General features: G+C 41.8%; 2 protein-coding genes across 2 annotated transcripts; one reads left to right on the top strand and one right to left on the bottom strand.

The window, feature by feature from the left end:
• Positions 1 to 19,070: 19,070 nt before the first annotated feature.
• LOC122935808 (zinc finger protein ZIC 4-like) lies at positions 19,071 to 23,620 on the bottom strand. Its single transcript, XM_044291705.1, has 2 exons — positions 22,492 to 23,620; positions 19,071 to 19,810 (listed from the first exon to the last, which is right to left on the bottom strand). The coding sequence occupies exons 1-2, from the start codon at positions 23,618 to 23,620 to the stop codon at positions 19,377 to 19,379; spliced, it is 1,563 nt and encodes a 520-aa protein (XP_044147640.1). The 3' UTR covers positions 19,071 to 19,376.
• Positions 23,621 to 37,446: 13,826 nt separating this feature from the next.
• LOC122934964 (zinc finger protein ZIC 1) lies at positions 37,447 to 43,292 on the top strand. The gene is made up of 3 exons (XM_044290647.1): positions 37,447 to 38,744; positions 39,568 to 39,731; positions 42,412 to 43,292. The coding sequence occupies exons 1-3, from the start codon at positions 37,772 to 37,774 to the stop codon at positions 42,607 to 42,609; spliced, it is 1,335 nt and encodes a 444-aa protein (XP_044146582.1). The 5' UTR covers positions 37,447 to 37,771; the 3' UTR covers positions 42,610 to 43,292.
• Positions 43,293 to 72,089: the final 28,797 nt, after the last annotated feature.

Below are 72,089 nucleotides of genomic sequence, written 5' to 3'. Positions count from 1 at the left end.
TGGAGAATAAAGAGGCGAAGGAGGACATTGGCGCCACAAACACAGCATGAGAATGCAAAAGGGGTATTTCCAGGGGTGTAGCTATAGGGGAAGCTGCTTTGGGGCCAAAACTCAGATGGGGCCTACCCAGGATGAGAACTAAAAAACGTTATTGACTAGCCACAGAAGTGGTGGTTGCACAGGATGAGGAGGTTACGAAGGGGGCATTCAAAAATTTGCTATGGAGCCCAGTCATTTCGAGTTATGCCACTGGGCATTGCCATCACCTAGCCAAGTTGCTGGTGTGCCTGGGCTGGAGCTACATTTACCCAGTGGGCCATAAAGGACATATATTGTCGTTGACCATAGTTACAGCACCACATATCGTCACTGCCATGAACTGTACCAAACACCGACAGGCTCAATGACTGACCCACCTTCTGCTGTACATATGTATGCAGAGCTGGTGAAGCTTTTTTCGAGAAGCAGTGACGGCTTGGGACTCTCCACCTTGGCACAAGCCATAAGTTCTCTGAAATGTGCAGAGTCAACCACATGAAAAAGGAGGTATTGTAGTACCAGCAACTAGGTGAGGAGTAGGTTCAGCTTCTGCACTGCTGGATGAGCGCACGCATACTGTTGTCTCTTTGCAATCGTCTCTGTGATTGATTGCTGGTAAAACGCTTGACGAGGAATAGGAGGAGAAGCATCAGTACCAGTAGACAATGGGAAGGAAACACAGCTCCCTTCTGCTGAGGTGGTGGAGTCTTGACTTCAAAGGGGAGGGGGTTGCTGGGAGATACGTCAGGCTGTACCACTACATTAGCTCCATGGTTTTCCCAGGCCAGTTTATGGTGAGGCTCCATGTTTTGACACAGGGCCGTGGTGCCATCATTGGCACCCTGGCTGCGCTCCACTTTCTGCCCACAGATCCTACATACAACCATGCTGACGTCCTCAAACAATGAAAAATTCTCACACTGTTGAATATGACATTTTACCCCCACGACTCTGTGCTGACCGCCTGCCACTGCCTCTATGAAGCCGTGCACCGCTAGATTTTTCCGGACAGGTAGACTCCTGAGTAGCAGACAGTCTACCCTGGGCACATTTGCATCCAGATCTCACATTACTTCCACTCTGCTCATTCATCAGCATGCTGTACCCTGCTGCTGTCTCACAGGTAAGCTGCCACCTGATCATGATGATAAAGTCCCCTCTTCACCCAGCTCCCATGTGCAATCAGCTACATCATCATCCACTAGTGTCTACTCATCACTTATGTCACTCTTACCAGTCTCATGGCCACGTCCCTGACCACTCTCAACACCTGCTCCCACACGACTCTCATCATCGCTACTTGCATGCCTACAGGAGAAAGCAGCAGAGCTCTCCTCCAAATCTGCACTGGGCAGTAGCTGCTGACTGTCCTCAGTGATAGTGATAAGCGGCAGGAGCTAAATTCGAATTTGCGATATTTCACAAATATTTGGGCGAATATTCATCATATATTTGCAAATTCACAAATTCGAGAGTATGTGCGAAAAATGCAGGCGTGGGACACTTTTTCTACATTTTCCAAGCTGCTAGAAGTTTTCTGAGACTGGAGAAAATTGTTGGCACGGCAGAACATTAAAAATGGCTTTACATGCAGTTAGAGTGCTCCAATATATTCGCGATTGCGCTAATCGGCACTAATGATGCAAATATTTTGGCGCTATACGTAACACCACAGTTTAACAGGTCTGCATGAATGTATGGATTGGACAGCAGAACCTATCACACTACCTAACACACTGCACTGGAGAAGCTACACTATATCAGGATATAACCTACACTGACTATCTGTATTATATCTATAAGCTATCTAACTATCTATGTACTGTAGTGTGGAAAGCACAGAGCACAGCAATGGCACTGCTGTCTCTCTCAGAACTTTAAAAAACTGTAGAAAATGTTGCTGGGGAAGCTCTTATATAGTAAGGGGTAGGCAACTTCCCTATTGGTTGCTAGGGATGTTGCTAAGCTCAGACAGAAACATTGCAGCCTTCTCATTGGCCCACAAGCAGGAAGGGAGGTTATGGATGAAAAAAATATCTAGAATATTCGAAATTCTGAATATATATCACTATATTCTAAATATTTGCGAATTCTCAAAGTGCCGATATTCGCAAATAATATTCGCGATTCGAATATTCACACCCAACACTACTCAGTATTGGCTTAGTTGCTGAAAAGCAGTGTCGGCGGCATAAATCACTTGCCTGGCAGAAGGAGCAGAAAAAAAAAAGAGGCAGGTTCAGGACAGGTGAGGGCACAGAGCTTGTTCCTGGGCCATGCCAACTAGGTGCCAGACTCCTGGCTATGTATGTCTGATGTCAGTTGAGATGATGTTGAAGACCAAATCAGGTATTCCAGAACAGCGGGATTGGTCGTCAAAACATGACTGCTGGATGATGCTGGCAGCTAAGGCCTGTTGCTTCGGCTGCTGCTACCACCTCCCCTTCTTCTGCTGCTACTTTCCACTGCTTGTTCCTTTGGAGGGCCTGGCAACTCTTTGTTGGACATACTGTATAGTAACAATAACTGTATATTTAAAATAAGTTATTCAATGTCAATGTGGACAAGCCATGTATTGCGCCCACCCCCAACCTGTGGGCACGCCCCTTTTTACAGATAATGTAGCAGTCCTATGTAACACCACAGATAACACAGTGATGACTCTCTGAGTCCAGATAATGTAGTAGATGGGTGTGAGGCCCCAGAATTGAGAACACGCACAGTGTGACCTGAAGTCTGGGGCCAGGATATGGCAGTGGCTGCTGTTTCACACAAAACACGATGATATGATCAAATGTGACCACGGCATCTAACATCTGAAAACCCTAGAGTGCTGAACTCCCAAGGCTGGAACAGCTCCCTCTAGTGGTGATCATGGGAGCTGTATATTCCCTGCGGCAGACTCTGTCCCTCTGAAGGATTCAAGGCTATCACAGCTATTTTCCTATGGAGACCCTGCTTGTGCCAGGACTCCATAGGAAAATAGCAAATCTCTCATAGACCTTAATGCTAATGCATTGGAGTCTATGAAAGAAGAGATAGAGATTTGATGATCGCATATTCAAACTCCCTAGAAGAAAAAAATTAATCTAATAATTCAAATCACCCACCCTTTCCCCATGATAAAGTTAAACAATAATAACACTATTTAATTCTAAAAATATTTATCCACAACAGTGAATGGCATAATGGGAAGAAATAATAATGGGTAATTTGCCATGTTTTCGTTGCTTCACCTAGCAAAAGAATAAAAAAAATGATCAAGAAGTACAGAATACCCAGCAAAACATGAGCCCTAAATCAGCTCTGTAGACATAAAAATAAAAAAGCTATGGGGGTCTGAATATGGCGATAACAAGAAAAAACTGTGGGGCGCATTTATTAAGACCAACGTTTTAGACGCCAGTCTTAATAAAGCCCCATCGCTACCAGCCTGTCCCCTTCCCTGCCCATGCCACGCCCACTTTTTTAAACCTGGCATGAGCGGGGAGGTCGCAGATGCTGTTTCCGAAGTTTTTATTTTTTTAAGTATTAAAACGCCACAAAAACTACACACGTGGTATAGCTCTAATCATACTGACCCATAGAATAAAGGGAATGGGTCAGTTTTACCACACTAGGAAACAAAACTGTGGCAGAATTGCATTTTTTTCCAATTCCACCCCATTTGGAATTTTTTTCCAGCTTCCCATTATATTGTATGCAATAGTAAATGGTCCCATTAGGAAGTACAACTTGTCCTGTAAAAAAGCATGACCTCATATAAGTATGTGAGCAGAAAAATAAAAAAGGTATGGCTCCGGGAAGGCAGGGAGTAGAGAAAACGGAAACGCTAAAACAGAAAACTTTCATGTCCTTAAAGGGTGAAATACTTGTTGTGAAGTTCTTCCATAGATTAAAGCAGATTACTACGGCTCCAGCAATGGAACAATCTGTGAGGGACACTTCAACCAAAAATCGACTATAAAAATCTGTCCAGCACACCAACAAAAAAATGTAGCATTGCATGGATTATTAGCAAAGAATAATAAGGCAGCTGTACTTGTTTTAGTTGATATGTCATTTTTGTGTCACCATCTTGATTCCTTCTCCTCTTAAAGGAATTTTCTAATGCAGTCTACATTTTCCATGAGGTCTTTGGCTTTGCAATGTCTCATCATAGTGCTCTTGCACTGCCCTGAGTCCTATGTAAGTGAAGCAAGTGATAGATCAGTGACATAGAATTCCTGTCCCCTCTCCACACTGCAGAATCTCAGTGTATCTTATGTGATGCCACCTCACCCTGCTCTCAGCTTTTTGTGATAGATTTCTCCCTGTCAGCTGTTACAAGCAGAAGACAGGGGAAAGCAGTGTGAAGCTGCTTCTCATAGAAATACACTGGAGATTCTGCATACAGCACATACAGTATAGACAGTGTTAATTTTTGTATACAGTTAACCACTATATCACTGCACTTCTGCAGCAACAATACCTTCTGGGGCGTTGCTAGGGTCTCAAAAGATCCGGGGCCTAAGCCCCAATGAATATGGCCCAGTTCTCTAAATCAACCCTCCCCCACACACCGCATTTTGCTGTACTTGCTGTATAGCAGCACATACCTGTCACATCCAGGGCCTCCAGGTGACGTCTCCTCTGATGAAGATCTTCTCTGTCATCTTCTCCATTTGGTCCGTACAACTTCTTTACGCTGCCTCTTCATTGCAGAGTGTGGCACACAGACATCTCAGCTTCTTTACTTTTCTATAATCATCCACAACCTGGAGTCCCCACTGTGTTATCCTGCAGCTCGCTGTGCTCCCCAATACCCCCAAATACTATCCTGAAGACGAATGAGTGCCCCCATAGTAATAGTGCTCCTCATGGTCCCACCAATAGTAATTCCCTTCTAGAATACCCTCATTAGTAGTACTGCCCTCTACAGTGCCCCCAACCATGATAACACTCCCCAAAAATGCCCCCATTAGCAATATGGGGAATGCATTACTTTACATTCCCCATATGTCTACTTCATGTTTGGATCATTTAGTGAATGCCATTTTGAAAACCCACTTTTTAAGGACTAGTTCAGGTCTGAAGTCACTTTGTGAGGCTTACATAATAGAAACCACCCATAAATGACCCCATTTTGGAAACTACATCCCCCAAGGTATTCAAAACTGATTTTAAAAACTTTCTTAACCCTTTAGGTGTTCTAGAAGAATTAATGGAAAATGGATATTAAATTTCAGAATTTCACTTTTTTGGCAGATTTTCCATTTTAATCAATTTATTTCTGCTAACAAAGCAAGGGTTAACATACAAACAAAACTCAATATTTATAGTATAGTTTACAGAAACACCCCATATGAGGTCGCAAACTGCTGTACGGGCACACGGAAGGGCGCAGAAGGAACACCATATGTTTTTTGCAAGGCAGATTTCACTGGAATAATTTTAAGCTGCCATGTCTCATTTGAATACCCCCTGATGCACATCTAGAGTAGAAACTCCCAAAAAAAGACCCCATTTTGGAAACTACGGGATAAAGTGGCAGTTTTGTTGGTACTATTTTAGGGTACATATGATTTTTGGTTGCTCTATATTACACTTTTTATGATGCAAGGTAACAAAAAAATAGCTGTTTTGGCACCATTTTTATTTTTTGTTATTTACAGTGTTCATCTGACAGGTTAGATCATGTGGTATTTTAATAGAGCAGGTTGTTACGGACGCGAAAATACCAAATATGTTTTACATAATAAAGCATATGCTGAAAGCCATAGTTTTTTATTTTATTTTGGGCGACTGTCTTATGTAGGGGCTTATTTTTTGGGGTATGAGATGATGGTTTGATTGGTACTATTTTAGGGTGCATATGACTTTTTGATCGCTTGGTATTACACTTTTGTGATGTAAGGTGACAAAAAATAGCTTTTTTACACTATTTTTTATTTAAATTTTTCACAGTATTCACCTGAGGGGTTAGTTCATGTGGAATTTTTATAGAGCAGGTTGTTACGGATGTGGCAATACCTAATATGTCTACTTTTTATTTATTTATTTATTTCAATTTAGCACAATAATAGCAGTTTTGAAGCAAAACAAAATATGTTTTCATGTCTTTATTGTCTGAGAATGATAGCTTTTTTTATTTTTTGACAGATTATTTTAGGTAGGGTCTAATTTTTTGTGGGAAGAGGTGACGGTTTTATTGGTACTATTTTGGTGGGCATGCGCCTTTTTGATCGCTTGGTGCTGCAATTTTTGTGCTGTAAGATGACAAAAAATTGCTTTTTTGACACTGTTTTTATAAATAAAAATTACGGTGTTCATCTGAGGGGTTAGTTCATGTGATATTTTTATAGAGCAGGTTGCTAGGGATGCGGCAATACCTAATATGTCTACTTTTTTATCTATTTCACTTTAGCACAATAATAGCTGTTTTGAAGCAAAAAAAAAATCATGTTTTCGTATCTCCATTGTCTTAGAGTGATAGCTTTTTTATTTTTTGACAGATTGTTTTAGTTAGGGTCTCATTTTTTGTGGGATGAGGTGACAGTTTTATTGGTACTATTTTGAGGGGCATGTGCCTTTTTGATCGCTTGGTGTTGCAATTTTTGTCATGTACATTGACAAAAAATTGCTTTTTTGGCACTGTTTTTATTTAAAAAATTTACGGTGTCCACATGAGGGGTCAGGTCATGTGATATTTTTATACAGCAGGTTCTTACGGACACGGTAATACCTAATATGCATACTTTTTTATTTATTTAGGTTCTACACAATAACAGCATTTTTAAAACAAAAAAAATCATGTTTTTGTGTCTCCATATTCTGAGAGCCATAGTTTTTTATTTTTTGAGTGATTGTCTTAGGTGGAGTCTCATTTTTTGCAGGATGAGATGACAGTTTAAGTGGTATGATTTTGTGCTGCTTATGACTTTTTGATCACTTGGTATTACACTTTTTGTGATGTAATGTGACAAAAAATGCCTTTTTTTATTTATTGTGTTCATCTGAGGGGTTAGTTCATGTGATATTTTCATACAGCAGGTTCTTATGGATGTGTTGATACCTAATATGTCTACTTTTTGTTATTTATTTGTTTAAGTTTTACACAATAACATTTTTATTTTATTTTTAAATCATGTTTTAGTGTCTTCATAGTCTGAGAGCCATAGATTTTTTTGTTTTTTTGGGCAATTGTCTTTTTTTGTGGGATGAGGTGATGGTTAGATTGGTACTATTTTGAGGGGCCACTGAGGAAGAGATAAGCTATCTCGAAACGCGTCTGGGGGGAGTACCTGTGCGTGAACTCGACTGCTATTCTTAGCAAACGATTTTCCCATAAACCATTGCACTCTTTGGTAGACGATCTAGTGATCACATGTTCAAGCCGCCTAAGGCTGAGTTCACACGAGCGTGTCCGGATTAGGTCTGGATGCGTCCCGATGTACTGCGGCAAACCCGCGCGAGTAGGTACGCAATTGCAGTCAGTTTTGACTGCGATTGCGTTCCGATGTTCAGTTTTTATCGCGGGTGCAATGTGTTTTGCACACGCGTGATAAAAAACCGACTCTGGTACCCAGACCCAAACTTCTTCACAGAAGTTCAGGTTTGGATTCGGTGTTGTGTAGATGTTATTATCTTCCCTTATAACATGGTTATGGATCATGTGATTGGACCATGTGATCTGACGTCACCACAGGTCCTTTAGCCGGCAGCTCATCATTAAAGATGTAAGAAGAGACCATCAGCTACGCGATCAAGAGGAGAAGGTGAGTTAAATATTAGTATTCAGAATGCTATTATTTTCCCTTATAACCATGTTATAAGGGAAAATAATACAGTGATTAGACTGTCACCTAGCAACCATGCGTGAAAATCGCACCACATCTGCAGTTGCTTGCGGATGCTTGCGATTTTCACTCAGCCCCATTCTATTCTATGGGGCCTTCTAAACGCACAATATAGAGCATGAGGCGATTTTCACGCAACACATAAGTGATGCGTGAAAATCACAGCTCATGTGCACAGCCCCATAGAAATGAATGGGTCCAGATTCAGTGCAGGTGCAATGCGTTCACCTCCCGCATAGCACCCTCGCGGAAATCTCACCCGTGTGAACTCAGCCTAAGGGGCTAAGCAAAAAAGGTTTTTAAATGTAAAAAAAGAAAAAAATTCAATTCTCCTTACTTTCTCCATTTTACATAAAAAAATAAAACAATAAAAAAATAAACATAATTGATATTGCCGCATGTGAACATGCTTGAATTGTTAATATATTAAAGTATTTATCCTGTAAGGTGAACATCGTAACAGAAAAGAATTAGGCAACATGGCCAAAGCTTTGTTTTTGTTGCCTCAGCTTAAAAAAATTAAAAAATAAAATGTGTTTAAAATTTATACATACCCCAAAATTATCATCAATAAAAACTACAAACACAGATCACCCCATAACAAAGCCCTTATTCAGTTTGACAATATTTTTTTCTCTAATATTTTTAGGATCACATATAATAGTTGTATCTGAACAGTTTTTATGTATGAGCCAGACATAACCAGCACTAATCTGGTATCAATAGCCAGACATAACCAAGCAGAATGCCGCTGCATGTAGCATGGGATCAGTCATGGCATTGTCTCCCTGTGACAGAAGAAAATTAAACCAGATCTCCAAATATATGGAAAGGGGGGCTGCTTATTGACAGTTATAAAGCAAAATTTAAATATGCAGTCTTCTTTTCAACACATGTGTAAAAATTGTTTGTTTTTCAGGAAGAAATATGTTGTAACTTTCTCTCCCATAAAATCTGTCATGTATCTTATGAAATGTTATACAAATCTAATTTATTTTAGCATCATTCATGGTCCTAGCCTAGCTCAGCAAAGAATCTGCAAAACTTGGCACCCCCATATTTGGGGTTCGCCACACGGTCAGGTTTCTGCATGCAGTTTTGGAAGTCAAATGGAGTAAATTTAAAAAAGGAGAAGACATATATATCATTTATACTTTCTTTTTATGATCCATTCCTGATTTTGGCTTCCAAAACTGCATTCAGAAACCTGACGGTGTGGGTGCACCCTTACTGTTTTAGTTTTACCCCACAAATAAGATATATGCACTACATATGATAACCATTCTGTAGCCTAGTGTCTGTGTAATGGATCAAGAGCTTTTTAATAAATATATAGTGAATGAAATAGATAGATAGATAGATAGATAGATAGATAGATAGATACTGTAGATAGATATAGATTAGATAGACTGTGATGTAGAGAGGACTGAAACATCATGGTTTCTGGGGAGTAAAGGACAACACTAGGGATAAGAGAACTTCAGTTTTTGAAGTTTGAGTTCGGGTACATGGACCATAACGCAATTCAAGAGCGGAATGCATAATGTAATGCCTTTAGAGGCATTCCGTTATTCATTCCGTCATAATAGAAGTCTATGGCCAGCATAACTAATCCGTCCGGTTTCCTTTATGCAGGAGAGGACTCCTGGGACAATATAACCGAACTCGAACTTCAAAAACTAAAGTAGCTCATCCCTAGACAACACATCTGTACTACATCTGGGAGTGTGGCGGTACTGTCTCTATTGTTACAGCTTGTGGATTTTGGTAATCCTAAACTGCTGGGACATAATTATTTCAGATTTTTGCATGTGCTGCAAAAAAAAAGTATTGTTTTTTGTTAGAGATAGATAGATAATAGATAGATCGATAGATAGATAGATAGTAGATAGATAGATAGTTAGATAGATAATAGATAGATAGATAGATAGATAGATAGATAATAGATAGATAATAAATAGATAAATAGATAATATATAGATAGATAGATAGATAGATAGATAGATAGATAAATAGATAATAGATAGATAATAAATAGATAGATAAATAGATAATAGATAGATAGATAGATAGATAGATAAATAGATAGATAGATAGATAGATAAATAGATAGATAATAGGACGATACATAAGTACAAAGAGGAGTATATCAGCGTCTGGAGAAACGACATAAGAACATCCCAGAAGCTGACAGTATACCAGAGCCTGCAGAGGGAGTACAAACTCCCCAATCCAAAAGACCGACAGATCCTGAGACGGTACAGACTGAGCGCCCACAGCCTGCTCAGTGTATCCGGGCGTCACCGACAGAGGTACATGCCCAGGGAGAGCAGACTCTGCCAGCAGTGCGACCAGGAGGCCGTGGAGAATGAGGCTCATTTTCTGCTGCGGTGCCCCAAATACTCAGCAGTGAGGGAGACTCACTTCAGGAGACTGTCTGATCTCTGCCCAGAATTTACATCCATTGAGGAGGAAGAGAGACTCTCCATACTGCTGGGGGAAGAGGAGAACACAGCGGCCACAGCAGCACAATATATTACTGCCTGCCATAGACTGAGAGGAGCCTGATATACCATGGACTCCTGTACCCCCACCCTGTATGTGTCCCCATCCCCCAACCCTACCCAATTATTACCCACTTGCTTTGGCAATGCTAAAATGTATTTAGTCCTGCCAAAAAAGCTGATTTGATTTGATAGATAATAGATAGACAATAGATAGAATCTGATATAAATAGACAGTAGATAGAGAGATAGATAGATAGATAGATAGATAGATAGATAGATAGATAGATAATAGATAGATAGATACATAATAGATAGATAGATAGATAGATAGATAATAGATAGAATCTGATATAAATAGACAGTAGATAGAGAGATAGATAGATTAGATAGATAGATAGATAGATAGATAGATAGATAGATAGATAGATAGATAAATAGGAGATCCATAACTAAATCAGAGTTGGGCCCTTACCACCTAGTTGACAGTAAACGAAACTGAAGTAAAGGTTTTTTACCTAAAAAAATAAATAAAAGAATAGCCTGTAGCTTTTTGGGTCACCTGGGGTTTTTCTGATTTTCTGGGGGGTGGCCATTTTTTGCACACAGTGTGTCTTATCACTAGCATTTTCTTCATTGTGTTTTCCCCAACACCTTTCCTTAGACCTTCAGCAAACATCCAGAGCTGGTGTTTGTACATAAAAAAAATGTAAAAGTGTGGAAAAATGTAGCTAAAAACCTACATGTAAAAGCTATGGGCAAGTGTAAAAAAAATGCCAAACAAAGTGCAGTTAACAGGACACAGTGTGGTCAGGTGCCCTGGTGCCATGCTGAGTCACTAGTCACACCACGTGCACTGCACCTTATAATGGACAGGATCCAGAGGCTGCACACAAGTTATAAAGGCTACATGTAGGATTCTCCATAGACTAAGGCTACTTTCACACTCGCGTTTCTGGGTCCGTTTGTGAGATCCGTTCAGGGCTCTGACAAGCGGTCCAAAACTGATCAGTTTGCATTCTAATGCATTCTGAGGGGAAAAGGATCCGCTCAGAATGCATCAGTTCAGTCTCCATTCCACTTTGGAGATGGACACCAAACCACTGCTTGCAGCGTTTTGGTGTCCGTCTGATGAAACTGAGCCAAACGGATCCGTCCTGGCACACAATGTAATGTCAATGGGGACGGATCCGTTTTCACTGACACAACCTGGCACAATAGAAAACGGATCCATCCTCCATTGACTTTCAATGGAGTTCATGACGGATCCTTCTTGGCTATGTTACAGATACAAACGGATCCGTTCTGAAAGGTTTCGAGAAAAGCACTTTAACCCCATCTGAGGATGCTGGGCCAATGCATGGTTAGGAATATCATGGAATACACAGTATCAGCAATCAATGCAGATATTTCCATTTATCCGAGGGAATTATCAGTCATGCCATAATCATATCATTTGCTAACCATACATATATACCATGTGCTGTGGACATATCTCATACACCTCTGGATCATGTAATAAACTGACATGCACCAACACAGTCATGTGACACATGTAACACGCACCAACACAGTCATGTGACACATGTACCATGCACCAACACAGTCATGTGACACATGTAACATGCACCAACACAGTCATGTGACACATGTAACATGCACCAACACAGTCATGTGACACATATAACACGCACCAACACATTCATGTGACACATGTACCATGCACCAACACAGTCATGCGACACATGTAACATGCACCAACACAGTCATGTGACACATGTAACATGCACCAACACAGTCATGTGACACATGTAACATGCACCAACACAGTCATGTGACACATGTAACATGCACCAACACATTCATGTGACACATGTAACATGCACCAACACAGTCATGTGACACATATAACACGCACCAACACAGTCATGTGACACATGTACCATGCACCAACACAGTCATGCGACACATGTAACATGCACCAACACAGTCATGTGACACATGTAACATGCACCAACACAGTCATGTGACACATGTAACATGCACCAACACAGTCATGTGACACATGTAACATGCACCAACACATTCATGTGACACATGTAACATGCACCAACACAGTCATGTGACACATGTAACACGCACCAACACAGTCATGTGACACATGTAACACGCACCAACACAGTCATGTGACACATGTAACACGCACCAACACAGTCATGTGACACATGTAACATGCACCAACACAGTCATGTGACACATGTAACATGCACCAACACAGTCATGTGACACATGTAACATGCACAAACACAGTCATGTGACACATGTAACATGCACCAACACATTCATGTGACACATGTAACATGCACCAACACAGTCATGTGACACATGTACCATGCACCAACACAGTCATGTGACACATATAACACGCACCAACACAGTCATGTGACACATATAACACACACCAACACATTCATGTGACACATGTACCATGCACCAACACAGTCATGTGACACGTGTAACATGCACCAACACAGTCATGTGACACATGTACCATGCACCAACACAGTCATGTGACACATGTAACACGCACCAACACAGTCATGTGACACATGTAACATGCACCAACACAGTCATGTGACACATGTAACATGCACCAACACAGTCATGTGACACATGTAACATGCACAAACACAGTCATGTGACACATGTAACATGCACCAACACATTCATGTGACACATGTAACATGCACCAACACAGTCATGTGACACATGTACCATGCACCAACACAGTCATGTGACACATATAACACGCACCAACACAGTCATGTGACACATATAACACACACCAACACATTCATGTGACACATGTAACATGCACCAACACAGTCATGTGACACGTGTAACATGCACCAACACAGTCATGTGACACATGTACCATGCACCAACACAGTCATGTGACACATATAACATGCACCAACACAGTCATGTGACACATGTACCATGCACCAACACAGTCATGTGACACATGTAACATGCACCAACACAGTCATGTGACACATGTAACACGCACCAACACAGTCATGTGACACATATAACATGCACCAACACAGTCATGTGACACATATAACACGCACCAACACATTCATGTGACACATGTAACACGCACCAACACAGTCATGTGACACATGTAACACGCACCAACACAGTCATGTGACACATGTAACATCCACCAACACAGTCATGTGACACATGTAACATGCACCAACACATTCATGTGACACATGTAACATGCACAAACACAGTCATGTGACACATGTAACATGCACCAACACAGTCATGTGACACATGTAACACGCACCAACACAGTCATGTGACACATGTAACATCCACCAACACAGTCATGTGACACATGTAACATGCACCAACACAGTCATGACTACCAAATAGCACATATAAAAAGGATACAAAAGAAATTCCTGAAGGATAAAATGGAGCTTCAGTCCCAGCAACCCTTCTGGAAAAATGTCAGGACTTCTGAGCTCTGGACACTTCATGTAATGTATGGCAATAATGAGATTGTTATGTAAATATCATGTCATATAAAATATGACCTCATACATGCTAAAGTTTCTATATGTATACACTATTTATCATATCCAGCCATCCAATTACCTAAGAGTAACAAGCAGATCCTATAGGTTTCATCAGTTGTGAAGTCTGAAGTCTGATATCTCTATATTGTATGGTGCAATAACAATACAATCCAAAACATATGTACCCTTTGAATCGCTATAGCAACAGCGCCCCCACCAGAAATGGTCACAGGGATCACTGCACTTCTTTTGTCAGCTGTGCAATGAATGAGAGCGTAGAATGGAGAGTAGAAGAGAGTCATGACCTAGAGCTGACGGCTTGCACTTCTATGTACTATGTGTATCTGTGGCTTCAGTGAAATTCCTGGCAGAAAGTGCTGGCTGCTTTTGTTGTTACTCTTGTCAGTTAAATAGTTCTTAAGTTACTAGTGACCCTAAAACCTTTCCATGGACCGTGCTAAGTAAAGCCTCATGCAGACATCCGTGGAACGCGGTCCTTGGGATACCGGTTTGGCATTGCAGGAGCGCCCAGCGTCATAGCAACCAAGGACGCCGTGTGCTCCTGCAATGCCAGTCCAGTATCTCACGGACCGTGTTCCACGGAGGTCTGCAGAGTTTAAGGCCTCTCGCACACGACCATATGGCTTTTTCAGTATTTTGTGGTCCGCAAAAAACATCCGCTAAAAATACGGATGACATCCATGTGCATTCTGTTTTTTGCGGAACGGAACAGCTGGCCCCTGATAGAACAGTACTATCCTGTGCGTTATGCGGACAATAATAGGACATGTTCTATCTTTAAATGGAACATAAAAATGGAAATACGGAAACGGAAGACATACAGAGTACCTTCCTTTTTTTTGTGGATCCATTGAAATGAATGGTTCCGTATACGGTCCATATACGAAACGCAAAAAAACGGAACGTACATGGAAAAAAAACGTTTGTGTGCAAGAGGCCTGCTCGTTCACATGACCATGCGAAGCCTGTACCCGTGCTGTGGACTGCAAATTTCGGTCTGCAATGCACGGGCACCAACAGTGGCCCAGCCGCATGGGGATCGTGGAGGATCGGAGGCACGAAACCCCAGAAAGCACTCCGTAGTGCTTCCGCAGTGTTCCATGCTTCCATTCTGCACCGTTCCGCATTTCTGGAATTTGCCGACCCATTGAAGTGAATGGGTCCACATCCGTGATGCGGAATGCACAGTGAACAGTGCCCGTGTATTGCGGATCCGCAAATGCGGTCTGCCATATGGCAAAGAGCAGCACACGTTCATGTGAACGAGCTCTAAGTCTGCAATCACAGCCCAACTCCCTGTGGATCAGCACTCTAGGCATCTTCAAAGAGGGGGCATTTGCAAAGCAGCCAATCTCTCTGTGCTAAAGAGGTTCACCAGGCAGAGAGGGGTTAACCCTGCACTTTATCAGCACAGTCTACACCTGCTCTGTAAATAGGGGTCTCACTTACCATGGTGTCCCCAGCTATTCCTATACCTGATGGTGTCACTACAAGGGACAGGAATCATGTAGTCTAGTGTTCCAAGCCTCTGCTGCCCTCCATGTTTTACTATAGCATTTTACAGAAACTATTTGCACCTCATACCTGCAGGTAACACATCGAGTATGAGACTTCTCATTTCTTATAGCTGGAGCTTGCATGGCAGAATCAGGTACAAGGTGCAATGTTCCAGGTCCTAAACATATTAATATGTCAAGGGCATCATTATACTGTGGATTTGCTGGCAGTGTTATGCTCAGGAACGGTAATAGTAGTAGTAGCAGTTGTTACTAATAATACTAGAAGTAGTATTTATATTACAAATAATAACATTACAGTATTACAGTGACACTATTATTACAAGTGGTGGTAGTAGCAGCAGTATCGCTATTAGAAATAGTAATATTACAGTGAAATAATAATAATAATATTTTTTTATTATTATTGTTGTTGTTATTTGCGGTGATGGTAGGAGGAGAAAGAGCAGTTATTACTACTAGTAATAATACTAAAAGTAGTATTGAAATAGTGACATTACAGTGTTTTTGCGTTTATTATTAATGTTAGTAGTGACAGTGGTTGCTATTACTAACAATGCTAGAAGTAATATTATTAGAAATAGTTACATTACAGTGGTATTATTATTGTTATTATCATTGTTATTATTATTATTAGTAGTAGTAGTTGTTGTTACTAATACTAGAAGTAGTATTGTTAATAGAATAGTGACATTACAGTGTTTTTGCGTTTATTATTAATGTTAGTAGTGACAGTGGTTGCTATTACTAACAATGCTAGAAGTAATATTTTTAGAAATAGTTACATTACAGTGGTATTATTATTGTTATTATCATTGTTATTATTATTATTAGTAGTAGTAGTAGTTGTTGTTACTAATACTAGAAGTAGTATTGTTAATAGAATAGTAACATTACAGTGTTATTACTACTGGTGGTGGTGGTGGTAGTAGTAGTAGTAGTAGTAGTAGTAGTATCAGCAGGTGTTGCTACTAATAATACTATTAGAGGTAGTACTGTTATTGGAAAAGTGACAGGACAGTGGTATTATTATTAATAGTAGTAGTCATAGTAGTCAAGTGTATTATCTATTCTATTCATAGTAGTAGTAAACATAGTAGTGATGCAATTGTTAGTAGTGGTAGAAAGTATAATTTATTCCATTAATAGTAGTTGGGGTGGTAGAAGGTAATAGCAGGAGCAGACCAAGTTATGTGCTACTAATTCTAGAAAAAAATACATTTTTGTTGATGCCTTGGATCTATTCGATGATATCAGCCTCTGTGGCCATGTCCCCATTGAGATCATCTATTTCTGCAGGAATGGCTTCTCAGCTAACTGGCTGCCTGGACTTCACAAATCGCTGACAAAGAACCTTTAACGTTTCACCAACGTTGTTAGGACAACAAGGAAGTATGTCCCAGATAATAACTCCCACTTCAAAGATCTGCCAGCTCAATAGAAGCCGGACCATCCTTTTTATTCAGCCCCATGAACTAGCACTAAAGGGAGTGAACTGTTTGGATTTTTTTCGTCGTGTTTATTTTTCTCCTATTCATAGAGGTACTTGGATAAAATAAACAACAAGACAATTACTTGCACATAGGCTTTATCCTATTTTATCCCAGAGACCACTGAGCCAGCCCCAGCCATCAGGGGGTTAAAAGAACCCAGACCCATTGGTCAGTAGACAGACCTGGTCAAGGAATGTTCAGAGACAGAAGTTGGTAGGAAGAATGGAATTAGATGTAATGCACTGTATTTGTATTATCTATTAGGCACTGAGTGCAGTTATATTTTACAGCTTTGCATAAACAATGCATTTATATAATCCATCTATATGTACTATATATATATATATAGATATATTTATATAGGACTAGTCACACATAGGTGGAAGGTATGTAGGATAAGGGGGGAATCTGCTGTATTAACCCAAAAAAAAAATTCGAAACCAAAGGTCAGCCCAAATGTATCTTAATAGACTGTGTCTCAAATGGAGTGTGCCTCCTTTGAAGGCAGCTTGCTATTGCTGTGCTCATTACCATAGAGACCCTAACGTGGCATGTTGATGCACCATAAAACTCACACTTTCAACCCCAAAACCAGACTCTTTGAACAACCCGAACTTGATTAGTCCTTTCTTCCATTCTTCTCCTTAAAAACCATTTCCTTGCCTTTTGAAACTTGGCCATCAAATCAAAATGAATTCTCTGATCATTGAAGAAAAGCAGAAACAAAAGTTTCCTGACGCCTCAATTCAGGAGGCCCCTTTTCTTCCCCCACATTATTATCCATTTTTATTATGATCTGGAACAAGTGCCCCTTCGCGTGTTTTTTTGTTTACTGGAAATTAAATGATTTAGTTGGAGTCAAACAAAAAATATCTACGTGTACACACAAGAGAAAAAGACTTCTATAGACGTAAATATTATGTCCCCCATGAAAGGGGTGCACAGGCTCCAGACTTAGCCTTTCAAGAATTAAGTATGACTTGCCTATTGCCATAGAAATCCTAACTTACCATGAAGATTCACCGTTGAGAAGAATACTTCTTTGTAGAGAGAGGCTTTGATGTCTAAAGCATAATATTCAAGCTTTCAGCTGTGACTGTCTAGATTACCTTGAGAGCAACAGGGCAGACATCTGTAACAAGGAAATGAAAAATTAAAGGTGATTAGTCTATAGAAGCCAACAGTTTGAGAAATTCACACCCAAAGACAAGAATGGGAAGCAGATCTTATCTCTCATATGCAAAGTGCTCTGCAGATGCTCTGCATACATTTTCTAGCGATGGAGAACTCACAGCCACCATCTTGAGAAGAGAAATGGTCAAGTCTGGATGACCTGAATGAGCTACTTAGCGTTAGATTCCATCCATCCTCAGGGCACTTATTGATCTACCATTCATTTCCATTTGTTGCATCTAGCATAGACCACAGATACTCAGTATTACTAAAACAGTAGCGGACATAGAACTGCAACCAACAGCAATATCAAGGTGGACATCTGAGGGCTCATGTTTCTCCATCCCCTGTTCTCTTATTTCCTTCTATTTAATATTACTGAATTTTTAACAAATCAAAATCAAAAACCCAGAATCAGACTCCCGTTCATGGTACAAAAACAGTTTATTTTCAGAACATGACATAAGCCATAATTAGGAGACACTTCACAAACATCTTTCATTGTCCTGTCTGTACAATAACCTTATTTTTACTGTGAACACCAATGGCTCTTAAGTAAACAAAGTGGCGAAATTTAATAAAATAATTACACCTTCCCATAGTGTAGTCCTTGTGGCCAAACCTGGTCCCTTTACAAGAAAGAACATATATACATACCAGCAGACACTATAGAATCCTTTTATACATATATGTACATCTGGCTGACCATGACGACTATTAAAATATTTTATTGGCATTTTATACAAACCAGTAAAAAAATAAAATAAAATAAAACACAAAATAGTAACATTAAAAAAAAATAAACACTTTATAAAAGCACCAGCACTGCTTCTGACAACACATTATGGGGCATATTAGGAACTAGTGATAGAATTCATTCTGTACAAATCCTTGACAAACACTTTGGTTGGTTGGTGAGGGACTTTGCAGAAAAATGACCAAAAGATTGGACAGGGAGTCCAGGTAAAGATTTTTAGACACGCATTTAGGGGTCCTGGTCCAATGTTGACCTCACATTCATAATCATTCATATAGCACACACAATGTTTTTATTTGTGATCACATCACATGAACCCTTATGGTATGTTTATTGGTCCTGGGTTGTCCTCAGCAGGGCAAAAGGCCTTTTTTCCTCAGCAGTCTCTATAAAATACAGTGCTCAGTAAACCATAGGAAAGTCGCACTGGGTTGGGTGTAGTCAGTAGTTTGGCCTAGCTTCGCAGTTGTTGTAGGAGGCCTTCCTGTGCTCAGGTGAAGGAGTATGACTAGGTGGAGTAGGGATGCCACTTGCTCCTGAGCTCTGGCACACATACCATTCACTCAGGTTGGCTTGTGAAGATGAAATTGGCTCAGAATGAGAAGATGCAGCTGCAGGGTCCTGTCCAGAATCAGAGGATGGGGACACCAGAGAAGGTATGGAGGACTCATAGCCTGAGCTTGGAGGTGGAGATTTACAGTGCACTTTCATGTGTTTTCTCAGTGAACTGGGGTGTGTGTAGGATTTATCACAGCCTCTCACTTTACAGTTATAGGGTTTGTCGCTGGTGTGGACATGGGAATGCTTCTTTCTGTCACTGCTATTGGCAAAACGTCTGTCACAGCCTTCAAACTCACATTTAAAGGGTTTTTCTCCTGTAAGGGAAAAAAATAGAACGAGACAAAATTATTACAAAATCATTCAATAAAATAATAACTTTCACCAAAATGTTTAACAAATATATGCAAATATAGAAAATACATACGTGTTCATAATAAAAAAAAAATAATTCCCTATAAAATATATGATTATTTGTATTATTATTATCATCACCTCTTGTGTATTCTGTTACCTATATTGCTTCAGTCTTTATTAAAAATAAATAAATACATAATGAGTATTTTGCTAATATGCTTCAAATGCTTATATATTCTCCTACGGGGCTAGAAATTAAATATTACAACATAATATTAATAATAATAATAATAATAATAATAATAATAACAGCAAGTCTAATTTTTTTTCTCAGGAAAATGTATTCTGCTGACCACAGCCATACAGTACTTGGACTGATATATTAATACCTGGAATATTAATTTTATTGTGCTGTATTCACACGGACTAATTTTAGAAAATCCCCTATTTTTACATCATATCTGTACCTGCGGCCTAGTATTTTCATCTCCATTATAAACATATACCATTGATATGAGCCAGGTCTGTGATGTGGAATTTACACAATTTCCCAGACTATAGTTTCTGTTGAATTCTCCTTATCACTTACCACAAAGCTAAAATCTAAACAGCTAAACACTAAACTGCTCTCCATCTGTTGTCCTTAAATACCAGTCAAGCACATTATAAAATTATATCCCAGCACTAACTTAGGATTCTCATGGGAAATCGCCCATATTAAGTGTGGGATTGTGCAGTGTGCTTTAATATCTCTCGGTAACCGTAAATGCAGCCATTCATTACTGTCTGTGGTGAGGGGCTTCAATTCTGACAAGGAAAGAGGAAAATAGGAATCTCCAGACTGGAAGAGGGACTAGATAGAAAGATACAGATAGATAGATAGATAGATAGACAGACAGACAGATATACCATGACTTCCAGAGTTAGCCATTATTTTATATAGATAGAGTAGAAATAGAATAGAAATTTAATAAATAGATATATAGACAAATAATAGATAGATAATAAATGGAAAGATAGATAGATAATAGATAGATTGATATACTATAGAGATAGATAGATAGATATGAGATAGATAGATAATAAATACATAGATAGATAATAAATAGATAGATAATAGATGCACAAATAGATAGATAATAGACAAATAGATACATAGATAATAAATAGATAAATAATAGATAGATAATAGATGCACAAATAGATAGATAGATAGATAGATAGATAATGGATAGATAGATAGATTGATATAAATAGACAGTAGATAGATAGTAAATGCACAAATAGATAATAGACAAATAGATACATAGATAATAAATAGATAGATAATAGATAGATAATATATGCACAAATAGATAGATAATAGCTAGATAATAGATAGATAATAAATGGATAGGTAGATAGATAATAGATGCACAAATAGATAGATAGATAATAGATAGATAGATAGATACATAGATAATAAATAGATAGATAATAAATAAATAGATAGATAATACATAGATAAATAGATAGATAAATAGATAGATAGGAGATTAGTTCCTAATATCCTCACATGATTATGTATAGAGGGACATTGTCTACCTTGAGTGTTTTGTTATAAAACCGTTTTCTAGATATAAACTTCCCAATGATCCTAGATGGCGCAGGTTTCTATATGCTCTCATTTCTAGACGTATGTTTTTTGTTTTTTTTTATGCTTTGGGTTTTTAATTTAGATGTTTAGAGTCGGAGGATTTTCTGCAAGGCTTTGCTGGTAGAATAGTGGATTCTGGAGAAAAGGGGAAAGTCAGTAGGAAGGCAGGCAGTCATCAAAGGCAATCTGTCCTTCAGAATGCCTGGTGGCACCTGTTCACAACTACCAGCAAAACTGAGAATTTGTCATTTAAAAAAAAAAAAAATGGAATGGAAGGAAAAGCAACCAGACACTGCTAGAAAACAAAGTGAGACATGGGGGAGGCAGACAGGAGCACCACTGTATTCAGCAATATAACGGTAATCCTTACAATACTCCAGGTGTCTATGCGCCCAGACCTGCTCCATATGTACCGCTAGGTAGGCACAAGGGCACTGGGATATTCCAATATTTCATTTATACAATATAAACCAAAAAGCGATTACATATAAATATATATATATATATATATATATATATATATATATATATATACTGTACTAGTATGTGTGTGTCTATCTGACTAGATTTATGTTTTCCATTTAAAGATACTCAGATTTTTGTTTTCTTAAATGAAATTGCAATGAATTTTCTCATAGCACAGATGAATAGTTTCTCTTTCTTGCCCATAAAATCTCATGCCGTCCCTAGGAATTGGATGGTATTTTTCATAAATATTAATTAGGCAGAATGAAAGTTTACAACCACGTGTCCAAATCTATTTATCGCTTTTTATTTTGGTAGTCATATTCCGTGTAATCCCCAGAGTTTTAAATCAATCAGATCACAAGATTGAAGTGGTCATAAAATATCTCTGGGGATTGGAATCCATTGCCTTCTATTTAATGTGTGATGGTCAAAGGCAATGGCTGGTCCAGAAGAAATACAAGGTGTGACCTCTACATAGAATAACAATAATTATTAGAATAATGCTACAACTAGTAAAGAAGAGCCAAGGGCACTGACCTGTGTGAGTTCTCTTGTGGATTTTCAGGTTCTCTGATCTGGCAAAGACTTTCCCGCATCCAGGGAAGGGGCAGGGGAAGGGTTTTTCACCTGTGTGGACTCTAATGTGGTTGACAAGTTTGTATTTAGCTTTAAAGGGCTTCCCTTCTCTGGCGCACTCTTCCCAAAAACATATATGACTGGACTGCTCGGGTCCCCCAACGTGCTCCACCGTGACATGTGTGACCAGCTCATGCATGGTGCTGAAAGTTTTGGAGCAAAGTTTTTTTGGAAGCTGGTCCTCCTCTAGCCACTTGCAGATGAGCTCTTGCTTGATAGTTTGCCTCATGTATCTGAAGAAGGCTCCAGGACCGTGGTGAGGAGCTAAGTTCATATTCAGGTTGATGCCACTATGAAGAGCTGCAGAGAAGGGATCCGTCCTAGACACTGCTTGAGTGAAATGATCAGACCTGGCGTACATGTCTCCAGGTAGCCCCAATCTTATCTGTCCGTTTAGAGGCTGGTGGCCACCTGGGGTTGCATGGGAATGCTGCTCATGATGTGGTCCAGAGAAGTAGGGATGGCTTCCAGGATCCGTGTGGTGGCCATGCTGCCCAGGGTAGCTACCTGTTGTTGAGACAAACATTCCATGGTGAGAAGATGCTGGAGAGGGCTGATCACTCAGACCTGGCATGACTTGTATTGTCAGATCTCTCCCTATTAAGAAGTCCCTACCTGCAGGGATAGCCTGAGCCGAGTGGGGGACTGGGGAGAAGGACACACTGGCTGAGTGAGCCGGGACAAACGCTCCTGCCTCGGCGTGGCCTCCTGCCATGTGATGGTGGTGCTGGTGAGGGTTATGGGCAGGGCTGAGCTTGAGGGCCGCTGGATGGTGCCCCATGTGTTCTGGCCGGAAAGCAGGACCTGGCCCCAGGCGACAATCAGCGGCGTACTCCCCAGGGTGCATGTGAGCCATTGAGTGGGAATGCCCCATGTACCCCGGGAAGCCTGTCATAGTCTGATGGGGTTGGTGGTGGTGATGATGATGATGATGATGATGAGCCCCTGCCAAGTCTACTATTCTCAGCGCCGAGTTCCGTTTGGAAAAAGCAGGGTCCATCACTGTGTTTCCCAAAGCATCCACACTCATGGCAGCACTAACTACAATCACCTGGCTGTGGGGGGAAAAAAATAAAAGAAAAACTTTTTTTTTGTGTGTGTTCCAAAAGTTTTTCAAAGTTTTTTTTTTCTTTTATGTCTAAGTGGAATCCCCTATGCCTGAGAAGCAGCAGCAGGAAGCATGGAGCCGCTGAATAGAGATTCATAGACACTGCCACTGCCCAGAGAGCTCCACAATAGCCGGCTCGCTCTGATTGGCTGGCCGGGGATGATTGACGTCACGCTGACAGATCCGGCTGAAAGCAGAGTGCGCACTGCGCCTGCGCACAGCCTGGCTCCCGGTCTGCTCCCCCCCCTGCCTGGTGCTTTCTGACACCGCTTTTTTTTTTTTTTTTTTCCTCTTTTGCATTATTCACACTTGGAAAATAAAAACGTGCAGAGAAGAAATATCTGGCGATCAAACTTTTCATGATATTTTATATGCAGCATGTAAAATGTTATTGTCAGCTGACTGGAGTTTGCGGTAGTGTGCGGGAATAAAATGCAGAACGTGTCCCCGCCATTACCGACACTGATCTGGCCACAGGTGTGAACTGGAGTGTGCAGGGCTTAGACCGGATATGTCTGCAGCAGTGGAGTCCACATACAGGCGCCGCATGCAGCAGAGCTGAGTGTCCCCACACAGCCCCCATTGTACAACACACGTATGTATGTGTATATATGTGTGTGTGTGTGTGTGTGTATATATATATATATATATATACACACATAATCATATATATATACACACACACATATAAATACATATATATATACACACACACATAATCATATATATAGATATACACACACACATATACTCATATATATACATAATAAACACCTACATATACTCATATATATATATATATATATATATATATACACACACACACATATAAATACATACATATACTCATATATATATACACACACATATAATCATATATATATATACACACACACATATAATCATATAGAGAGATGATAAGAGAGGAGGGACACACACAGAAGCAAGGAGAAAGAGAGACAGAGAAAGACATACAAGACTCAGAGAATAACACACACCATTAATCAGAGATATACACACACACACACACACAATCATAATATATTAAATAGATATACACACACACCATAATCAAATATAGATATAACACACACACACATATACTCATATACAGAATAAACAACCTACAGATACCGAAGATATATAGATATAAGATACACACACACAGATAGTAGACACAACATATACGCATAATATGTATAATAGAATAATACACACAGAAAAGACATACATATACCATATATATAGATAGAGAGACACACACAGAGAAAACACAACATACAGATATATATATACACACAAACACATATTATATGATACCACACAGATAACATAATACATATACTCATCATATACCACACACACATATATATACACACATATAAACACATCATAATATATATATATTATACACACACACACATATAAACACATACATATACTCATGCATACACACACACACACACACACACATAAATGTATATATATATATATATATATATATATATATATATATATAGCTTTGCATCCTGTACAGGATGTGACTGGGGCTCTATCTGTATTGTGACTGGATACAAGTCCATGTACTTCACACACATTACCTGACAAGTGAGATATTTATCACAGATCACACCTTCCATTCCACAACGATCCTCCTCACATCCACTCATCGTTTACTTGCAAACTAATGTTATTGTGGCTAATGAGAGGCCTGTAATGAGGAGGATCTAGTGCAATACACATCAGGCTGACCTCAAATACATGGTCCTGTACACACAAGCCTGCATTCATGTGTGCAAGTGTTACCCAACATGCGGGAGAGAGGTAGGTAGGTGGAGATAGATAGATAGATAGATAGATTATATAGATAAATATAGATACCTGTAGATAGATAGATGCAGATAGATAGATAGATATTCATACAGATGTATGAATTGCATGATGTACAGCTGGTTCGGAGCAATAAATATATATATATATATATTCCATGATTGATGTATGTCATAGAGATGAGTTATTGCTGGAGTTCTACAATCCGGCCGCCTATGACTGGGGCCACTGAGAGCAACTCATAGAGAATCTCTTAGTGAACTAATTGAGAACACATATATAAAAAAGAGTATAATGCTTCAAGAGGTAGATACATATATTGATGAATCGATAGATAGAAATATATATATATATATATATATATATATATATATATAAATATATATTGATAGGTCCTGTATTAAATATATGTACGTATTTATTATGTTTAATTCATGTTTATTAAAGTGCGCCGAGGACAAATACAAAGACCTATACAAACCAGTGGTCTGGGACCCAAGAAGCGCCTCTGTAGGTATTTATCAATAGATAATTCTAGGATATTAGGAAACATAAATGCAGGGACCGGGGAATCACTCGGTGTCTTCTGCACGTTTTGTTTTATTCTCATAGCTCGGAATAAAGTGCTGCAGTTTGTACCTGGATGAAGGTCTGTGGGACCGCTGACTGCTGGACAGCAGACACCACCTATATCTGAGAGGTTTCTGGACGGAGAGGTCACTTTACACCTCCTCAAAAATAGCCGGCTGGCTTGTATTCAAAGTAAAGGGGGGGGGGGGGTAGATTAAACATGGCTAGGACCTGTCCTCAGTGTGTTTTACCTATTCAAGTCCCACCTGCTGAATAAATGTTCCCTGTATTACAGAACTAAGATATTAGGTGGATTATAAATGGAATGATAGATAGATAGATAGAGTAGGTAGGCCATAACTTCAAGAAGTAGCCATCGTTTTAGACTAAATAACACAATTTTCAGTCTTATTTGATATGAATAAATATGTTCTTTATTGGGAATGGATGAGATGCAGAGCAGTAGTCTGGGCAGTGATCTGGGCAGTGGTCTGGGCAGTGGTCTGGGCAGTAGTTTAGGCAGTAGTCTGGGCAGTGGTCTGGGCAGTAGTCTGGGCAGTGGTATGGGCAGTGGTCTGGGTAGTAGTCTGGGCAGTGGTCTGGACAGTAGTCTGGGCAGTGGCCTGGGCAGGAGTCTGGGCAGTGGCCCGGACTGTGATCTGGGCAGTGGCCTGAACTGTGGTCTGGGCAGTGGTAGGAGCAGTGGTCGGGGATCCGGACACTAGCTTTCCTCCATAAACTCTTCGGGGTAAAGGTCCATGAAATACATACGATCTTGTCTGTATTGGTGTCACAGCTTTTAGCACTGGAATAATCTCAGCTTCGGAAAGTCTCCTTGTAGGCAGAGGACAGAGGCAGGACTCTTACCTAATGGCAGTGCGCGGCCTCCTGGCCCCATGTGTGCGCTCCCTGCAGGCTCCTGCTCCCACTGTGTGCCCACTGGGGACACCAGACATCTGGGGATCTGTTTATTCAGTTACTGAAAGCCCCTGATTTACACCAACACCTAAAGTGCATGTAAACACAATCATCATCTATGCCATGCAAATATACGGGGATGTACAAAACTAATTTGGCTTTAATGTACACACTTACACACACACACACACACACACACACACACACACACACACACATATGTGTGTATATATATATATATATATATATATTATAAGCACACACACACACATATAAACACATATGAGTGTATATATATTTATATATATATATATATATATATATAATACGCACATAAACACACATATTAACACATATGTGTGTATATATATATTAAGCACACAAACACACACATACACACATACATAAACACACAAATGTATATAAACATACACAAATATAAGCACTCGCACACACCTACACATAAAAACAGACACATGTGAATACATACATATACACACACACAAATTTACAGAAAACACACGCACATACACACATGTATACATATATACATAAAAACATATCTAAACTCTCACAAACCCATGCACACACTCATACATACATATACGCACACTCATCCTTACAATAGACAGTATATGATAACTCAAATCTATAATATTTGTAGAAGCAAAAATGTATATATATATATATATATATACTCATAAATTCCTTTTAAATACTATGTTAAGTGTAGAAATGCTATTTTACCACCATATCCAACACTAGCTGCTAATCCATTGAATCCTTCCCGGGTCTGAGCAGTAAGATGATTCTATAAGGAGCCAGGGGGCGATAAGTGTCCCTTGCCTCTCGGGTATTTGACATAGCAGCCACCAGATTAAAGTATCTCTGTCAGAGGAGGCGTCAACCAGGACTAACTGCTCGGTCCTCATTGTGGGGACATGCTCGCCACCACATTGTCAGTGCATGGTATCCCTGGTAAGGATGGGACATATCATGTAAACCCCATCAGCAGGATCAAAGTCTCCTTTTTTAATAAGATCCAATACATGTCAAAGCTCATTCCAATCAAATCGTCCGTAAATGAATTCCAGATGAATATGTCATAGAGTAATGTGACAATGCAGTCTGCCCGGGTCAGGGGGGCATGTTACAATGAGAGAGCCGTCAGATATGAATTCTAGCGCCTCCAAATGAACGGCCAGTCAGCAGGATTAGGCAGATGCCCTGGCGCTGATTTGTGCTCAGGCAATGGACCTGGAGACAAAGCTCAAAAATATATGATCCCCCTGAGCCTCGACCAGAAGATATTTTATACTTACTGGAGGTCCTCTGATGGTCACTATAGCGCTACCGAGCCCCCTCTTAGGACCTAGTTTGAGGATAAATGGGTGTCCCCCATTTATCCTCAAACTAGGTACATTGGTAATCATAAGTAATACATGATCCATTCTCCATCCCCCTATTGGAGTTCCATGTACTTTGTCAAGTCTGTATGGTAGCGTACACATGAGGCATAACCAGGCTGTGCATGCCCCTCTCCCTGCAGGACCTCTGTGCATGCCCCTCTCACTGCAGGACCTCTGTGCATGCCCCTCTCCCTGCAGGACCTCTGTGCATGCCCCTCTCCCTGCAGGACCTCTGCGCATGCCCCTCTCCCTGCAGGACCTCTGCGCATGCCCCTCTCCCTGCAGGACCTCTGTGCATGCCCCTCTCCCTGCAGGACCTCTGCGCATGCCCCTCTCCCTGCAGGACCTCTGCGCATGCCCCTCTCACTGTAGGACCTCTGCGCATGCCCCTCTCTCTGCAGGACCTCTGCACATGCCCCTCTCCCTGCAGGACCTCTGTATATGCCCCTCTCCCTGCAGGACCTCTGCACATGCCCCACTTCCTGGAGAACCTCTGTGCATGCCCCTCTCCCTGCAGGACCTCTGTGCATGCCCCTCTCCCTGCAGGACCTCTGTGCATGCCCCTCTCCCTGCAGGACCTCTGTGCATGCCCCACTCCCTGGAGGACCTCTGCGCATGCCCCTCTCCCTGCAGGACCTCTGCATGCCCCTCTCCCTGCAGGACCTCTGCACATGCCCTTCTCCCTGCAGGACCTCTGCACATGCCCCTCTCCCTGGAGGACCTCTGGTATTCCGCTCTCCCTGAAGGACCTCTGCGCATACCCCTCTCCCTGCAGGACCTCTGCGCATGCCCCTCTCCCTGCAGGACCTCTGAGCATGCCCCTCTCCCTGCAGGACCTCTGCGCATGCCCCTCTCCCTTCAGGACCTCTGTGCATGCCCCTCTCCCTGCAGGACCTCTGCGCATGCCTTCTCCCTGCAAGACCTCTGCGCATGCCCCTCTCCCTTCAGGACCTCTGTGCATGCCCCTCTCCCTGCAGGATCTCTGCGCATGCCTTCTCCCTGCAAGACCTCTGCGCATGCCCCTCTCCCTGCAGGACCTATGCGTATGCCCTTCTCCCTGCAGGACCTCTGCGCATGCCCCTCACCCTGCAGGACCTTTGTGTATGCCCCTCTCCCTGCAGGACCTCTGCGCATGCCTCTCTCCCTGCAGGACCTCTGTGCATGCCCCTCTCCCTGCAGGACCTCTGCGTATGCCCCTCTCCCTGCAGGACCTCTGCGTATGCCCATCTCCCTGCAGGACCTCTGTGCATGCCCCTCTCCCTGCAGGACCTCTGAGCATGCCCCTCTCCCTGCAGGACCTCTGCACATGCCCTTCTCCCTGCAGGACCTCTGCACATGCCCCTCTCCCTGGAGGACCTCTGTGTATACCGCTCTCCCTGAAGGACCTCTGCGCATGCCCCTCTCCCTGCAGGACCTCTGCGCATGCCCCTCTCCCTGCAGGACCTCTGAGCATGCCCCTCTCCCTGCAGGACCTCTGCGCATGCCTTCTCCCTGCAGGACCTCTGTGCATGCCCCTCTCCCTGCAGGACCTCTGCGCATGCCTTCTCCCTGCAGGACCTCTGTGCATGCCCCTCTCCCTGCAGGACCTCTGCGCATGCCCTTCTCCCTGCAGGACCTCTGCGCATGCCCCTCTCCCTGCAGGACCTTTGTGTATGCCCCTCTCCCTGCAGGACCTCTGTGTATGCCCACCTCTGTGCATGCCCCTCTCCCTGCAAGACCTCTGCGTATGCACCTCTCCCTGCAGGACCTCTGCGTATGCCCCTCTCCCTGCAGGACCTCTGCGTATGCCCCTCTCCCTGCAGGACTTCTGCGCATGTGCCTCTCCCTGCAGAACCTCTGCGCATGCCCCTCTCCCTGCAGGACCTCTGTGCATGCCCCTCTCCCTGCAGGACCTCTGCGCATACCCCTCTCACTGCAAGACCTCTGTGCATGCCCTTCTCCCTGCAGGATTTCTGCTCATGCCGCTCTCCCTGCAGGACCACTGCATGCCCCTCTCCCTGCAAGACCTCTGCGCATGCCCCTCTAACTGTAAGACCTCTGCGCATGCCCCTCTAACTGTAGGACCTCTGCGCATGCCCCTCTAACTGTAGGACCTCTGCGCATGCCCCTCTAACTGTAGGACCTCTGCACATGCACCTCTCCCTGCAGGACCTCTGCGTATGCCCCGCTAACTGTAGGACCTCTGCACATGCCCCTCTCCCTGCAAGACCTCTGCGCATGCCCCTCTCCCTGCAGGACCTCTGCGCATGCCCCTCTCCCTGCAGGACCTCTGAGCATGCCCCTCTCCCTGCATGACCTCTGCGCATGTGCCTCTCCCTGCAGGACCTCTGCGCATGCCCCTTTCCCTGCAGGACCTCTGCGCATGCCCCTCTCCCTGCAGGACCTCTGCGCATGCCCCTCTCCCTGCAGGACCTCTGAGCATGCCCCTCTCCCTGCATGACCTCTGCGCATGTGCCTCTCCCTGCAGGACCTCTGCGCATGCCCCTCTCCCTGCAGGACCTCTGCGCATGCCCCTCTCCCTACAGGACCTCTGCGCATGCCCCTCTCCCTGCATGACCTCTGCGCATGTGCCTCTCCCTGCAGGACCTCTGCGCATGCCCCTCTCCCTGCAGGACCTCTGTACTTGGTGGTGAAGGCACTGCTCTGACTTCCTCTTACTGATGGAATACCGCTCGGGATCCCTGCCTGCATTCCTCTGGACTTCGTCCTGTTCTAGTTAAAAGCTGAAAAACTGATCAGTAAGCACAAAGTAAACTTCATATAGAAATATATAACAAATGTGCATCCATAGAATCGTGACTACTGTCTACGGGGGCTCTATAGATCTAAAGACCTCTCACCCCCCTCTTTACACAAAATGCATATGCACTTAATTTATATAAGTATATATAGAGAGAGAGTAAAATAATATTATATATATAAATATATATATATATATATATATATATATATATATATATTAAAATGCCACATTCTGCACCGCAATACAGACCTTAATATTTACCAAATCAATCAATAGTAAAGAGCGCCTTTTGGTGTATGCAATGTATTGTATACCACACACCAGCTCTGCTCCTGTTATTTGTGCATAGAGCACTCACACATACTTTATTACTATATATATATATATATATATATATATATATATATACATATAGTGTACATACACACACACTGTAAATATATATATATACACACACTGTAAACTCACTATATATATATATATATATATATACACACACTGTAAACACACTATATATATATATATATATATATACACTGTACACACACTATATACACTGTAAACACGCTATATATATACACTGTATACACACTATATATACTGTAAACACGCTATATATATATATACACACACTATATATATATATATATACACTGTACACACACTATATATATACACTGTAAACACACTATATAAATATATATATATATATACTGTACACACACACTATATATATATAGATATATATATATATATATATATATATATATATATATATTGCACACACATAGCAACACAGACATTAAATAGTTGAGTGAGACATGAGAGAAAAGGTGCACTTCAGAGTCGCAGCGTGTGGACATGTCTCATATAACAGCACCTGGATAAACTTGTGGCAATGTTGGGTAAGACTCTATAGGACCATGTGTGGGGACAGGAATGCAGGACTATACATAACACTATAAGAACGGTGGTGTGATTTAACATGCCACTGCCATTGTAAAAAAAAAAACTAAAAAAAAAAAAAACCACTAATCCAGACAAACTCATATTATGTTGTAATACCAGCGCATCTATGTATTATTACGGCTTGCCATGTGAGCATGTGGTTGGTCTCAGGTCAGAGGTCAGACTCCATGGTATTTCAGAAGTCGGCGACTTCAACTGCTGAATCATTCATCACTCATCTAACTACATTTCCAGTAGTAATAATAATATACTAACAACACAAAAAGCATTCTATTCCAATAATCACATAGCCAAAAAACTGCTAAAACGGCACTGCAGACACTGCACCGTCTGCCACTAATCAATGTGCTTCCCTGTAAAGTATGGTGTAAATTACCAGTATTTCACATTACAGCAGAAAACAGACACCCAATTATGGACCCCATCATAGCAAAGAAAACGCATCCGTCTGTCTACTATCTATTATCTACCTCGCTACCCACCTACCTCTCTATATTTCTTTCTATAAACACACACACACAAAGGCATATATACACACATAAATACAGTATACACACATATACACAGTCCTGTATACACACAGATATAAAGTACACACAGAGACATGTGTATACATATATATATATTACACACATATATACAGTACACACAGAGAAATGTATATTCACACATATATACAGCATACAGACATATACACACACAGTATACACACATATACACACAGAGACATGTAGACACACATATACACAGTATACACACATATATACAGCATACACACACAGTATACACACATATACACACAGAGACATGTAGACACACATATACACAGTATACACACATATATACAGCATACACACACAGTATACACACATATACACACAGAGACATGTAGACACACATATACACAGTATACACACATATATACAGCATACACACACAGTATACACACATATACACACAGAGACATGTAGAAACACCTATACACAGTATACACACATATATACAGCATACACACATATACACACAGAGACATGTATACACACATATACACAGTGTACACATATAGGTATACACACAGAAACGTGTATATACACACACAGTATACACACATATACACAGTATACACACATAAACACACAGAGACATATACACACACATATATACAGCATACATAAATATACACACAGAGACAGGTATACACACGTATACACACATATATACAGCACACACATATACACAGTATACACACATACACAAAAATACACACAGACATGTATACACACATATACACAATATACACATATATATACAGCACACACAGACATGTATACACACATATACACAGCACACACATAGACATGTATATACACACATATATACAGTATACACACACATACACATATATACAGTTTACACACATATGTATACACACATATGTATACACACACATGTATACACACATATACACACACATGTATACACACATATACACACATATACACAGTATACACACATATATACAGCATACACATATATACAGCATACACACACATACATGATTTAGTACTATCTCAGTCAGTGGGTGACAGGCTTTGGGGACTGAGTAAAGATGTGTAAAATGTATTAATCTGAGCGGACAATGGAGATGGTAATTAAATATAAAAGGCAGGGAATTGATTCTTCTTTTTCTCTCTCCTAATTTTCCATCCCGAGGCGATGCTAAACCCCGGAATGAGGGTCTTTAGAAAGCAGCAGCGGAAGCCTGTCCTTCCCATTCCCACAGTCTATTGGCATGGTAATACCCCTTCAACCTTTTCTCACCTAAGATTACTGATTGCTATTAAGGGTCAGCACAATAGGTTTTCTGAACAAACAATCCATGTGAAAAGATATGCCCCATCTACATGAGAGGAGATGGAAATGGGTCTGTTAGGAGTAGTAGTACTGGGTCATGTCACCCATCCAGTAGCCTGGCTTACCTACTCCACCTGTTGCTTCAGGTCTTCCTTCAAGCTGTCATGCTTTATTTCTTGCTGTCCTGGTTTCTAGAAGCAGTTAGGGAAAGTGTAATGAAGAGGCAGAAATGAGCCGTCAGGACGGTATTTAATGACGGATATTGTCACGTCGGTGCCTGTGGCTTTGAACTAGCACAAGGCTCCTTCCCGCAGGGCGCCGCAAATCCCTCTTCACAACTTCTACAACTTTCTACAAGTCTCCTACCTACCTGCCTGCTTCTAGGTAGGTTGTCGCATCTGCGTGTGATCTGAAGCCTCCCCTGATGACTACAGCGCCTATCATCTGCAGTGCATTTTCTGCATATTTCTATTAACAGTGATCTGAAGCCTCCCCTGATGACTACAGCACCTATCATCTGCAGTGCATTTTCTGCATATTTCTATTAACAGTGATCTGAAGTCTCTCCTGGTGACTACACCACCCATTATCTGCAGTGTATTTTTATAGACAATCTTTTAAATATAAAGCCTCTCCTGATGACTACACCACCTATTATCTGCAGTGTAAATGATGCATATTTGCATTAACAGTGCTCTGAAGCCTCTCCTGTTGACTATAGAACTTATCCTCTGCAGTGCATTTGATGTATATTTCTATTAATTCTAAAGCTTCTCCTGATGACTACAGCACCTATCCTCTACAGTGTATGTGATACATATTTCTCCTAACAGTGCTCTGAAGCCTCTCCTGATGACTACAACGCCTATCCTCTGCAGTGTATGTGATACATATTTCTCCTAACAGGGCTCTGAAGCCTCTCCTGATGACTACAGCACCTATCCTCTGCAGTGTATGTGATACATATTCTCCTAACAGTGCTCTGAAGCCTCTCCTGATGACTACAGCACCTATCCTCTGCAGTGTATGTGATACATATTTCTCCTAACAGTGCTCCGAAGCCTCTCCTGATGACTAGATCACCTATCCTCTGCAGTGTATGTGATATATATATATTTTCCTAACAGTGCCCTGAAGCCTCTCCTGATGACTACAGCAGTGCATTTTCTCCATATTTCTATTAACAGTGCTCTGAAGCCTCTCCTGATGACTACAGCACCTATCCTCTGCAGTGTATGTGATACATATTCTCCTAACAGTGCTCTGAAGCCTCTCCTGATGACTACAGCACCTATCCTCTGCAGTGTATGTGATACATATTTCTCCTAACAGTGCTCCGAAGCCTCTCCTGATGACTACAGCACCTATCCTCTGCAGTGTATGTGATACATATTTCTCCTAACAGGGCTCTGAAGCCTCTCCTGATGACTACAGCACCTATCCTCTGCAGTGTATGTGATACATATTTCTCCTAACAGGGCTCTGAAGCCTCTCCTGATGACCACAGCACCTATCCTCTGCAGTGCATTTTCTCCATATTTCTATTAACAGTGCTCTGAAGCCTCTCCTGATGACTACAGCACCTATCCTCTGCAGTGTATGTGATACATATTCTCCTAACAGTGCTCTGAAGCCTCTCCTGATGACTACAGCACCTATCCTCTGCAGTGTATGTGATACATATTTCTCCTAACAGTGCTCCGAAGCCTCTCCTGATGACTACAGCACCTATCCTCTGCAGTGTATGTGATACATATTTCTCCTAACAGGGCTCTGAAGCCTCTCCTGATGACTACAGCACCTATCCTCTGCAGTGTATGTGATACATATTTCTCCTAACAGGGCTCTGAAGCCTCTCCTGATGACTACAGCACCTATCCGCTGCAGTGTATGTGATACATATTTCTCCTAACAGTGCTCTGAAGCCTCTCCTGATGACTACAGCACCTATCCTCTACAGTGCATGTGATACATATTCTCCTAACAGTGCTCCGAAGCCTCTCCTGATGACTACAGCACCTATTTCTACTAACATGAAGGTACGTTCTTCTACCCCCTGACCATGGGTATGGAAAGGTTTTAGAGATTTGAGGGCTGCCATGTTACTTCTCCTTCTTGGACTATATATCTGCACAATAATAGTGGGAAAGGGGCTTGAAATATTCACCTGGCCAAAATAGGGTTTAGCATAGCTGGAAATGTGAGTTCTCCTGCTTTCCTATAAGAACACGTAGTGGGAGCCCCTGCTACCTGGCCTGGGCTGTTTACACTCGTCTCCTATAAGTTCTCTTTGTCAAGGAGTGAGAGTTACTAGAAAGAGTCATTGAGGCAGAAAACAAAGGGTAAATGGGATGATTCCGATCCTGTCCCAGCTTCCATTGCTAGAAAATAATTACAGCTAATGAATATGCACAAGAGGGAATAATGGCAGGGTAAATACAGGGACAATGGATGATGTAAAATTCCTATCAGATGTATTGAGTGCATTACAAGCAGCAGCCCATAGGCTCCCAGAGCACATGCCACCAGTGGGATATATGACTGCTATGGTAGGTGGCACTGCCCGAATCTATGCTGATTACCCCCATGGACTTGGAGGGGACAGACAGGTTCATAAAACAAGCAAGGGTTGTCTGTTTGCACTGAATCCAAAGCTGGGAGCAAATCAAAGGGAGTGTAGTCCTTTTCCTGCTCACTCAACTGAAGGTAAGTCCATTCTCTCTGCCTGATTTTTCCATCGTCCCGGGGGAGGCGATAGGGGGATTTCAATAACTGTGACAAGGGTGACTGATTTGTGAACTATGAAAAAAAGGGGTCTCCAAATGTATACAGAGGGGGGGAAAGAAGTCTACAGAGGGATCCTGGCAGCTGAGAAAAAAAATAAAACCATACCCTACAAAGAGTTAACAGACATTTAGAATAATAGAAAAAAATAAATAAATAAAGATATAAAAAAAAACGAAATTCATGAAGTAACACAAAATTGTCACCCACCTGTGATGTGATGGGTGCAAGGAAAAATTCTGAAACATAAGGGGGAGGACATGCAGAAAATTCTTATGCTATGTGATATTGGGAAAAGGAAGGATGCTTGTGGGTCTAGGAATAAGATGTGCAGAAATGAAGAAGTGACGGGGGGTTTTGCGGGATTTCTCCCCCCCTCTTGTAGAATTTGGGAAGAAAAAAAAAAAAGTTGCTACTCCTAAAAAACATTGTTTGTCCTGAGCAGTGTCAGCCTCCCTGACACCAGCCCCGGGATGGATGAGCGCAGGCAGCCAATGGCGGGGAGGCTGGGCCTCTGGGAGGCCTTGGTAGGAGAGGCAGGGGTGCAGGGGGGAGAGGGCGACCACCAATGGGCTCTGACGTCCGTCCAGACGTGACTCCGCCCCCTCCTCCCATTCATCAAGGGGGGACTGAGTCGTCCTTTCAATTCATTTATCTGCAGGAATGATTGCCGCTATCAGTCTCCAGCTCAACGCCCGGCTGAGGAGGTGAAAGTTTCTCCCCAGGAAGATAAACCGCAAAAGACAATATTGTGCGTGATTTGATCGCACAGAGCATTAAAAAAAAGAAAGAAAAAAAAGAATAATAATAAAACAAGAGAAGGAAGAACTCTCCGCATCCGCGCGACATTCCCATGCACCACCCGCTCTCCGCACTGTCTGCTGCACACAAGGCTCCAGTTTTGCTCCGTCGCTGAGATTCCATCGATGTAAAGCAGCAGCGATCGCGATCGATCTCCTCCTTGGCGCTCACAGTCTTGTGGTTGAAGAAGAAGCGATGCTGCTGGACGCAGGACCCCAGTACCCGTCCATAGGAGTCACCACCTTCGGCTCTTCCAGGCACCACCACTCCACGGGCGACGTGACGGATCGAGAAGTGGGTCTGGGCATCAACCCTTTCGCCGACGGAATGGGCGCCTTTAAGATTAACCCCAGCAGCCACGACCTCGCCTCCGGCCAGACTGCCTTCACCTCTCAGGCTCCGGGCTACGCTGCGGCCGCCGCCTTGGGGCATCACCACCACCCGGGGCACGTCAGCTCCTACTCCAGCGCTGCCTTCAACTCCACCCGGGACTTTCTCTTCCGAAATCGGGGCTTCGGGGAGGCTGCCAGTGCCCAGCACAGCCTGTTCGCCTCGGCGGCGGGGGGCTTTGGAGGACACCATGGTCACACTGATGCCACAGGACACTTGATCTTCCCGGGACTACACGAGCAAGCCGCCGGCCATGGCTCCCCCAACGTGGTGAACGGCCAGATGAGACTCGGCTTCTCTGGAGACATGTACGGCAGGGCCGATCAGTACGGACAGGTGACCAGCCCCCGATCCGAGCACTATGCCTCCACCCAACTTCATGGCTACGGTCCTATGAACATGAACATGGCTGCCCACCACGGAGCAGGGGCCTTCTTCCGTTACATGAGGCAGCCCATCAAGCAAGAACTCATTTGCAAATGGATTGAACCCGAGCAGTTGTCCAACCCTAAAAAGTCCTGCAACAAAACTTTCAGCACCATGCATGAGCTGGTCACACATGTCACGGTGGAGCACGTTGGGGGACCCGAGCAGTCCAATCATATATGTTTTTGGGAAGAGTGCGCCAGAGAAGGGAAGCCCTTTAAAGCTAAATACAAACTTGTCAACCACATTAGAGTCCACACAGGTGAAAAACCCTTCCCCTGCCCCTTCCCTGGATGCGGGAAAGTCTTTGCCAGATCAGAGAACCTGAAAATCCACAAGAGAACTCACACAGGTATTTATTTAAATTCTGATTCGTAAAGAAAAATAAATAAACAAATAAAAATAAATAAATAGAAACAATGCAGCCAATATTCTATCCCATTATTGTGTCGATCTCTCCATCCCTATCAATTATAAATGATAAACCAAAAAAATATTAAATTTTGCTCTTTTCTATAGCAACCTAAATATTACCCTTGGCATTGATATATATATATATATATATATATATATATATATATATATATAGTTTATTTTGTTTTATTTGCCTGCGTTTTCTTGGCGATATTTTCGTTCTCAGGTTCATAGCCTATGTTTATTAATGTCTTCCTGCAGAACGAAAATAAACTTGTCGACCTGTCAGATCTGTCTGAATGCTGGATAAGCTTAATTGCGTTACCGGGGAAATTCGTGCTAAATATTCAATTATCCAATTTTCATTTGGAATTGACAAATATTTGTTAAAAATCGAGTTATGTAGTCATTGCCATCAATCAAAGCCAAGCTCTGGCTGCAGTGACCGGGAAACCAATGTGGGATCTCCCAGGGCAGGGAGGATGAAGGGGGTGGGCGGGAGGGGGCTTCCTCATTCTGTCAGTCTAGTTTTTAATATTTGTAGCTAAAAAGCACACAGTATAGAAAATAAATCTACATCTGGCATTTTAATGGCATACTTCTAATTTTATTTTGACATATCGTTTTTATTTTCATTCAGAAAAATAGCTGAGTAGATTGTGTCAGCATATTCTGTTCATTAGAAATTAAATTCGTGCATATTTCACTGGGATAACAGATTGTATTAAATGTGCCTTTTTTTCTTGTGCATTTTATTATAGGAGAGAAACCCTTTAAGTGTGAGTTTGAAGGCTGTGACAGACGATTTGCAAACAGCAGCGACCGTAAAAAACACATGCACGTCCATACTTCAGACAAGCCCTATCTGTGTAAGATGTGTGACAAGTCCTACACCCACCCAAGCTCCCTCAGAAAACACATGAAGGTAAATAAACGGCAGTGTGGATTGTGCCTGACACAGGGGCCACAGCTATCCTCACACAGGGTCTCCTACAGCTCTGTCTGCATTGCTTCAATGTGACCTAGTATTATGTGTGTATATATATATATACCCTGCAAGTGTGAGTTTGAAGGTTTTCTAACCTCTGATATCAGATGCTACGGTATATTTTTAAATGGTTCCAGTTTATATATCTTTTATTTTATATACTATACCACTACTATGTTTATACCATAGTTTATCCTTTCGGTTTATACAGTTCCCATATACTATTATATTATACTGAGCAGTGTTACAATGTATACAGTAATTGAAATATATGTAAAAGTGTGTTAAATATCAGTTGCTGTCATGTGTACAGTCCCTTACAATATTGTTGCAGAATACCCCATTCTTAATACATACATAATACATGGCAAAAGTATCTTCATTATTCTTTATAAAGGTAGATTTTAATCTTTATATTATTCGGGCTGTAGGGATAATCCCCGTGTACAGTCCTATAATGGAGGGCACAGTGTATATCCACCTCCCTGCTTTCAGGCATACGGTTCTGCCACTCCTAATATTTCATATTCATGCTATATGTAACGCTGGGCACATCGTGTCTCCACATTGTATACAGTCTTAGAATTGCCACGTTGCAGCCATGTCTACAGCCCAAACTTTCCTCCTTGTATTTATTAACCCCTGATATCAGCTGCAGTATATACTGTCAGGGCCCATATTTCCTGACCCTTGATATCCGTTAAAGTATATACAGTTGAGGGTGTGTATTTCTTGATCTACAGTATATAGAGCCAGTGCCTATATTTCTTAACCCCTGATAGCTACAGTATATACAGTCAGTGTCTATATTTCTTAACCCATAATAGCTACAATATATACAGTCAGGGTCTATATTTCCTAACCTCTGATATCAGCTACAGTATATACAGGTTCTGTATTTCTTGATCGGCAGTATATACAGTCAGGACCTATATTTCTTCACCCACAGTATATACAGTCAGGGTCTATATTTCCTAAGCTCTGATATCAGCTGCAGTGTATACAGATTCTGTATTTTTTTATCGGCAGTATATACAGTGAGCATCTATATTTCTTCACCCACAGTATATACAGTTAGGATCTATATTTCTTCACCCACAGTATATACAGTTAGGATCTATATTTCTTCACCCACAGTATATACAGTCAGGATCTATATTTCTTCACCCACAGTATATACAGTCAGGATCTATATTTCTTCACCCACAGTATATACAGTGAGAATCTATATTTCCTTATCCACAGTATATACAGCCAGAATCTATATTTACTGACCGTTCTATAACAGTTACAGTATATACAGTTAGGCTCTGTATTTCTTAACCTCTGATCTCAGCTACAGTATATACAGTCGGGGTCCATATTTCTTCACCCACAGTATATACAGTTAGGCACTGTATTTCTTAGCATCTGATATCACCCACAGTATATACAGTTAGGATCTATATTTCTTCACCCACAGTATATACAGTCAGGATCTATATTTCTTCACCCACAGTATATACAGTCAGGATCTATATTTCTTCACCCACAGTATATACAGTGAGAATCTATATTTCCTTATCCACAGTATATACAGCCAGAATCTATATTTACTGACCGTTCTATAACAGTTACAGTATATACAGTTAGGCTCTGTATTTCTTAACCTCTGATCTCAGCTACAGTATATACAGTCGGGGTCCATATTTCTTCACCCACAGTATATACAGTTAGGCACTGTATTTCTTAGCATCTGATATCACCCACAGTATATACAGTGAGGGTCCATATTTCTTCATCCACTGTATATACAGTCAGGATCTATATGTACTGACCGTTCTATAACAGTTACAGTATATACAGTTAGGCTCTGTATTTATTAACCTCTGATATCAGCTACAGTATATACAGTCGGAGTCCATATTTTTTCATCCACTGTATAAACAGTCAGGGTCCATATTTCTTTACCCACAGTATATACAGTCAGGGTCTATATTTATTTACCCACAGTATATACAGTCAGGGTCCATATTTATTTACCCACAGTATATACAGTCAGGGTCCATATTTCTTTACCCACAGTATATACAGTCAGGGTCTATATTTCTTTACCCACAGTATATACAGTCAGGGTCCATATTTATTTACCCACAGTATATACAGTCAGGGTCTATATTGCCTGATCTTTTTATAACAGTTACAGTACATACAGTTAGGGTCTATATTTACTGACCGTTTTATAACAGTTACAGTATATACAGTTAGGCTCTGTATTTCTTAACCTCTGATATCAGCTACATTACATACAGTCAGGATCCATATTTCTTAACCCCTTGATAACACAGAAGAAATGCTGCCCACTTTGTGGTTGAAACCCTTTCCTCCTGGCAACCAACAAAAAAGCCCCCTGCCAGTCTACACCCCGCATCCAATCTCTTGTATTCTCCCAGGAATAAATAAGGATTGTGTGTTGAGGAAAGATGGAGGGAACCCAGCAGAACTTGACAAGGCAGTGTCCCTTGCTTGTCCTTACAGTGGTTGTCTCGTAAATCTATAATGGATCTTTAGGGATTAGGATTGTGAATGGCTTTTATATTTATACATAGATATATATTTTTTTCTTTCTCTTGTATAGGTCCACGAATCTTCTTCCCAGGGATCCCAGCCTTCCCCAGCAGCAAGCTCAGGCTATGAATCTTCAACGCCCCCAACAATTGTGTCTCCTACTTCAGAAAACCAGAGCACAAGTTCCTTATCCCCTTCCTCCTCAGCAGTCCATCACACGTCCAGTCACAGCACGCTCTCATCAAATTTTAACGAATGGTACGTTTAAATAAACCCATATTTAACAAAAAAAAAGACTTCCACATTCATGATGAACACTTCCAGTCTAATCCTAAAGCTGCCACATAGACCCAGGATGGAATCACAATGAAGAATGAGACCTTGTATTGCCATGTCTACAGGCTTGGGTAGAACAAAATATAAGGGGATTGTAGGATGCATGAGAAGAGTTCCCAGGCCAAAAGCCAACTGTGTAGGGTTTAATGAACCACTAATTAGAGGTCTCAATCTGCATGTCTCTTCTGGCGGCCTTTTTTTTTTGTTGTAAATACAGAATTATTAGTTGAAGAAGAAATGTTCTGTTGATTTTGTAAATAGTTGTATAACAAGGGGTATGTGAAATTGTGATCACTGCATCCATGTGTGTTGGGGTGGGGAAGGACAGCAAGGATGTTCTAGTAAATGTGTACCAAAATGTGAACTCCATTGTATTCTGATGACAAGTCCTAAGCGTCCATCTTATCAGACCCTTTACTGGTTTCAGTGTGCTTCTCTGTATAAAGTGCAAGCTCTTCGTCCCAAAGTCCAGTCCGGTTTATTTAGTGCAGTGATATGTTGTTCTTATTACACGTCATGTCAATGAATTCGTTCAGTGCAAGCCTGGAACTTTACGTGTTACAGTCTGTTACATTTTTTTTGTTCATGTAAAGTGATATTAAAAGATAAAAGAAAACAAAAACCACCATGTTATATCTGTCCGTTGCTTCTTGCACCGTTAATAATGTATATAGAGTTCATCCTTTTCCTATTTATCCGCATGTAAAAGGCCGGCTTATACATGTAATTAACAAAAAAATAATAATATACAATATTTATGGATAGAAAAAAAATACAAAAACCGATTCGTCTGTAATATTTTAGTTCGCAAAGCTGTTTCGTAATATTTCGTACACGATTAAAGACTATAAATATCTCAGTCCTTTGTGGGAGGCATCCTTATTTAATAAATAACCCCAACCCCCACCCGAATCAGGGTCACAGAGTGCTATTGTGATATATGGAGGAACCCTTACCACACAGAATTTATCCTATTTACTAACTCCATGGACAACCCGAGCACTTTAGTAAACTAAATTTGTACATTCCTGTTTCTCTGTAGAATCCTAAGAATTGCCACAGAGCCCATAAAACTACTTTATGAAGGGCACCAAGCATATTGATGGTTGTGAATAACGACGTCCATTTACATGTAGTGCTGCTATGTATCACATACATGTCTGTGGTGTCTGGAGGATAGCATAGCTCCTCCTGATTTTATACTTAGTAATAGATTCACCCCCAGTCTATATAATAGACAGGGTCTTGTAACCGCCTGAAGTGTTGATTTTTATCGCAATCAATTAGGTTGTAGTCATCACTGCGTTTTTTTTTTTCCTTTCTTGCTTACTAACAGCCCCATCCAAAATAAATCAAGGCGCACTAATTGTATGTAAGTTGATTATCTATGTCTTTTATTTATTCCTAATTTACTTAAGAAATTCGTTCCATTGACTGGCGTTGATACAGTAGATTTGTAAATGAGGAGGCGATATAAAAAATGGAAATGACTTGTGCTTAATGAGTGTTGCAGGACGTCTTTTCTGGAAGTCAAATTGTCTTTGTTGCAGATTAGTTTGATAGATTTGGGGGCTAGGAAGTGGTATCTATTGTCTTGGTGGCTGCCAGCTCTTGCCAGGCACACAGACTGCCCAGGGATCAGCCATGGCTTGGCATAGGGAGAGGGCACAGGATGCAGCGCCTGCTCCACGTACTGCTCTTCCTGATTTCTTCCACATTTTCAGAGAAAAATGATTGACATTCCAGCCTGGAATTCCGTGTTGTGTCCTGCAGCCATGTATAGTGGCAGAGGAGCAGGGGTGGCAGCAGAGGAGGAGAGCGCCCCCTTGGATTTACCAGCCACAACAATGGCTCAGGTCTGAGGGACCTAAGATGTCAGCCTGGTGCTTGGTGAAATTGTGAACAGAGAAACGCATGCCAAATAATAAGTATTATTATTATTTCTGTATTTAAACATTGAAGTTTTCAGATATTTAAGATTTCCAGTTATGTGTATTGGTGAGTAAATATAGCAGCAGTATGTAAACAGAAAAAGATAGATAGATAGATAGCTAGATAGATAATGGAATGGACAGAAAGAAAGCTAAAGAAAGAATACCCGGTCTTCGTGGTAACCTGGCTGCTCCATCTCTTATCAGTCATTCTGGGATCTAATTACCAGATACATTACCGCTGGATGTATCCAGGCCCAGACCAGTATTAATCAGGGAGGTTAGAGGAAATGGCCTTTTTTTTTTAACTTAAATGTAGTCTATTACTTTGTTCCCACCTTTAATGTCTGCTTCTTGAGATGTATATTTCATACTTCACTTCATGGGCTATTAGCTCTTGAAATACATGGAGGTTACCAGTGAAATATGTTGTTCAACTCTATTTAGCAGGAACCCAAGATTGGGTTACAAATGGCCTGATACAGCGAGGAGAGGCTATTGTGTGCTCCTGGGTGTCGTGGTATACAGTATAACACATATACAAAAGGAGTATTATATACAAGATGAATTCTCTATTCAATATGCACGTTTTATCTATCTATCTCATATCTATCTCATCTATCTATTTATCTATCTATACATCTATCTATCTATCTATCTATCTATCTATCCTATTATATATCTATCCAGTTATTATCTATTTATACATCTATTTATCCTATTATCTATCTATCTATCTATCTATCTATCTATCTATCTATCTATCTATCTATCATCTATATCTATCTATCTATCTATCTATCTATCTATCTATCTATCCAGTTAGTTATTATCTGTCTAACTATGCATCTATCATATTATCTATCTTTCTAATTATCTATCTATTCAGTATCTATCTATCTATCTATCTATCTATCTATCTATCTATCTATCCTATTATCTATATATCTTTCCAGTTATTATCTATCTTTCCAGTTATTATCTATCTATCATATTATCTATATATCCATCCATCAATTTTTTTTCTATCTATACATTTATCTATCTCATTATTATCCAACAAAACAGATAATAATAAAAATAATATTTCCATCGATAATACTGGTTAGCAGAGAAGAATATATTTGGTCTGCACACATGTGAATATACCTGTGTTTACATTATGTCCTTTTGCTCTTTTCTTCGAGCTTGTAGCTCACACTTTTACTATGATATCTTCATGTTTCTTCATTTTAGCAGATGAAATGGTGAAAGTCTTTCCATTTTACTATAATCGCACACGACATGTACACACCTAGCGGTCTACCGTCTTATCTATATTTGATCACCCCACACACTGCCCGACATAACATAGGCCTGGATAATGTCAATGCTGAGCATGCTGCATGAAGGACATCTGGTACCCTAACTTCAAGTGTCTATGAATATGTATGAGCGCCCCCCGAATCCTGACAGACAAGCCCGGAGAGCCGCCATCTGACCGGGGCCTGGAGGTGTTAGCTCCTCTTTGTGTCCTATAGCTGGAGTCATCTTTGCTTCCGTGCAATATATTTCTAGAAAGAGTTTACTTAGGCGTGATGTCATAGCATATGAGTGACGTCACAGAATGGGTCATGATTGATTTCAGAAATCCCAAAGGCGCCCACCATTTAGGATCCTTAGATATACTCATTTTAATGATGACAATTTTTGTAATAAAGAAAATAAGGGGTTGAACAGTGCGAGATTGTCTTTAAGCATACATATATTAAGAATGGTAGAAGTACACAATGCAGAAGCATAGCAGCAACAACTATACCAATGGCAGTACCAATAGACACAACAGTTCTAACAACAACCTCTACAGAGCAATAACAGCTCTGCTACATCTAATAGTGACAAGAAGAATACTACTGCCACATAGTGCAAGCCCCTAGTAAATATTACACTGCAATGCTGCTTCCATTACTAGTGCTAGCCCCCCTCACCCCAGGGCTTGGGGTGTACAGTCCTGTGTTCACTGTGCTTACATGGTGTGGATCATCCCAGGGCTGGGGGTGTCCAGTCCTGTGTGCACTGTGCTTACATGGTGTGGACCATCCCAGGGCTGGGGGTGTACAGTCCTCTGTTGACTGTGCTTACATGGTGTGGATCATCCCAGGGCTTGGGGTGTACAGTCCTGTGTGCACTGTGCTTACATGCTGTGGATCATCCCAGGGCTGGGGGTGTACAGTCCTCTGTTGACTGTGCTTACATGGTGTGGATCATCCCAGGGCTTGGGGTGTACAGTCCTGTGTGCACTGTGCTTACATGCTGTGGATCATCCCAGGGCTGGGGGTGTACAGTCCTGTGTGCACTGTGCTTACATGGTGTGGATCATCCCAGGGCTGGGGGTATACTGTCCTGTGTGCACTGTGCTTACATGGTGTGGATCATCCCAGGGCTAGTGGTGTACAGTCCTGTGTGCATTGTGCTTACATGGTGATGGTGGGGACCATCCCTGGGCTGGGGGTGTACAGTCCTGTGTGCACTGTACTTACACGGTGTGGATCATCCCAGGGCTAGTGGTGTACAGTTCTGTGTGCATTGTGCTTACATGGTGTGGACCATCCCAGGGCTGGGGGTGTACAGTCCTGTGTGCACTGTGATTACATGGTGTGGATCATCCCAGGACTGGGGGTGTACAGTCCTGTGTGCACTGTACTTACATGGTGTGGACCATCCCAGGGCTGGGGGTGTACAGTCCTGTGTGCACTGTACTTACATGGTGTGGACCATCCCAAAGCTGGGGGTGTACAGTCCTGTGTGCACTATACTTACATGGTGTGGATCATCCCAGGGCTGGGGGTGTACAGTCCTGGGTGCACTGTACTTACATGGTGTGGACCATTCCAGGGCTGGGGTTGTACAGTCCTGTGTGCACTGTGCTTACATGGTGTAGATCATCCCAGGGCTGGGGGTGTACAGTCCTGTGTGCTCTGTGCTTACATGGTGTGGATAATCCCAGGGCTGGGGGTGTACAGTCCTGTGTGCACTGTGCTTACATGGTGTGGACCATCCCAGGGCTGGGGGTGTACAGTCCTATGTGCACTGTGCTTACATGGTGTGGATCATCCCAGGTCTGAGGGATGTACAGTCCTATGTGCACTGTGCTTACATGGTGTGGATCATCCCAGGGCTGGGGGTGTACAGTCCTGTGTACACTGTGCTTACATGGTGTGGACCATCCCAGGGCTGGGGGTGTACAGTCCTGTGTGCACTGTGCTTACATGGTGTGGACCATCCCAGGGCTGGGGGTGTACAGTCCTATGTGCACTGTGCTTACATGGTGTGGATCATCCCAGGGCTGGGGGTGTACAGTCCTGTGTGCACTGTACTTACATGGTGTGGATCATCCCAGGTCTGGGGGATGTACAGTCCTATGTGCACTGTGCTTACATGGTGTGGACCATCCCAGGGCTGGGGGTGTACAGTCCTTTGTGCACTGTGCTTACATGGTGTGGATCATCCCAGGGCTGGGGGTGTACAGTCCTGTGTACACTGTGCTTACATGGTGTTTATGCCTATAGGGAATTAGCAGCCTGCACTATGAGGATGGGGCCCTGCCTGCCAGCGACTCTCAGCCCCAGTGACCTGTCATGGTGAAGCAGTGAACAGCTTGGTGTCATTTATTGTGGATCATAGACAAAACAGGACGATTATTCGGCGTACATGTGAATATACCCATTTCTGCCACCATGGTTTACAGCCACGTCTATGGAATAGTGCTCTATGAATAATTGGGACAAGACAGTTTGTGCACTCAGGTAGAGAAGGGTGGGGGATTTTCACCCACCGATATACAGTATAAAAAAAATGAATTGCGATTTTCTGCATAAACAACAAACCCCATGGTTTGGGGGACAGGGTGTCAATAAAATAATAAGAAGGCAGCATATGGATTATATGTCATACCCTATATAGGATGGTGTATTTATATATATATATATATATATATATATATATATATACATATATATATATATATGTATATATTAATATATTAATAACTATCTATCTATATATATATATTTTGTAAATATATATCTATATATATAAACATTATTTATATATATATATATATATATATATATATATACACACACACACACACACACACACACACATATATGTGTGTACACCTACTGATTATTATATTTTGTCGTACATATTACATAGTAAATATTCTAGTTCATAGTCCACAGTATTATAGTATACAAAAACACTACAGGAAGGCTTGTACATGTATGTTAACATCATTTGGACAGTAATACTTTTTTTTTGTGTGTATATATAAAACTATATATTGTAATGAAATGTAGATGGAGCCGAAATGGTATAAGGGGTTAATAGGGCTCTATTAAACAATCGGACTATGGATGAGGTGGAGTGTTGCAGTGGGGCAGCTGTGCTCAGGCCAGGGCTGGGGAGCAGGGTGTATCCAGGGGCTCTGCCACTGTGCACAGGGTAGCCGGGTGAGGGATCCCCCCATGTGCCCACCCTCTTCCAGCACAAGTTCTGCAGGAGCCCAGCTCCTCTTCCAGTCTGCAGGATCCCCCTGGTTTCGTGCTCTCGGCTTTTGCTGTGTGATGGCCTTTCCTCGGGCTGGGTAAGTGATAAGCTACAGGTCCGGGTGGGAGCCCTGCAGCTCTCCTCCTGCACCATTCCATGTCTCTTCATCTCTTCTGCAGGTCATTGCACACCTATAGGAGGCACACACTTTATCTGCACCATCACACATCCATACACAGACTTAGGAGATGAATTAATTGATTTTAGAAACCAAGTTCTAGTTCTCCAAGAAACTGCTGGAGGGCAGAGTCAGACCCTTCGGAGGAGGACCCCCTTACCCCAATGTTCAGCCTTGTTTACTGAGATGATTACATTTATTCCGAAAACACACCAGTCTTCAGTGTGCAAAGTGCAGATTATTTGGTAACCCGATACACTTTGTATGGGAAAGGGGATTTTGAGTGACATTTGATTGTAGGAATTTGGCAGCAGCAACCCATAGGCAAATCTTTCAGGACTGGGTGGATCTGGAAAGGGGTCTCTCCTACAAGCATTTACTGAAACTAAGGGCTGGATAAATATTTGTGCACCTACTGACCTCTCCTGAAGAAAACACGAATCTTAATTATCAGATTATTAGGCACATCCTACTTCTATGTTAACCATCCGTATGCTGAAGACCACGTTTAGCTATTATATCGTTCGTGTATCAACGACTTTACAACATCAACATAGAGAGGGAGGGGAAAAGGGGAGGAAAGGAGATAGAAACAGAGAGAGAATGGAGAAAATAGGGAGAAAACACAGTGAAATAAAGAATGAGAGAGAAGAGGGAAAATAGGGCGACAGCACAGTGAAAGAAAGAATGAGAGAGAAGAGGGAAAATAGGGAGAAAACACAGTGAATGAAAGAATGAGAGAGAAGAGGGAAAATAGGGAGAAAACACAGTGAAAGAAAGAATGAGAGAGAAGAGGGAAAATAGGGAGAAAACATAGTGAAAGAAAGAATGAGAGAGAAGAGGGAAGATAGGGAGAGAACACAGTGAAAGAAAGAATGAGAGAGAAGAGAGAAAATAGGGAGAAAACACAGTGAAAGAAAGATTGAGAGAGAAGAGGGAAAATAGGGAGAAAACATAGTGAAAGAAAGAATGAGAGAGAAGGGGGAAAATAGGGAGAAAACATAGTGAAAGAAAGAATGAGAGAGAAGAGGGAAAATAGGGAGAAAACACAGTGAAAGAAAGAATGAGAGAGAAGAGAGAAGGGGGAAATAGAGAGAAAACACAGAGAGAAAGAATGAAAGAGAAGAGGGAAGATAGAGAGGAGAAAAAAGAGAAAGCACACAGAACGAAAGAATGAGAGAGGCAGAGAAAGAAGATAGAGAAATAGGAGAGAGCGAGAGAGAACACAGAAAGAGAGAAAAGGGAAAGAAGTGGAAGGAAGGAAGATAAAAAGAAAGTGAGAATATAGAGAGAACAGAAAGATTAGAAAGAGAGAGGGATAGATATATAATATTAGACACTTGCCCAGATCTATAATTGTGCTGGGATAGGGGTTAATAATATTGAGGGCTGGTGGAGCACAGGGGGCTGGGGCAGGGTGGGTGTGTTTGCAGATGGGGGAAGGGTGACAAGGGCACAATGTCAAGCACATGTACACTGCTCCTTTATCAGGAGGACACTGGGCATTACAAACACAACATTACCACAGTGTAACACTCCATTCATGGCGGAGGACGCACGAGCGCATTTCTGGGCGCAGAACGCGCTTTATTCCATCCCATTCCTCGTTTTCTGCACTGGTTATACTGGTTTACCTTCTGCTACAATTGTGGACTATGTTAATGTCCCCCATAGATCTAAGTTCCAGCCCGTCCGTGTAGCAGCACAGACAGAGCGGTAGATTCCAGGTTTCTATGATTTAGGGTTATTATTTCTGGTACTCAGTAGGAACGAGCACGGGTGAGGGCACCGCCATTAAACACTATAGCGACCAGGAATGCCCCACTATTCATATTTTAGTTTATTATTTCTTCTTTTAATTTTCTAGAGGATTTCCAGAGCTCGCGGTGTTTTAGATATTCGTTTCCCCCCTAAATATTCTTCTTCTGTAGATGTTCTAATTCCTGGAGTGTTCCTTGTAATTGCAGTATGCTGCGCAGCCCCATTTCACCCTTTAATGCCTGCATATTGTCCTTTGCATTTTAGAAAGCTATACAGTAACTCTGCAGGTGTCTCCAGGGCTTCAGAGCTTGTGCTGTCACCAGTGGGAGCAGCAGAAGCCTCAGCTATGGGGCTGCCCTGTGACCCAGCACATCTATATGGCCTTCTATGGCAGCTTTCAAAACCGATGTGATAGTATTTGCTTCCCGGATTTCCATTTTATGGAATACATCTGGTGTCTGTACACATCTTCAGAGAAGTAGTCACATCAGCTGGGGACTTCATGTATGGAGAACAGTATTAGGTCAACATTTAAGTTACTGGGAGGAAAGGGACATACATTTGATGGATGTATTTGGGATTAATAACAAAATGTAATAATAATAATACCAATAATAATAATAATAACAACGGCTAATGTTATCATCTCAATGAAAAGGAGCATCCTATGTTCACAGGTGAGTGTAGGTAGGACTTCTTTATTGTGACAGACATACAATGCACAGCCCAGACATCTTATGGTCTGTTCAGTGGCATGATGTCTTATGGAGGGCTGGGATCCTACTGAGAAGACTTGCATGATGCTGGTACATTCATTGAATGGCGTTTATTCATCAAGCTGCTGATTTAAAGATTGGGGTGGTTTGAATTCAGTGGTCAGCATCCTCCTATAAGGGAGGCAATCAGCAGAGTCCTCACCAGCATCCTGAATAATTAATAGCAGATTTACCCTACCATTGCACAGTAGCACACTGCAGCCTGCATTGCTAAGGTGCACGTTTGGCAGCTCTGATTTACAGAAGAGCAGGGAAGGTTTGTTTAGGTTAATTTGGAACAAGACACATGAGATTTGCAAATCAAGTTCACATATTGTCAAAAACGGGATGAAGTCATTTTAACATATCCCTGCCTGCACTCCAGAAATGGACACATGATCATTTTATCAAGTTAAAGGCGAAGAGCTCTTTTTAGTGACACTTTGGGCAGAGACAGAGGTGGGAGAATCAGTGTGGGCCACAGGTGCTCATACTGCCCTTCTTTACTACTGGGGTCTCAGTCTGAAGCCAGGATGATGAGAGTTCTTCTTTTTATGCAACAAAAAGTCATGATGGATCAGTCTTCAGATCTTGTTAATTTCTATCAGTTTCACCCTCATCAGATTTGTTTCCTACATCTATCTATCTATCTATCTATCTATCTATCTATCTATCTATCTATCTATCTAATAATATATTTATAAATCAAGAATGGTTTGGCAAATATGAATGAAAAAAAAAAAAAAATGTTAAAAAGGTACCACAAATCAACACACACTTTTTTGTAGTGTTTTTCTGGCCTCTGGCGTGTGTATTGTTTTTATTTTCTTGTATACAGAATTACTTTTTTTTTGTTGGTGTTTTCCCATAGGCTTCTCTATAGGACAAAAAAAGAAATACATTTTTTTAAAATCTTAAACATGCAATAAATTGAAGAAAAATGCTACCAAAACACTTGTAAAAATGTAATAGAAAATGCATAAAAGCAAATTAAAAAAAAGCTGAATAAAGCGTGATGAAGGTGTAATTTGATAGGAAATGTTTAAATTCACAAACATTTACATATGAAACAGTGATTACTAGTATATATATATATATATATATATATATATATATACATACACACAAACAAACACACACACACACAATAATTCTAATTGATAATAAACAGTAGATTTATTATTATTATTATATATTTTTTTGTGTGCTTACAATGGCCATATATTGTTATGACTGATCGGAAATATCGGAAGTCAACAACGAATCATAACAATAATGTTTTTAGCCTTAATACTTTACAGTATAGGTGGGATTTCACAACTGATGCATTTTATTTAAAAAAAAAATTGTATCAGTTTTCCAATCCATTCAATGTCGAGGGTGTTTTGAAGAGGCATGCACTTCAGCCTCACAATTTATTTTACATTGACATTAACAGAGACTCATCTATACCCAAAAACATCCAGATAAAAAAGCAACACACACTAATGGTCACTAGTGTACCTAAAATGTTAATGTTTTTTTTTTAAATAATTAATAATTTTTTAAATAATTAATATAAATATTTGAATATTTTGATAAAAATCTGTCATGCTATGGGGACAATTTATCATGAGAGGATAATTTGAAGTCAGTTTTGTCTGTGTTGGAGTACTTTATGTCACATTTATCAAATGTCTCATGTAACTTGATAAATTTGTCTTATCCTTAAACCTAACATTTTTGTCTAGAGAAGCTTCCCCAGTTTTCCTACTCCTCTTGGAGAGAGATTGCAACTTTTTTTGTGACTTAAAAAAAATAAATTAGTTTTAATGATAGATCTGGAGTGAAACTCATTAGCATAGCCAACCACACCCACTGTTTTACCCACATTACAAAACTGGAGTGAGTGGTGTAAAAATGCAAAAAGTCTCAAAATTATGCGCAATTGCTTAAATTTTGCGCAAGCGAGTGCAGAAAGCCCTATTTTTGTGACTTTTTGATGCTAGAGTTCTGGAGTGAAGGTATGATAAATCAGGGCCTGTATCTTTACAAAAATTAAACATTTAATTATACTGTATAACACTCTTTGCAAATTGAATAGATTTTCCTACATCATGCTGTTTTTTGTGATATCTCTCTCTCTCTCTATATAATATAAATATCCTAACATGATACCATGATACAACCAGGATTGTTTTAAATATATATTTGTAACATGATTGAACTATATACATCATGGGGGATCTAAAAATCAGTTATAGAAATATGTGTTGGTTGTATTTCTGCATCATGGGTAGGTAAATAAATAGCATCTAATATACATTATGTATCTCCCATGAAATCTGCACGCACAATACACATGTGATGTTCCCCAGTAAGGCCTAGTATTATTCAACTATTTATTGAATAGATTGTTACATTATGTAGAATTCATAGCTAATGCTGCACTTCTGCCACTAGGTGGCTTCTGCCTTTACTGGGAGGTTTCTCAGTCCTATGGATGCACTGGTAGCTAAGCTTTGGTATCTGCAATAATATCTTCCCCTCTATCTAACCATAATAATAGTGGACAGGTTATATGACCTTCAGGTGACAAGAGATTCATTCTCTGATAGAATAAGATATGTCTTCATTGCTTTGGGTCAGGATTTGAAAGATGTTACCACTACATTTTCATCATATGACTTGCACAATTACAGTAAAATAAACTGCAGTACATTTCAGGAGTGCTGACACTTTGGAGGTTCAGTGAGAGTAATATTTCAATATTTAAAAATCCTAAAAATCTCCAATTACGAAAAAACTGATAATCAGAAAAGTCACACCACTGGATCTTTCATAGGTAATATGCAAGCACAGAGATGCTGTACTTGCAATAGGTAGGAATTCTGGTGCTTCCTTCCAGTATAAGCCTAGCTGCACATCGCTGCGCACTACATACAACATTGTCTTGTACGAAAGTGCTTAGAGTATGAATGCATTTAATACATGGCATAATATCGGCTATATGATTTATAACTGACTGTCTTACCATGATAGCAATGACCTAGCTTTATTTCTAGAAGAGTTAGAAATGGAACCAATTGGTGAAACTTAAACTTTAAGTGGGCCGACTGGTTGTTTAAAAAGGACCACAAGCAAAGGATGATTTAAGGAGTTTTATACTGATGACATTTATCATCTGATTGTGAGGGTCTGACACCCAGGACACCTGTCTATCAACTGTTTGGGGAAGCCTCCTCATAGTTTACAAATCACAGAGCCATACATTGTACATCAGCTGTGTTAGAATGGAAATGAGCTGCGCCTGGGCCACATGACTGATGAACACGATGTCACTGGCCTAGGTTAAGCTGTGATAAGGCCGGGGCACTCACCGGAGCACAACTGCCTCCTTAAACAGCTGATTAGTTACAGACCACCCACCGATCAGATATTGATGAGACCCATTCTGAGACTAGGTCATCAGTATAAAACAGTTGGAAAACCCCTTTAAAATCTTTTAATCTGGAGCAGACGCATATGTACTACTATATTTGGCTACAATCTATACACAAAAAAGATAACAAATCTGACAATTGACCTTACTATATAAGCAGATAGATGAATGGACGGATGGATAGATAGGTAGATAGAAAGATAAATTAGAAAAATTCCACGGCACTCCAAAAAAGTAAATTAAAAGTGGTGTACTTTAATCACCAAACCGCAATGTTTTAGTCCTCTTACTGGGACATTTCTCAAGCAGTAAGAGGACTGAAACATTGCGGTTTGGTGATTGAAGAACACCACTTTTAATTTACTTTTTTGGAGTGCCGTGGAATTTTTCTAAGTTATTTATTTGGATGCTGGACCGTCTCCACAGCCGCTGGCACACCATATCTATTTAACCGCTGTGCCGCTCACATTACTTGGAACTAGAGAGATAGATAGACAGATAGGCGATAAATATGCAATATATACAGTGATGCTTGCAAGTTTGTGAATCCTTTCACGTTTCAGTTTAAATTTGGACTAAAACTACATCAGATTTTCACACAAGTCCTAAAAGTAGATAAATATTACCAATGAGTCAAAAATTTTAGACTTGGTCATTTATTTATTGAGGAAAATAATCTAATATCACATCTGTAAGTGGCAGAAGTATGTGTACCTTTAGGATTAAGGGATAATTTGAAGGTGAAATTAGAGTTGTGTGTTTTCAATCAATGGGATGACAATCAGGCATGAGTGGGTGACCGGTTTCATTTAAAGTACAAGGATCTATTAAAGTCTGATCTTCATAAATTAATGAACAGTAGATTTCTGAGGACCTTAGGAGAAGAGTTGTTGATGCTCGTCACTCTGGAAAAGGTTACAAAACAATCTCTAAAGAGTTTGGACTCTACTAACTCCACAGTATACAGTCAAATTGATTGTGTGCAAATGAAGGACGTTCAAGGCCATTTTTACCCTCCATTGGGGGTGGGGTGTTGCAGAAGGTCAAGCAACATAGATCACGCCAAAAGCAAGCTATGTAATATACAGCAAAGTCACAAAGGAGCCCATAGTTACCTCTAAGTAACTAAATTCCCTTCCCACATCAGGAGGACACTGAACAACAATGGTGTGCAAGGAGAAGCTGCTGCTCTCCAAAAAGAACATTCCTGCCCATCTGCAGTTTGCCAAAGATCACCCGAAAAACCAGAGAGCTGGAACAATGTTTTGTGGACAGATGAGACCAAAATTTTAAATGATACCAGGAAATTCTAAAGAATAATAAGCTTATATGTCATCTAATCTTGCCTGTAATCAGGGGCGTAACTACCATAGTGGCAGACCATGCAACTGCTATGAGGCCCAGGGCAAGAGGGGGTCCAGTTGGGATCGTCCCCTCTTCTACTGGAGGTGAAAACTTAATCATAACTCTACCTACCCTCTAAAAGAACAACTTTTAGCAAATTAAGCAAAGGGGAAATGGCCAAAAGGGTAATTGAAAATGGTTTAGGCAGAAACCCTTCTGTCCTGGGGGGCGGGGGGGGGGGGGGGGGCTGGTTTGATTCTTGCTATGGGTCCCTTACTTCTCTATGTACACCACTGCCTGTAATCACCTCTGTGTATAGATAAGCAGGTGACTGCAGTAAAACGATCTGTGCAGACTAAAAAGTGATGCCTATTATTAGGCTTAGTGGGCAGTGGGAAAACTGCAGGATTTTATATTTTTTGTTTAAATACAGACAGTGACGTGGAAAATTAAACATTGCCAAAAATTATTTCAAAATATGTTAAAAATAAAACGTGATTTCAACTACAGGTAATTTTCTGTTGGCACATTTCCTTTAAAGTTTTAGAATGGCCAATTAAAAGTCTTGACCTTAATCAAATAGAAATGTTGTGGAAGTCAGCAGTTTATAGGAGGAAACCCACCAACAAAACAGAGTTAAAGTTGTTTTGATAGCTAGATAGATAGCTAGATACTATAGATAGATGCTATAGATAGGTGAGTAATAAATAAGCTCAGACAAGAAGATGAGAAAAAAATCTTTATACTGTAGTTTTAATTATTTAGTCTGTGTACACACTTGGGTTACAAAATGTGCAACACACCTGGGTACACACACAAATGCAGACTGGCACAGGCACACAAAGGCACAGACACAGTTCATTTGTACATTTATTTATCACACTATTTAAGACATCATTTCATAGTAATCTTATAATGTGGGGACAGCAACCACATTTATGTCATATCTTGTACACATTTATTTTAAGTGAGGAGGGGGTTTGTGTAACTTTATCAGAGTGCGAAGTTTCAAATGAAATCTATGTTTTCATTGTATATCTCAGAGGAATGAATCTAGCAAGAAGCTTGATAAATCCCATCATGTGAATCTACCGAATGCATTATTATGATAACTTAATTATTATAGCAAAGGCTCCCCTGGCTACAGAGCTTGTAAAATTGTATCAGATGGCAGGTAACTAAACCCTTTAGTGCCATTGAGCCTTTACATGCACTACAGCACAATGTGTTACAGGTCCCAATGGCACTCTATAGGATTACGTATGACTTTCAAATCTGCTCTAACAAAATGCTGGGGGATTACATATTTGTACAAGAAATTTAGGATTTTATAAATTGTAGAACATTAATTCAATTTCAACTGCAGCAGCAAATGCCTTCCTAGCTTGCAGTTAACCAAAGGCCAAACTGCCCTTCCCCCAGATCTGTAGTCTTCCGCAATCATCCAATTAGATTATTGGAGATAAAAAGTCATCTTCCATAACAAAATACTAAAATCTGTACACATTAAAAACCCAACAACAAACATTCTCTGTAGTATGTCTCCCCTTCCCTTCCAGATCTTACCTATTATTGGATGCTATATCATCACGTGACTTCTGATCTAAAATAAAAACCTAACACATAGTACAGATTTTTTTGTTATTGCATTTATTTAGGGAACCAAATTATACAACACCCATACCAATCATTTATATAGGTAAGTGCCACCTTAGATTTAAAAACTGCACCCCATCTAACAAAACTATTTGCAACTAACCAAATTCCATAATTTGGAATCAGCCTTCCATCACATATTGTCACGTGCCGGATGTCCCAAGGGGGACCTACGGAAAGTCATACAAGCAGGACAAGGCAAACAGGCCAAGGACCACGGAACACATAACTTATTACAAAGGAACCAAGATACATGACAATGACTATAACAGAAGACCTCAATGTACTGAAACGGATCAGTAGGGGTGAACCCACTGCGCCACTGACTAACAATACTCTGGAGGTGCATAACTAAGCAGCTACCTGTTCTTCACTAGAGCCTCAGATGGTGAGGATAAGATTGGGCCGTTAGGGTATTTGCCGGGGGCTACTCCAGAGCGTAAACCGAGTCAGTGGCAGCAGGATCAGGCGGCACGGAGATACCAGACAAGGTACCGACAGTATATTGAGTCCACAGAAAGGCAGGAAGAATGGCACAGAGGCAGAAACAGGTACCTGCGCCCCAAGCAATATAATCAAGGCTGCCCCAGGAAGAGCTGCACAGAGACAGAAAATGGGCATTCCCACTCCGGGGGACACAGGAATCCTCTTCCGAAGGCCGACTTGGACAGACATGAATATAACACCAGAAGCAGTAAGGACTGCCAGACATAAAATAACGGGAACATAGATCAGATGCAGATAAGCTCTGTTAGGATATACAGATACAGGACATATATCAGGGATGGTACAGGGCCAGAAGACAACAATACAGAACCAGGCAGAACACACTGAGGTGTAGATGGTAGAACCCCTTGGGTCAGCTGCAAAGGGCAAAACCTGGCAAGACAAACATAGACAGACAGATTACACAGAGCAGAAGGGTGAAACACCCACAAGACAAGACTGACAAAGACTGACCGCAACACTCCACGCTCAAAGGCAGAAATAGCAGTGTAACGAGCGCACCTGAAAGGACACACCCAGGAACCGACCAGGAGAGGTCAACCCCATCAGAACCAAACAGGGAGGTACCAAATCAGGTCAGGGGTAACCAGAAACCACAGCATACCAAGCTGCAATACAGGACGTTGCCCCTAGCAACCAGCATGCACAGAACACCTGCAGCCAGTATGCAAGAGCGCAACCAAGCTGACATACCCACAGGGAGACGATACAGCCAAAGGGGGTACACACACACACGGGCAGGTTCACACTAGATACTGCAGCCAGCATGCAGCAAAAAGCAACCAGCCTACACGGAAGCACCCACAGTCAGTACGCAAAAGGCATGCAGCCAGCCTGCACGGCAAACCACGTCAAGGTGAACCGCATTGTGACACAAATCCATCAAATAGAAAGTTCCATATACCCATTTCTATTGCATATCCACAATGAAAGGAACCCCCATTTTGGTCAGTGGATAGAGACTTGAGACATGTGCAAATCATACCTTGATGTCCCTCTTGGTCAACTGTATATTCACTACCATTAGTTTATAGAAGAAATCAAGCCTATAAAGTGCATAGCCATTTATTCCAACTTTCATATAGCGGTTTCAAGCCTATTAGCATTTATCTTTAGAGTATTGTTTGGCGGTAAACCACTAGTCTAAGGTCCTACCATGCAGTGTTAGACTGGGGAGACTTAGAAACATGAGATTATCTTTACTTTCTGGATGGAATTTTCTTTCTGGATGTTATGTCTTCATAGATGAGCTGTTGCTATATTCTTGCTGTCATTTTGGTATCCCACATAATTCTGGGAAGATTCATCTCAGTTCCAGGGCTTCGTGTTTAAAGATCATGGTACTCACCATGCTTTAATGGAAGCCCAGGACATGGTGCTTTATTTCTACTGAGCTGTGTCTGTTGCACAAGGATTGTGTTGGACAGTATAACTCTGACTATGGCGCATTTATACAGATAATCTTAAAAAAAAAGGTTTATTCACTTTGACAAAACAATGGCTGATCTTAGGGAGACCAGCTACAGAAAACACTGTGAAGCCTCATTTAAGAGTCTCAACACAGCAATCCAAAGTGCAAAGCTCCCTGGGAAACAGTAATATGCAAAATAATTGTGGAGCCCCAGTTATGGGTCTTCTACACAGTGAAAGCCAGATATCCCTCAATGGAAGGAAAACCAAGCAAAGGGGTGTCCCCATTACAGAGATCACCAAATCCACCATATTAAGTGGCCCCTATGTCATGATCCTGCTCTTTTACAAGCTTTAAGGATGTGACAGGGAAGACCTAAGCCAGTTATCAATCCACAGACAGCTGTTTCGGGGTTTTGCCCCTCATCAGTGTAGAGTAGGATTCTGGCTAACCGGAAGCAATGCCTTTGAGACTACTCAAACAAAACAATGGCTAATCTTAGGGAGACCAGCTACAGAAAACACTGTGTTATTAACTTTGATAACATCTAACAGGTTAGGCTTCATTCACATCACCGTTCAGCCTTTCCGTTCTCCTGCTCTGTTTAGGGGCAGGAGAATGGAAAGGACAGATTCGGCACATAACTGACACCAAACTGAGTCAAACAGAGCCTGAGGACCCCATAGACTATAAGTTGTGCATGCAGGACTTTTGTCTCCGCTCCAAAATCATCTTCTGAGCGGAAACATAATGGACCCCATTATAGTCTATGGGGTCCTCAGGCTCCGTTTGACTCAGTTTGATGTCAGTGATGTGCTTATCCGTCCTTTCCGTTCTCCTGCCCCTAAACGGAGCAGGAGAACGGAAAGGCTGAACGGTGATGTGAACGTAGCCTTAATTTAGTTTTCTACAAATCAGTAATAATTTAAAAATTGGCATGTGATTACCCAAGGTCACATTGATGTTACATTTTTTAAGACTAGAAAGTGTTCAATGTGATGAATATGCAATAATATGGCAAATATTATATAGTAGATAACTGAATATTGTTGAGCTAGAATATTGTCACCATGTTTCTGAAAAGTGTTCTGCCTAATGTCATATCAAAATAGCTTGGTACAACTTGCATTTCTTATGCCTCTCATAATATATGTGTTTTAGGCCTACTAAATTGTTATATCTGGTTAAAAGTTTCTTTAAAGCTTTATTCCCATAAAGGATTATTCTCTTGAGGTCCTATCTAAAAAATGGAGCACTATTGCAGTACCCCAGTGAATGGGGTATCTGCATATGTTTGTTCTTGAAAGTTATGCAATCTATTACATTACCATGTGGCGTATTACACCCACTATAGTGTGTATGGATGGCAAAACCAAGGTAATCATCTTGGCTCAGCTCTCGTAGGAGGTTAGATGTTGGTTGGTCTCACCCTTAACCTTTGGAGACTATAGTGAGACATCAGACAGGAATGAAGAAAAGTCCATGTGCTCCTTCTACTTTGTTGTTCAAATACTTTTATTAGCAAGAGCCAAAATAAGCACTTCACAATAAGAATAGCCCGAACATAAAACAGGACCGCACAAAATGTCATCATACAGGTAGGTGATCACAATAAATGTAAACAGATATCATGTAAACATGAATATGAGCAAAGAGATAACATAGGATCCCAACATCAGAGTAAAAGTATCACAAAGACCCAGTTGCGGGAAAGCAATATCGAAAGCTCCCACCTAGGACGCACAACAAATTTAAACAGACAAGACAAGCTAGACAGGGCTACAGGAGGAACAAAGAGAGGAGGGGGGGGGGAAAACCCTGACCATACAATTCGAGGTAGAGAGGACTGTGTAAAGTACAATTTGATTAGGCGTGCCAAGTACATGCGGGTTAAGATCCAATGGGGCGAGCAATCTCCCTAGGGGACTGGCGACCCCCTATTCAGCCACGTGATAAACTCAGGAGAACCCTTAAACAGAATCCAAGGGGTCCAGATTTTCAGGAACTTGTTAGTATTGCCCATGTCCTCCGCCCATAGTTCCTCCATTCTATATATTTTTTCAAAAGTGGCGAGCCAGTCCCCAGGGAGAGGGGCGCGTGTGGATTTCCAGAATCTTGGGATAACCAAGCGTGCAGCCTGAACAAAGAACCTCAGAAGACCCTTTTTCAGAGTAGATAAAGTGCTAGGGAACATAGAAAGCAAAGCGCCCTCGAGAGTCCATCTGGGGGAACTGCCACAAACCATATCGTATAGATCATTAATAGCCTCCCAAAATGGGGCGATTTTGTTGCAGGACCACCAGATATGAGACATGTTACCTTCCTCCTGGCCACATCGCCAGCAGGAACTAGGACAAGAAGGGAAGAAAGAGTGCAGCAGGACCGGAGTCCTGTACCATCTGGACATAACCTTAAAATTCTTCTCCTGTAGACTGCTGCTTATTGATGATTTATATGATATCTCAAATGCATTCTCCCATATAGCAGAAGGAAAAGACTTTCCCAAGTCGCGTTCCCAGGCCTTCACAAAGGGAAGGTCAGATATAGCGTCATCTCTCCCCTGGAGCAGCCCGTAAACTAGAGACACCAGATGTGTAGGTGGGGATGTTAGGGTGCAAAGCGTCTCAAAAGGGGAAAGGTCTCTGGACCAAGAGTTATTGGGGCCAAGTGAAGACAGAAAATTCCTCAAACTAATGTAATGAAGCCAAGCCCCCCTATCCGATCCGCCCGGGAAGGATGAAATCGGCTGAAGGGATCCACCTACCCAAACCACAGAAACCGTGGGATTGTCAGCGCGATTCAACCCCAAAAAGGACATACAACCTAGGCCCGAAGGGAAGTCAGGATTATTAAAAAGGGGAGTTAGGGGGCTGGGAAACTGAGTAAGGCCCAAGGGGATTGCAATTCTGTCCCAAACTTTCAATATACCCAGTGTCAGTAAGGGGAGTCGTGAGGGTCTCCTAGACTTAGAAATCCAAAGTAGATTTTGGGATGGGAGCCCTATCACCTACTTCTCAAATTGGACCCACCTTTTAGAGCGTCCATTGTGGAACCAATCCAAAATGTAGGACAGGATTGCTGCTTTATGATAATTTGGTAAATCCGGAACCCCCACTCCTCCCCTCACCCTGCTGCGCGTTAAGAATCTCAAACCCAATCTAGGGGAAGACCCTGCCCAAATAAATTTAAGGATCACAGATCTTAGAGTCCTGAAAAAGGTGTTCGGAAGGGGTATTGGTATGGTGCGAAAAAGGTACAGTATGCGGGGGAGAATGTTCATTTTGAGTGTGTGAATCCAACCAAACCAAGATAATGGTAGCCCTTTCCAGTCTTTCAAGTCCCTACGGACCTCCTCGATAAGGGGAGCAAAGTTCAGAGAAAAGAGGTTGGTCAAGTCGGAGGGAATGATCGTGCCTAAATAAGATATATGTCCGCGGGCCCAGCGAAAGGGGAAAGAGGATTGTAGGTTACCGACCAGTGTCTGGGGCAGGGAGATATTAAGGACCTCGGACTTATGGAGATTAACTTTAAAATTACTGAGGTCACCAAAGATCACGAATTCCTTTAGGATATTAGGGAAGCCAACTAGCGGATCTGTGCAGAAAATCAGGAGGTCGTCTGCGTAAATTGCGATCTTAGACTCCAGATCACCTGTACTTAGTCCCCTGATGGAGTCATTGGCCCGCAGAGCTCTAGCTAAAAATTCCATAACCATAATGTAAAGCAGAGGGGAAAGTGGACATCCCTGTCTGGTTCCATTATGGATACGGAAGGGGGTTGACAGTGACCCGTTAACTCGGACCTGGGCGCTAGGATCCCGATACAAAGCTAAGATCCTGTCTATCATGCTGGGGCCAAGACCGAACGCCTTTAGGGATTCAGACAAGAAGGACCAATCTACCCGGTCGAACGCCTTCTCTGCGTCGATCGACAAGAGACACAGAGGAAATCCCCCCTTGCTAGCATAGTCGATAATGGCCATGGTACGGATGGTGTTATCTCGTGTTTCCCTCCCAGGTACAAAGCCCGCCTGGTCCACATGAATCAAAGATGGAATAAGGGGCTTCATCCGATCTGCTAAGATTTTAGCATAGATCTTCACGTCCACGTTGATCAGAGAGATAGGGCGGTAACCCAGGATGACCGGCAGGCCGTCCGCGAAATCAGTCAAGGCGGAGCACATCTTGGAAGCGAAGCGGGACTGACCTGAATTAGGAAAGTAAGCGTTAGCAATTACCAAAAGTCTTGACGACAGGGAGACCTTAATAAAGAGGAAACGACCAGAAACGTCAGAGACCGTGTCTAAGATTTCGCACGGTACCGACTTATGGACAGCAATGGAAACGCCCCGAGATTTGGACTCGGAATGTGTACAATGCGACCAAGTCGTGAAATACCTGTTTTTGCAGGAGGGCACATGACCAGTTTTAAAGTGTGTCTCCTGCAAAAGAGCGATAGAGACTCTTTGTTTGTGCAAATTATATAGAATTTGATTGCGCTTAGCAGGTTCATTGAATCCATTCACATTATAAGAGCTAATTCTAACAGACGCCATCAAAGAAAGCAGGTATGGTGGACCAAGGTACAATATTGTCAGGGACAAAGGGGGGAGGGGGAAGAACATCAAGGAAGACAGAACAAGACAAAACAGGGGAGACAATGCAAACACTCACATTAAATACGAAAAAGTGGCAAACCATCTGAAAAGATGACATCTCAGAGAAATCTCTGACACACCACTTAACTGGAGGGAAGAGTAGAAGCCCAGGATGAGCAAGCACCCTCCCGCCATTTTACTAAACAGAAAACAGGCGAACCGCTATTACGTAACCATATTACTACCCGTACAGCACTCTCAAATCAAGGCCTAGCCAAGGCCGGGCCTGGCAACAGTGCAAGCAACCCGTACAGGTAAGTAACAAGAAAAAAAAAGAAAACCAACAGCCTATTAGAATGGGCTAAATAGGACTATGGGCAGGAAGCCCAATACGTGGGCCCAACGAAAGAAGGGAGATTAACCCCCAAAGTCACGGGGACTTTTTAGCCTTTGCGGACCGTGGAGAAACTTGCGACCATTGCACTCTGTCCGGCAGCTGTGCAGGAGATGTCATCACCGGCCAGTCAGGGAGAGAGATCTTCGGCAATGAAAAGGATTCCAGGAACTTCGGGAGATCCTCCAGGTCTCGGAACGTCGCTGTCTTGCCGTCCTTCCTGGCATGAAGCTGAAACGGGAAGCCCCAGCGATAGATTATGTCCCTTTCCTTCAGCAAGGTGAGAATAGGGCGCACCGCTCTCCGTAATTGAAGTGTCCTCCTTGATAAGTCAGGCAGGATCTGTATCGGGGTCCCCTGATAAGACAAGTCCTCGGACTGGCGCGCTGCCTTCATGATGTCTTCCTTGACTCTGTAAAAGTGCACCCGGCACACAATGTCCCGCGGTCTGTTGGAGTCAGCCGATTTAGGCCCAAGGGCCCTGTGGACCCGATCGAGCTCAATGGGGGAATCGGACGAGCCCTGCAGCAGGGAGCTGAACAACTCCTGAACAGAGGCCTCCAAGTCGGACGGTGTGACGGACTCCGGCAGACCCCTAATCCGTAAGTTGTTTCTACGGTGACGATTGTCGATGTCGTCAATGTGGGACAAGATCTGGGATATCTGTGAGGAGTGGGCCGAGAGCACCCGCTGGTGATCAGCTAAATGATCAAAGACAGTCTCCTGTGCTTTTTCGGAGGCCTCCACCCGATGACCCAGATGCACGATCTCCCCCTTCAGTACCTCCATCTCTGTCTTGTAAGTTTGCTCGAGGCGGGAGACCGAGTGCTCCAAGTCGTCCTTGGTAGGTAGGGCTCTCAGCTGTGCGCGTAGGTCCCATCCGATATCGGAGATGCACGAGGAGGGGCTCCTGGAGTCAGTGTCTGAGGGAGCCGATCGGGAGGCACCGTCTGGGAGCGGCGTGGAGGAACCGGCGGCCATCTTGGAAGCTCCCTGATGTCCCGCTGTGCTCGACTGGGAGCCGAAAAACTTCTGAATACCGGCCCCATCCCCGGACTGGTCAGTGTCCGCCGTGCTCTTGGCTGTTTTCCTCCCCATATCTGTCAGTTGAGGCTGTTAGGAATCGTGGTAATAGCTGATTTCGTTAGAATGGCGGGAGAGCTGCAGCGACGCACGTCTCACTCTGCCATGAGCAAGCCACGCCCCCTGCTCCTTCTACTTTGGCCTCAAGTTCCAGAGACTAACAGATCTCATCAAGATCTACAGCAAACAAAAAAGAGAGAAACAGAAAACTCAAACTCTGCATGGCTAAGGAATGGAGTCAGTAAGGTAATCTGTGACTACAGCCATTCAGAGCTTATTGCAGTGGACACCCTAAGACACCCTTCACCACGTCCCAGCCAGGCATGCCATCAAGATCCTATATTCCCCTAGTGGACATTACTGCCAGAGTACTATTGCTTGTCATGGATTCAATTGAGAGTGACTTTACCCAGCTAAAGATGAACCAGGGCCAATAACGTCCATCCTTGCAAAAATCCATACACTACTATCTTTTACTGGATACATTTGGAAATGTCTTCTTGCTTTAGTTAGATGCACTACTACTCCTATTTTGCACTGCAGTAAAGAGAGACATTTATTCTTTTAACTCTGGCATGGTTTTGTGACTCCTACAGCAAATACTGGCCAGTACAATCTACACACACTGCATTGCAACCATCCAAACACCTAACATCAAAGTTACCCTAGCTGCCATCAGGAAGAAGCCCCAAAATCAGGGTGTGCTCTGTGGATTGAAAGGGTGCTCTTTCCTTATGCTGCACTGGCTATAGGAAGTAGGTGAGAGGACAGCCACTGTGATTGACTATAAGCTCAGCTGCTACCACTCCCATCCTCTGATCTGGCATCTCATGGGTTGCTGCACTGTCACATGCGACTGAGAATAGAGAGAAGGCTACACATGTGTAGCTCTCTCTAATCACAGATATTGGACTTGTCTATTTACTGAAGTCCCATAGCAGAGAGGGGAGAGAGCAGTGCATTTTTAGCCTACTCTCCATTCCTGGAGGCACATGATGGGTCCCAGAGAAGGCACCCATGGGTATGCTGTAAATGTCCATGTGGGACAGCCCCATTAATCTTTAATTACATCCAAACACAATTAATGTGCTTTAAACTGTAATACTATTGTGGTCCATGGATCAGTGGTAACATTTTCAACTACTAGAATAAAATGGAAAACCTTACCATGAGCTTAAAAACAAGATTGTTTCTTATAATGTCCATTTAAATGGGCAGATTTCTTCCTGGTAATGAGTACCAATTGACCAAATAGCATGTTTTATACAGGCAGATTATTGCTTGAACGAACGGCTGGATGAGCAATTGCTCACTACTTCAATTGGTCATGTGCAAGGGCATTGCTAGAGTCTCAAAAGATCTGGTGCCCAAGTCCCAATGCAAATGTCTCAATTCTCTGAGTCGACCAAACGCACTCCCTGAACCACTGACATTTTGCTGTACTCGTTATACAGAAGCACATACCTCTCATATCCAGTGCCTCCCAGGTGATGTCTCCTCGGATGAATATCTTCTCTGTCTTCATCTTCTCCATTTGGTCCGGACAACTTCTCTCAGCCACGCAGCATCTCTGTACAGTGTGACACATGGACATCTTAGCTTCCTCACATTTCTATCATCATCTCCCAACTTGGAGTCCCCACTGTGTTATCCTGCTGCTCGCTGTACCCCCCAATACTCCTCATAGTCCCACCAATATTAATTTGCTTCTAGAATGCCCTCATTAGTATTACTGCCCCCACAGTGCCACCAACAGTTATAGCACTCCCCAAGAGTGCCCCCATTAGTATAAGAGCCCTCCAGTATTAATAATGCCCTTGCAGAGCCCCCAGTAGAAATAAGGCCCCCCATAGTAGAAATAATGTGGATCTATAAGTCCTTCCTAGAGAGCCCCCAGCAGTAATAAGAACACCTAATGTCCCCAGTATTTATAATATACCCTACTGTTATAATGCTCACCCTGAAATGCCCAGGGAATTTCTATCTATAGCGCCCTCCAAAATACAGTCCTATGTAAATAACATCCCACCATCTCTCCTGCCCCCTCCAATATACAGTCCCAGGTAAATAACAACACCCCCTCCCCAGCCGCCTTCAACATACAGTCCCTTGTAAATAACATCACCCACTGAATATTCAGTCCCATGTAAATAACATCACCCCCCAGACACCTTCAACATACAGTCCCATGTAAATAAAATTACCCCCTCCCAAGCCACCTCCAACATGCAGTCCCATGTAAATAGCATTACCCCTAAATATTCAGTCCCATATAAATAATATCCCTTACTCCCACAGCCACCTCCAACATGCGTTCCCGTGTAAATAACATCACCCCCCTCAACTTTCAGTCCCATGTAAATAACATCACTCCACGCACTGCCCTATGTAAATAACTTTCCTCCCTTCAGCCCTAACATACAGTCCCAATTAAATAACTACAACTCCCAACATTGCTCTGCCTCTCACAATGAGTAATCTACCCCTTCACTTACCTCTCCTCATGTACAGACCTCACCACAGCTTCTTCCCAGGACTTCTCTTCACTGCTGAGCTGTCCTCTCCTGCACTGGTCACATGATGGGGACATCATCGCAGGTCCTTTTCAGCTACTGCATTAAGAACTGATCACATGGACTGTGATGTCATCACAGGTCCTTCAGCTCTTGCAGGGCATTAGATTCAATTGTATGAAGACAGCAATACAGTTATATCAAACAGGCAGGACATTCGGGGCCTGTGACAAAATATCAGGGGCCCAGGCCCCGAATGTTTTACCCTAGCAACGCCCCTGGTCATGTGGCCGTTTGTTTACCTGGTTGTTGGCAGCACATTGCCTGTTTATACGGGGAGATGTGCTGCTGACAAATGATTATTTTTGTGAACTGCATGAAAGACGCAATCAGCAGATCAGTGAGCATTTGCTAATTTGTTGACTGATTGGCGGGCTTTTACAGGGGACAATACTCAGGAGGGAAAATTCCTAAAAATACTGTTTACCCAATCATTGCCCATTTAACAGGGCCCTAAGCTATGTCTAGTAACATCAGTAAAGCTGTACCTTAGAGGAACTATGTACATGGGAAGGTGTGTGTCGGGAGGAATTTATCATGAGGGTAATATTTATAGTAAATTTTGGTTCAATCTACGTTGGTGTACTTGAATTTATGAAATAGTGCATATTTATTAAATTCTGAGCCTCTTTAAACCTAACTTTTATGTCTAGAAATGCTACTCCAGTTTTTTTTGTCACATATGGAATGACTTTGTAACTTTTTGGTGCTTTTCTAATGATACATTTTGAGTGAAACTAATTAAAGCAACCCTCCAGTTCAATAAAGAAAATGTATATTAATTGGGGAAGAAAAAAAACCCTTCTCTGATGACCTTGTTTTAGCTGCAGATCGGCCAGTTCCCGGGCTCCTCTTCTGGCATCCAAAATGGCTGCAGTGCTTTTTAGACTACCTGATGCATATTGTGCATTTGGTAGGCAAAGACGCTTCCTGCTGCCCTAATGTTGGCCAGCACTACTCACATGAGCAGTTCTGGCTAATACAAGAGCAGGGCTGGACAAGCAGGAAATGTCTTGGACTACTGATACACAGTGTGCATAAGGTAGTCTGAGAAATGTGGTGTGGCCGTCTTGGATGACAGATAGTCAGATCTGCTGCTGAAAAGGCCATGGTATAAGTGTGCTGCTTGTTACCTTTTAAAGAGAATTTTATTCTTGAGCTGGAGGGTAACTTTAGCATAGCAAACCATGGCTACTTTCCCATCAACTTTTCAAAATTGGAGTAAGTGGTGTAAAAATGTGCAAATAACCCCCTCAAAAGTTCTGGAGTCAGGGTGTAATAAATTCCCCTCAAGGTCTTTACATCCCCTCTCAAGGTTATCTTAGAGTATGCTTCTTTTTTAAGCAAACAATAGATAATGTGAGATTTTTTTCACAAGAGCCTTGTTATTCCAGGTGCATTACAACTCTGCCTTCTTGGAAGTATTTAAAGATTTCCTCTGGTAATAAATGACAGTACGATAAGAAAACCAGGACATATAGGAACCAAACCTATAGACGCTTCTAAGGAACTGTAAGGTGGCCCCATGCTGATATTTCCCCTAATTTTTACAATTGGGATTCTAACATTGAAAGTCAACTTGTTTATATTTTATGCTTACACTTTTAAGTCCAATTATTTTATTCAAAATAATCCTCATGTGTCACGGTGTGTACATTTGAGCCTGCAAATGCACTATACAATATTAAAACATTGACTTTAGTTGTTAAATTGAAATCATTGCTTTTACCTTACATCTACACAGTGTGAGGCCTAGGGGCTGCATGTGGCCTCCAACATTTTCTTGTGACCTTGGTAGGAGGCACAGTCAAAACCGGGGGCAATTCATCGCAGATTGGAGGAGTTGCCAATAAAAACAGGACACATCCAGCTCTGACAGTTTAGAATCTCATCAAAAGTGAAATCCGTCACCTGATTTACTGTTGTAGGCAGTTTTGTATCAGCCAGATATTGTCTCAATGTCATACTTAATAACTTAAGAACAATTAGCTTGACTTATATAGCTTAACTTTTAATCTAGAGCTACTACAGGACGCTTCTTGCACCCAAGAGCCCTTTAGTAGCACTGGGCGTCCTGAAATTCTCCATCCATCTCTGAACAAATTTCTGACCAGTAGGAGAATAGAGAGACCCCCATACATATTATGGTGCCCGCACATCTTCAATAGTCATCATCCAAATGTTCCTTTAGTCAACAGCTATCTCTCCTAATCCCCCATACACATATATGTGCTGCTCGGCTGAGCGTGCATGTTTTTTCAATAGGGAGAGAGGAGAAAGCTTCTCCCAGACACTTCTGGCAACAACTTATCTCCTGCCAAAACAAAAGGAACATGTGAACATATTCAGTTTGCTTGATCCCTCTCTTAACCCTCATCATCTGGCAGGGGAGAGTCATGAGCTATCCATACACATTAACTTATCAGCTGGTCCCACCAAAATGGTTGGTTTGGCTAACAATGCAACCTTTAGATCTTTTACTGATCGTGCCAAATTTCTCAAGCTTGGCTAATTTTTTAAATTTTATTAGACACATCTAAATTCACTAGGAGATCAACAGCTACAAAGTTCTTACGCATTGGTATTATACACCACAACGTTTACATGCTATGTTCCCAGAAGTTAGCCCCATTTGCTGGAGATGTGATCATGCTGTAGGGACTCAGAGTCATATTTGGTGGTCGTGTACTAAAATACAAACTTATTGGCAAAAGATTTGTGGGGATTTATCCCGTATAAGTAGAGTAACAGTCCGGGCGTCGCCCAAATTATGTCTTTTTAGTTTACTAGGAGAAGTAGCTGGTAAAAGATTGAAGGAGAGTAACATCTTGTGTAAAATATTATTGGCTGCTGCACGTATTCTTGTGGCGGTATATTGGAAGAAACCCGAACCCCCATCTTTGCAACATTGGTATCTGAAGTGCGACCAAATTTATAGATTGGAACAGTTAGCTCACTGGGATGCCAGAACACCTCAACGTTTTGCAGATATATGGAGCCCGTGGAAGGAGTTTAGGGGATTTACTGACTAAGATAGTACCCCCTGAAGAATATGACAAGGTCTATAGAAATAGTTCAGTTGGTGACATAATTGTGATAAGGAGATATAACATGCCTAGAAATATAAATGGGACACGAAGACCTACCATGCCTCTACCGTACCTTTACCCTCTTTCCCTCGGACTTTCCCCCCTACCATCTCTCCCCCTCCCCATCCCACCCCCTCTGGGGGATGTTTCCCCCAAAGTTGTGTTATGTTATGCCTGATGGA

The sequence above is a fragment of the Bufo gargarizans genome, chromosome 4, assembly GCF_014858855.1.
Source record: "Bufo gargarizans isolate SCDJY-AF-19 chromosome 4, ASM1485885v1, whole genome shotgun sequence".
Taxonomy (NCBI): domain Eukaryota; kingdom Metazoa; phylum Chordata; class Amphibia; order Anura; family Bufonidae; genus Bufo; species Bufo gargarizans.
The sequence above is the reverse complement of the archived record's forward strand: the minus strand, read 5'-3'. Positions and strand labels throughout refer to the sequence as shown.

What these genes read in the sequence shown, in the direction of transcription:
- LOC122934964 (XM_044290647.1), top strand. Translation starts at nt 37,772, where the DNA reads ATGCTGCTGGACGCAGGACCCCAGTACCCGTCCATAGGAGTCACCACC. An exon ending in CCACAAGAGAACTCACACAG is followed by an intron (nt 38,745 to 39,567) that starts GTATTTATTTAA and finishes ATTTTATTATAG; the next exon opens with GAGAGAAACCCTTTAAGTGT. An exon ending in CCCTCAGAAAACACATGAAG is followed by an intron (nt 39,732 to 42,411) that starts GTAAATAAACGG and finishes TCTCTTGTATAG; the next exon opens with GTCCACGAATCTTCTTCCCA.
- LOC122935808 (XM_044291705.1), bottom strand. Translation starts at nt 23,620, where the DNA reads ATGAGTGTGGATGCTTTGGGAAACACAGTGATGGACCCTGCTTTTTCC. An exon ending in CCACAAGAGAACTCACACAG is followed by an intron (nt 19,811 to 22,491) that starts GTCAGTGCCCTT and finishes TTTCCCTTACAG; the next exon opens with GAGAAAAACCCTTTAAATGT.